A 64,641-nucleotide genomic window follows, 5' to 3' on the forward strand; every position below is an offset into this window, starting at 1 on the left:
GAATTAAAAATAGTGAAGTTTTACCTTTACTTTTAAAAGTGATAAAAAAAAAGTTCTAATTAATTATAATTTTTTTAATAATTTTTAATTTATTAACATAAATTAAATACTAAAGATAAAAAATGAGAATTTAGTGAATAATTGAGTTTAAAAGTGAAAATTTTGATATATAGGATCTAACCAAATAAAAATTCAAATGTCAAGGGTAAGATTGTAATATTTTGAAACTTTGGGGTTAAATTAAAAAAAATTAAAAATTTATGTAACATTTTAAATCTTAAGGACTTAATAGAAACTATATCCAAAATTCAAGGACCAAGAAATATTTTTTCCTTAGTTATTTTACAAATATATATTTTGTATTATATAATAATAATACTAACACGATAAATTAGGACACAAATTGTTATTTGAAATGAACTCATATATTTGAAATTGAAAAAAAAAAAAGTAGATATAGATCTTATATAGCAAAATATGTTTTTGGTTTTAAATATGTATCTATTTGGTCCTTAAGTTTTATAATAGGTATTTTTAGTTCCCAAAATTTGAATAATAGTTCTATATAATCTCTAGATTCATTTGGTTGTTAGTTGACTTAATGATTTGGTGATTAGATTGTTAAACGATGATGTGTACTTGCTAGTCAATTTTCATTCTAAAACTCGATGGCTAAAATGTTAGATAGTTTTAAAAGATTAAAAAAAAAAAGGAAAATAAATCTTCAGTCTCGTTTGGTAGTTATTTGGTTTTTTGTTTTTGGTTTTGAAAACTAAGTCGATTTCATTCACATTTCTTACCATAATTTGCATCTTTTTTAAGTACAATGTTAAATTCTTAGTCAAATTTTAAAAATAAAAACAATTTATTGAAAGCTACATTTTTAGAAATTTGGAAGTAGAAGTAATGTTCATACGTTTAATTTTTTTTTTTAAAAAAGATAAAATGGTTACTAAACGGTGCGTTTAATATTTTTTATTATTTTATATTTTATATCTTGCATTGGAGACTAACACGATTTGGAGAATCTCAACCGATTAAAACCTTTGAACTTAAAAAATTGAGCCCTCTTGGACAAAAACTTCTATGACTTTGGCGGCATCTTTTGGTGATGTATGCCTAAGCCTACAATCGGTGGTGGAACGAGAAATTTTATATAAGGGGATACTATATGTATAAGTCTCACAAACAAAATCTATAGATGAATGTAAAAAAAATATATTCATAATTTGATAGGTTAACTAATTTATTATATTACAATCGTTCTCTGTAATTTTTCATGTTTTGAAATTGATCCTGATTCTCCACTTAGTTTGAATAGATGACCACATAAACAAAATGCAACATCCTTTGACATGGTATATTCTAACTAATTAGAATATTCACTTAACCAAGTTGTACTAAATCGTATTCTTAAGTGGAAAAATATGATTTCGGGGATGATAAGGACCTTTTAGTAAATATGTTATACGAACTTGATCTCGAATATTAGATGACAAGGACCTTTTAGTAAGTATGTTATATGAACTTGATCTCGAATATTATAATTATAATAATAAATTTTGGTTCTTAGATCAGGATCTGCATGTAGTTTTTCTAGATTGATTTTTGTATAAAATAATCCAAAACATTTTTCTTCCTTGAAGATGATACCTTTATCGTCTCTATTGTTGTTTTTTCTTTTATAATATCTTTCCATATTAATTTTGAGTGAACTCTACAAAAGTATTAATAATAAAATATTGCATTCTATTATATAGATTTAAAGGCATAAAAACTTAAAATATAAGAAGATTTTAAAACTTATTTGTTAAGTTTGTATATCCAAATGAGTGACAACAAGTAATCCTCTCGCTTGAACTCTAAAACTATATCAAGTATAATGTGAATATCGAATGTTATTGAGACTGAAAAGTGAATTTTGGAAAGGAAAAAAAAAGTCTACAAACTACTCAATTCTGTAGCTAATTAAAAAAAAAATGTTATTTGATTATTTATTAAAAATTGAAAAATTATTATATTCTAATTGTCACGTTATTTAACCTACTTTCCTTTATTATTCTTTAGGGCTGATCAGATAAATAGCAAAATTTGAGTTTTCATTTGGATAAATAGCAAATTTTTTTTTAAAATTGTAAAAATAGCAAACGGAATATAAAATTAAAAAATAAAGATTAACAATTGTCAAAACTTCTCCCAATGGAATTCTAAAGGTTTAAGGGTTTCAAAACTATTTGAAAACAACAAATACACTCTACCCACACCTATCACACACTACATAATGCATTCTAACAAAGGATCTAATCCACCATCACACCTCACACGGTAATCAATGAATTTAAACCAAAACCCTAACCAAACATTTATTCCCTAAAAATCGTTCAATGCAAGAAGGTGGGAGAGTTTGACGGAAGAAAGACCTTCACTTCAAAAATCGTTCAAGAGAAGAAATACCTTCTCGACAGCTTCAAGCGCTTGACCTTCGATATTGAAGCTCCTTCTTGACAGCTTCAAGGGACTTTTGCACGACATCGAATATTTCTCCACGGTATTGAATCTAAATACTTGCTTCTAGTACTTTTAAGTGCCTTCTTTAAGCTCTTCACTGATTGCAATCTGCTTAAATTTTCTAATCCCGTACGACATTGTGATTCCCAAATTTCTTCTAATCCATGCATTGCAATTTGGTCTACCTCTTGTTTGTACATTGGAGAGATGAAAACAGTGCTGAACAAAATTGTTTATATATAATACATAAATATTTCATTATCTTATAAAAAATAAACAAAGACTTAATATTGGTTTTTTAGATATCAAAACGTGTTTTTATTGTTAAATATTTAGATTCAAATATTTTGGGATATAAAACAAAGCCAATTTTTAGGAGTTGAAAACAGAAACGATTAATGAAAATGATATAAAATCTCGTCATTTGGTTGTTTGTATAAAACTGATAAGTCTAAGATTAATCAAACATTACAAGCTATGAAAAAAGAAGAAAGTCAAAGGAAGAAGCAGAGCTAGCGAAAGATTAAGAGTAGCTGGAATAACTGGTGGAAAAAAACAAACAAGCAAATGACCAATAGTTCTCAATAGTGACGACAAGGTATATTTTTATTTTTATTTTAATGTAGTTGAAAACATCAAATTTTGATCATGTATGTAAAACAGGGAAAAACAGAGATAATGGCAGGGGATCAGACATAAAACGTACAACTCCAATAACTAGTAATAAACGAAAGTGTGATGCTTCTACACTAGAGATAAAAGTTCAAGCAAACAAACCAAGGATAAAGAGCAAGGTTAATATTATTTGATTCAACAAGAAATGTTAAGGGTTGAAGATATTATAGATCTAAATGTGATGCAGGCTGTGAAAAGAAAAATAGAACCAAACAAGAAAGGGAGAAAGGATGTAGTAGAAGAAGAAAAGTAACATGAACTACATGAGGGAATGTATGATAATGTAGATTTTATGAAATCATCTATTAATTATAGTATATTTGTTAAAGTATATACATAATATAATTACTAAATAATGAAACATGATAAACAAGATAGTAATGAGTATGAAGAGGAAAAAGAGAACCTTGAAGAGACATGAAAACGTGTAAAATGAAAGCAAAGACAATGAAGAAGAAAAGTCACAAAGTCGTGGGAAAAAAACATTATCAGAAAAAAGATCATCCAGTGGACAGTCAGACAAGAGGATGGAAACAAAGAAAGAAAAAAAGGTAATCATTTATGGAATGGATATATGTGAGGTATTCTTACTTAAATATTTAGTGATAGTTGTAAATATTAGGTAATAACTAAGTCAGATAAAGGAAAAAGCAAAGTAACAACATGCCAAAAGGGAAAAACAATCGAAATGATAGATCCACGTGAGGTATTTTTACTTAAATACTATGTACTTGTATTTACTATTGGCATATTGTTAAGTTTGTGTTTCTAGTTTATTTCAAATGTGTTAGGATTGTTTGTATCTGATGAATAGTGCAAAGAGAAATGATCCACTGAAAATAAACTTGCAAACAAAGACTTTTGTAATTGATAAATTCAAGGAGAATTTAAATAAAGAGTTACAATAGAGATTTAGAGAAACTATTTTTGGACATTTCCTTGATTTTTCCATTACAAATCAATCTTCCCAGCTATTGTTACACCTAATAAAAAGACAGTGTAAACCAAAGTCATCATCCTAGTTGAATTTCTTCATAGGGGGTCGAGTACTGAAATTTGGTTTAAGAGAGTTTGCATTGATAACTGGTCTAAACTATGGTGAATTACCAATAATTGATCAAAGTAGGATAAAGGAAGGAGGTAATATAAGAAAAATGTACTTCGAGGATATGAAAGTTGTGACTAGGTATTTTCTTAACATAGCTTTTAATATTAGCAAGGTAGGGTGTGAAAGTGACAGGATAAAAATGGCGAAGTTATATTTGTTGGAAAATTTTCTTCTCCCAAAATAAGATTCGGTGAATGTGAATATAGACCACATCCTGATGGTCGATGACGATGACCTCTTTGATAACTACCCACGAGGAAGGGTTGCTTTTAATTTACTTGTTGGTGTTATACATAGAGTAATGCACAACAAAGGTAAATCAGGAATATCAATGGGGGGATTTATGTTCACAATCTTAGCATGGGCATACGAGGTCATACCCACTTTAAGTCATCACAAAATTTCTTTGCCAGGAAGGTTTCTAACAATGTTCAGAGGATTTGGGTTGCAGACAATCAACCCAAATGGAAGGATCTCAAGCGAAAAATATTTGATTCAAAAGAGGTATAAATATCTATACAAACAAAATAGACATAGAGTCTTAAATTCTAAACTATTAACTAACATCTTATTTCCTTATTTACTTGACAGTTTGAAATTTGTCCATTACTTGCAACCCCACAAGAAATGACCATGTCATATTTTGCTCCATTCATCAAGGAGGAAAAAAGGGTGTTGCAAGAGGTCGAAGAATAAATGAGCAGAAATAGGCCGAGAGAGAGAGAGAGTGGCTGAACTATCCTTAAATAGAAGACTAAGTTTATCATTTGACAAAGATGAAATGGAAAAAAGGTTTGAAGGAATAGAGAAAATACAACAATTAATGAACACAAGGATGAATGAAAACTTTGATGCCATGAAGATTAGTCAGCAAAGCTTGACGAAGAAGATAGATGACTGATGACATGCAGAAATGCATGTCATCTTAGGCCTTTTACTTAGAATTATGAAGGTTGTTAAGCAGAATATGCGTCAATCATCTTAGGAATTCACGAGAAAAAGAGTTTTCGTCGATCAACATGTTGAATCTCAGCTAACCCATTATTTTGCGATATTATGCGTTCAAATGTTCTATTTTTGTAGGTAAAACAGGAAATGGACGCAAGCGTGTAAACCGGACCACCGCATAGACGACCGCATGCAGAGAAACACTCCATCGCAAAGGTAAACGCATCGATCAACACATGGATACTGCGTAGCCGTATGCATCCATCGCATGGGAGTTGCGCTCGTCAAGTGATTGCTGTCATCATGTAGAGTTACGGTATTAAGTGAATGCGGTCATTGAATGATTGCGGCTATGCGACAAAGCATGCTAATGGGATCAACACAAGGTTGGTGGAAGGAACGCATCAACCCATCTACCTCGAGAAAAACCAAAAGATGATGTTGACATTTCACCTACCATGCCGTCAATGGCAGAGGTTCAGAAAGGACTAACGCGCCGAATGTTAGATTCAGAGCAGTCCAATTAATGCTGTCGGTGACCCAAGCTCTATAAATAGAAGCCGATGAGTGAAAATTCAAGTCATCCAAGGTTTTCGCCTGGGGTTCGCCTAGTGCGGATCCTTGTGATCTAGACAAAATACGTGAGAAGACGCTGAGAGTTCTTCACCTTCTTCATCCATTCCGAGTGACGATCGGAGCCTTTGACCGAAGCTAGATCTCGAGAGAGTCAGCTCCTCTGTCTATCCATGGCACCACCGACAGCCTTGACGCACCTCCGCTGGAAGCAATTCTTTGCTTCCAGCCGGTCATTTCATTTTCCTTTCTCTTCTTATATTGTATTGTGTGACATTTTGTGATTAAGGAATTAATACAATTTGTTTTCAATATATTTCTGTGTTTTCTTTGACTCCATCTCCATCTCCATCTTCTTTGTTTAGCATATTTACTTTCATTGCAAAACTTAGTGAGACTGCTAGATTATTGCATACTTAGTCATGTGGATTAGAGATATGATGCATGTAGCAAACCATCGAGAGGTGTGCGTTGTGTGAGTGTGTGAGAAAACCTTATTTTTCTTAGTGTGAAGCTGCGGCAACACCTGTCTACAGGCTAACACAATGCTTTTCTATGAGTAAAGTCAACGATAACCAACTTCCTGGGAGGGTAAGTGATTGGTCGCATTAAGCAATGTATGCATTGTTCACTAGAGATAGGAATAATCTTGCATCAACCAAGTTCATGCGGTTACCTTGTCTTATGTATGCGCCCATCATATCTTTAGAGCTGCTCGAGAGAGAGTCTAAAGAAAGAATCTAATGACTCGAGAGAGCTAGGTTAGAATTGATGCTCGAGAGGGCTAGATTAGGTTTGCATAAGCAAGAATGGAGACTTAGGAATAAGCTCTGTTTGTTATTACACAGTGTATGCACCCTATAGAGAGGACAATGGCTGCGTCCAGTAAGTAGGATATGGTGGTGGTATGTGGTCATCTTGACATTTATGCATACACACCGCATACGACCTAGATTTAGGCTTTTAGTGTGTGTAGCATGATCGCATAGCTTGCGTTGACTAAGGTTGCCTTTGCGATCACTCTTAAGGGTCGCAATGAAAACATCACCGCATTTTATCTATTTTCCCATACATTTATTTCATGTCAAGTGTTGGCGTATCTTCTCTCATGCATATTCTCATTGCGTTGTCTGTTAGATAGGAGTAGGAGTAGGATTAACTTAGCAACCCTTCCAACATTCTTTTATTTAACCGCCGTATGCACATCACTGCATACATATAGCTACAAGTCCCTGTGTTCGACCTCGGATTACCCGAGAAACTTGCGTTCATGTTATACTTGGCATGAATGCAAGAAAACTTATGACAGGATGCATGGTCATCGCATACATTTGTTGGCGCATTTTCATTCCAACGCAAGACCATCAACCCATGACTAACAACGCATATTTTAAGAACATGCATCGCATACCACGTCCACGAGATTTTGGTTGTCGAGTAAAATTGACTTCTAATTTCCCGCTACAATGACTTGGTGGAATCATTAAACAAAATGATTGACTACATGAAGATACACAGGCTGTTCAATCACACGCATCAACAAGCAATCTGTTTATGGTATGTAAACTAACTACACTGTATTATTGTTTTTCATAGTACAAACCTATAATAAATTATACGGAAGCAACCTGTATCCCAGTTCAAAAAGGAACTAGATGGTATTAAGAAAGAATAAGAAGAAAAAGAAGAAGAGAAGGAGTTGGTTGAGCTTCTGATGCTCCCACAATAGTTTGAAGAAAAGATGACGATGAGGTCGAAGAAGGCCAAGGAAACAAGGATCATGAATTGAAAATACCATTAGCAGTACAAAAAGAAGCATGCCATGGAGATAAAAACAAGGAGTCTGAAGAAAAAGGAAGTAAAGAACCAAAGGTCAAGGTAAGTTGATATAAGCATATTGCAGATTATATCTTTTAACAATACATGGAAATTGACTAGCAAAATTGATTGAGATAGGACAATCAAGACGCTGATGAAGAAATTAACGTAGGCATTCGATCAATTGATGAACGAGAGATTTACAAGAAGCTGGAGATGTCAAACAAACAAAAGACAACAATATTAGTATGTTTCTTTAAAATTGTACAAAATTTAATTATTATTTTTAACTCCATGTTAAATAAATTATTTGGACTTTTTAACGTGTTAACAGAATCACACTCTTAAAACTTCAACAACTAATATTCTTCAAAAGGTACAACCATTGTGGTGCACGGGTCAACCCCAACAACCAAAAAAGCAAGAGGTATAATACTACAAATAATGTGGATCTTGAACTTATAATGTGTATTTATACATATCTATAACAAATGTTGTCTCTTGAATAACTAATAAAAGGTCAAAAGGAAGTTGGAAATGACTGATAAGCTGTACAACATTGATGAAAATAACCCTGTTACAAGGATCATACTTAAACATGTAAGAACAATTGATCTTGTAAGTTTGATCACTATTATAATTTGTTAAGTCCTAACAACAACTAATCGGTCATTAAATGCTGTTAGTTAAACGTAATTGCAAGAGTTGATTATAATGGCTAACCAATAGGAGGAAAGAAGATCAAGGCAACGGGAACTAAAAAGGAAACTGCCAAAAGTGAATGATGCAAATCCACCAATGATAGACATATAGATAGATGCAGCAAGAGGGATAATATGAAAACCTCAAACCACGGATGAAATACACCCCCAGATGGCCCATCCTTTGACTTGCACTTAAGCCAAGCTTGATCTTGCAATGAATGAACCAAGTGATTTTGGCTTTTTATGTCATTACCGTTTTGGATTTTGAAAGTAGAATACATTTAGATTTTGTGCCAGCTATATGGGCGAATTCTATAATCTTGTTTTAGTATATGTTTTAAACTTTGGAACTTTTTAGTCGAATTGGTTCCTATATTGAATGAAGGGAATGATTTAGATATGTTGATATAGTTTCTGTTTTGGTATACAGTTTAACTATTTTGGATTTTGAAAATATAATAGGTTTAGATTTGGTGCAGCTATTTTGTACGAGTTTGTATGGCCAGCCCTATACTAAATAACCCCGATATGGGCTTGTTAAAGTCTCAATCGTCCAAAGGGAATATACATAAATTATTTGTAGGTGAATTGAACTTTTCACATTACACATACATAAAGTTTAATAACAATAAACACACTGTAATTATAAAGCGTGCAACTCAATTTCCAATCCTCAATAACATAAATGAACAATGAATATATCAAGTGATTTGGAATTTTTATATCATTACTGTTTTGGTACATCCATAAATATTTTGGATTGATTTTGCAAAACTGTAATTCTAAAACGTTAGGTCAATTTCCTATTATGAAAAATACAAATGACTGAATAACCAACATAAAATAGTAATAAGTAACTTTCAATTCCATATACAATAATTGTCATATCATTACTGTTTTTGTATACAATCCGAATATTTTAAACCGATTTCACAAACACACTGTAATTCTAAAATGTTTAGCTCAGTTTTCCATTATGAATAATACAAATGACTAAAAAACCAACATAAATTAGTAATATTTAACTTCCAATTCCATGTACAATCATTGTTATATCATTACTATTTTGGTATACAATTTGAATATTTTGGATTTATTTCACAAACACACTATAATTCTAAAACGTTAAGCTCAATTATGCCCATTATGAATAATACAAATGACTGAATTACCAACATAAATTAGGTTTAAGTATTACACAAATGACTGAACTACTTACATAAAAGTAAGATAACAAACTGCAATATCAATGCAAATAACAATTCCTTTCATAAATGCCACTAAGTTTGAACATTAAAAAACTGTTTGAAGAGGGAAATAAAATGCAAAGTAAAGAAAAACAATACTAAAAGCTATAACATTGTAGGTGCATTCAATGTCATAAGGGATCTTTGCAAGACCTACAATTATGACCCCTCTTACCACACCGACTACAATAGACTGTAGCTTTGTTTTCTAAACAATACGTGATTCTTTTTTTCTTAGGCCTCTCAATCGTATGTTTGACATTAGGAGAAAGAACTGGGTTATTGCCAACTGCATGACTTGCAGTGAATTGTTGAACATTGCCAATAGGCCGCGTTTCCTTTCTGTATAACAAATGTAGATTGGAAACATGATAGAAATCATGTGCATATGACTGTAGTTGAAGGTTCTTATAAGACAATTGTTGTTGTTGGAAACGCTGATATTTATGATTGATGATGTTCTATGCTATGCACGAAATGATGCGATACTACTGCTAAATATGCATTAATTATGGATGCTCACGTAGTATGCCATGCATTGTCACAAGTTTCCTTATGATGGAACCAAGTGTAATTCCACCGCAAGTTTCTCGGTGTGATCCGAGGTCGAACACAGGGACTGTTTTAAGTTATTGTGGTATGTTCGTGATATATGCGACCAGATTTTTCAATCTTTAAAAAGGATGTTTTGTGTACAAGTATATAAAATTGCGGTAAAGTAAATGAAAGCAATAAAGATGCGATAATGAAAATAAGATACAGTAAACCTAAGCTAGATGATACAATATACAGACTTCTTAATACACGATACTGGGGTCAAGGCTGGCTGTGAAGGTTATGCAAAGAACATGGGATGCGGTTGCAAGTCTTATGAACAGAATAGAAAGAGGAAGATAAATAATATAAACAACGTAAGTTCTCAATTGCGCTGAAGCTATAAATGCGGTTCCACTCTTCCCTTGGCATACACATTTCAGTGATTGGCCACGCTCCCACATGTCTGTGGTTTGACAGAGACTAACATAATGAACGCAAGGTTGCTTTCATGTCTGGAAGTACTACTCGCTTTAGTTAAAGCATTCTTCTAATCTTCTCTCGATAGATCAGAATGACATCTTCACTTATGCTCTCGCAGGTGAGGATACCGTCTAGCATGCCTTAGCTAAACGCATTTTATATCTTTAACACAGATTAAGTACTTGTTTAATTCATATTAACTATCAGGGAATTAAGAAAACATAATGGAGGTGATTAATGGGTGAACGTAAATAGACAGAGAATGGAATATGAAAGCTATCGAAACATTTAATATATCTATTAAGCGTTTGATACATGGTGTGTGAATGAAGAGATAAAGAGAAAGTGAAATACAATGATGAAAGAAATAGAACAGATACAAACAAGCGCCAACGTCTTGGCACCAATTCGATGGAGATCTGCTTGCCGAATTAGATGGATCTGATGATAGGAAGAGCTTCCCTCTCAGGCTTGCTCAATCGATAGCAGGGGTCTTTACACAGAGCTTCAAATCGGGTATTTGGCAGAATAGATTTGAGACTCACCTCTCGGCCTTGTCTCGTCTTCTTCCCGAATTTCTTCAATTAAGCACTCAACTTAGCCTTTTCTCTCAACACTTTAGCAGCAATTCGCCCCGTATCAAGTAGCATAAGTTTTCTCTGAAATCTATGGGGTATTTATAGGTGCAGGCCTTTGACTTCGGCCTTGTGATCCCTACTGATTGTTATGGTAATTTTGAAGATGGAGGGATATTATTCCTTCTGTTATGCAATCAGATCGTCAATTCTGCACAACCTTTAGTTGTACACGTGTCTCAATCCTCCGCTTTTGCATTGCTCAGCTGCATCTTTCGATCGTGAGTTCGCATACGATGTTGTTTTTATTACTGCATGCGGTTGAAAGTTAGCTCTGGATCGATTGTCGCATTATGCCGTCATTGCGGTAATTGTCTCTTCATTATTGATTGACGGGCGCAATGTGACAAAGATGCGTTGATCAGCTTCTCGTGAGCCTTGAGCACAAGCGCTGACTTGGTTTCCTGCAAAACAGAGTAAAATTCAACTTGTCTTCCATCTTTATGATGTTAGTGGGTGTAATTGCGATCATTTATAATTATTGTAATTCTAAGCTAATTTTCATACAATTGGCGCATATTCACTAACTTTTGGCTGCAATATCTAGATAAGGTGGCATAAATAACTTGTATTTCTATAAGTTATCAACAATGCAATGCATGCATGAGAGCACGGAATAATGTCTAGGTCCCAATGCCGACATGAGCAAGTACGATTTAGAATGTTACAACAAATTGGTTAGAGCGATCATGCACTTCAAATTCATACTGGTTAATGGGGTACAACTACAAAATAAAAAAGGAATAATAAACTTACAATTTTACTATTGTTAATAGGCACAATCGAAAACAAATACTTTGTAAATAAAAGAACACTTAAATCCATTGACCTATCGTCCCTTAAGGCTGATCGAATAATGTTCTCTACATGTGATGACTATTCAGAATGCTGGAAACTCCAATGACTATGACGTTTGTAAAACTATTTTTGAACCAAACTATGGATAGATTCAAGGAGATCAATAAAGGGTAATTCACGTGTTTCCTTTAAAGTTGAATTAATGAATTTAGATATATTGGTTGAAGGAATATCTTTTCCTCCGACAAAATGCCCTAGCCCATTTGGATTTTCCAATATCCTCTAATTCAAGCCTAATAGACGGAACAACCTCATCCAACTGCCTCATGTAATACTTAAAATCACCAATTGTATTTGCTCTTGCACACATATAGAAAGTTCTTCAATTGGAGGTGACTTATGGTTCTTAACAAGGTTTTTATACAAATGAAATGCACACAACCCGTGTTTAGCAAAATCATAGATAGAAGTAAAACCCTTGGCTATACTTTTATGACCATCTGACATAATAACATGGTCGTTAGAATCCCCAAAAATAGCTTTAAGATTACGGAAAAACTAAGACCATGATGCATCATTCTCAGATCGACAATGGCAAATGAAAGAGGTACAATTTACGAATTGCCATCAAATGTGCAAGCAGACAATAATGTCCCCAAAAATTTGTTCTTTAGACTAGCACCATCAACTAACATAATAGGAAAACAAAATTTCTGTGCATCTATGGAAGTAGCAAGGGTCATAAAGTAATACTTAAACCTACCTTCATCATCAGATTCTTGTATTGTATATGTTCTTGTAAGGAATAAACATTTAGATTGATTATACAAGACAAAATAGACTATATATAATTTCTTAAACTAAATATAGACGAGGAAAATACCAGGATTGTTTTCAACCAACACAACTGAAAATGGTGACAAACCGACATATGAGGACTCATGAGTCCTCCTGAGAGAATTGAGGGTAATATCACGACCTCTCCAAGCTTTATCATAGCTTATATTTACACCATGTTGTCTTCTCATATAGCTTACAACATCACACAGTTGGCATGAGACTTTGTCATTCATTTTTAAAAATGACTTTGTACACTCAACATCAATCCAAGATGTTACTTGCCGATGACCATCTTTAACAATGTCAATAGAACATTTATGGATATCAATGTATTTTCGAACCATCCACACACCACCCCCTCTATATACAGATGCATGTATATACCACCAAATAAGACATATCCTTGCAACGAATTTCAAATGAAGTTTTGTTTGACCTAGTAGTAGTAAGTTCAAAACTGTTTTTAAGAGCAAGCAGATAAACTACTTTCTTCAATACAAACTTGCTACTAAAAAGTAAACCTACTCTGATGGGAACTAGATTGAAATGAATCGAAATCTTGGAAATCAATGATTTTAGTGTTGCCCTCAGTGTTGAGGTGTGTGCCCTAAAGTCTGATGTCCAGTAGTTTGTAAACAACTTTGTATGAACACTTGTGATGTATAATATAAATGATATTTACTTCACTACTTAACTTTACACATTTAGATGTTTTTTATTTTATTACAAACCAATAAACTTAATATCCCTGGTTGTCTTTATGTAACTTAAGCATGTATGTAGTGACATACAAGTGGATCATGTCTTAAGTGACAACAAAAATAGTCTGTAGTATATGGATATAGGAGGGAAACCTTATCCTGGTAACACTATGGATGCGACTCGCTTTGTGGAATTGTTACAAATGTTGTGACTTGTCACAGATGGTCTGATCCTGATCATTCGTATAGTGGACATGCGAGCGGGGAAGTCCTATACAAAGAGTTTGTACAATACTTGACCTCAAAGTGTTAATGTCTTATCATATAACACCATTCATGATTGAGACTTCACTTCACCAGGATGACCATAGGTAACATGACCTCAATCCTGAGTGAGTTGGGAACTCCTGCCATTGATGGCGGTCCTTTGACTTGCATGGTTGTGAGTGGCCAGAATGCCGACTCAAATCTACCATTTTGATATTCGTCTGATTTGGGAGCTGGGAACTCGGCTTCATAAGATGAAGTTCACTCTTTCCCCAGAGTAGGGGTAAGTAGATAGATTACTCTCTTAAGGGCTGATCTCGGGGCTTAAACGATGTGACGTCATACATCTTTTTATGGCCCGAGAGGTGTTTACACATAGTAGGACTATGTTGTATTGTTCATTAGAGGGATTAGTGGTACTTAAGGAGGAAGATGTAATTACAGGGGAAAAACGGTAAATTGGCCTGCTGTAATGACGAGCATCTGTGAAGGGTCATTGTACTGATGATTGGTTATATCCAATGGACATAGAAATATATCTATAGCAAGAAGAGTTCAACTGTCGGTCTTTAGTGGAATATCTGACAGTTAACGGATGTTGGATATCGTGACTAAAGAGTTTAGTCAACTATTCACGTACCGTTGGAACTTCGAACCATAGGTCCATAAAGTCCCCTTGGTAGTTTGGATACAAGTTGAGAGTCAATTTTTAGGTCAGAGGTCCATAAAGTCCCCTTGGTAGCTTGGATACAAGTTGAGAGTCAGTTTTTGGGTCAGTTTGAAATGTTCAAATTGACAAGAGAGAGTTCGATTATATATGGTTAATTATATATGATATGATCGACTAAATGTATGAGATACATAAATTTGAAGAAAATTGGATATAAATATGATTTACATCTAGTAGAGGAAAATATTATAATTAATATATGATATTAATTTATATGTAATGAATATGATAAGATCACATTCATTGAACGGTTATAAAGGAAATGGGATGGCGTCTTTTCTGTTAAAAAAAATAACAGATGAGTGCATTATAAATAGCTGACAGTGTGCAGGAGTCAGATGGCGCGGACATCGTGTTAAAGAGAGTGTTATGATTTAGAAAATCAGTGCCTATACGATAGTGACTGCACGATCGCTTACATATACGATATTACTAAGCGATCACTTACCGATTACACCTTCGAACGCTATTAACTAAACGATCGATTACCTTTTCTTAAGTGATCGTTTAGTTCCCGATATTTACTAAATGATCGTATAGATGATCGCTTAGTTTTTTCTACGCGATCGTTTGGACGATCACTCACCCTTTTCCTACACGATCGTTTATACGATCGCTTACCTTTTCCTATACAATCGTTTAGACGATCACTTACTTTTCCTACACGATCGTATACTTCACCTAAGCATCTTGTCTATGCGATAGACGACCTCATCTCCCACTTGCTTGATCGTTGTGTACGGTCTCTCTTCCTCCCTCCCTCTACCAAATCCGAACAAAGCCCACACTTTGGATTCTCACTCCAAGAATACTAAGGGCTCTGAGTGGTGTTGTCTTCTCCGTTTTCTTCTGTCTGAGTGGTGATTGTTCAAGGTAGACAGTTGGGTTTTATACTTGCTGTGAAGGAGAAATCCTCATCTAGTATGATCTCTTGATCTCTTTAGCATTATGAATGCATATTAGTATGTTTTGAATGTATATGCGGTAATTTTGTCACAATGAATTGGAAAGATCTGCTTCCACTCGTAGGTACTCTTGAATAAGAGTTCCTTCAATTGGTATCAGAGCACTCGATTTTCTGATATTTCAATTCATTGCTGCAAAAGAATTGCAAATACGTTCCTGGTGGGTGCATTTCTACACTTTTTAATCATTAAATTGCTATGGATGTGCGGATTTATGGATGTTTTCGTGGATGTTAGCCTCGTTTGATTTAATTATTTTGCATTTACAGTTGTTTGTAAAGGCCCCTGCGTTTTTGGACATTAATAATCGTTATCGAGTCTGTAATTCAAAGTCTGTTTAGGTTTTGAGTCATTCGTTAAGAAGATCGGAGTAAGCGTTGTGGTTTTTCGAGGAAGGAGACAATCAAGAGTTGATCGCATCGTGCAGACGATGGAGTACGCGATCACTGTTGATCGCATCGGTTAGACGATGGGGGTATGCGATCAAGGGTTGATCACATCGTGTAAATGATGGGGTACACGATCTCTATCGATCGCATCATGCAGACAATTGGATGCTCGCGTATCGCTTAACGTGCGCATACATAGACGATCATTTTGGTCAGCTAGATTCATCGCTTCGTAACTGACTAAACGATCACTTAGTAATGCAAAATAAATCGTTTACTGATAACAGGTAGAAATGTACGTTATTACAGTGCTAAGTTGTGAAACAATGCAGGGTTGCGATGATAAAAATATACATTATTGCATCCAAAAGCATTTAGTTCACAATATTGCAGTTGCATGCGTCCATCGCATGAAAATAGTTAACTTGTGTATTTTTGTGTAGAATATGCGTTGACGCAAGGCGGATGATGATCCAAAGAAATCAATGGCCGAGCATTTTAAGAGATTACGTTAACACTAGGCTATGCGATCATTTGCACTCGCAATTATCTGCTTAAGAAGGTTGCCGCATAGAGCCGGTGCATCTTGGTGGGCGCATCTGGGTGAAAAGCATAAAAATCACGATGGGATAGAAAGATGATGACGGTTGATTCCGAATTAAGTTGACAAGCCGTTAACGACCTACTGTAGGAAGTACACTCAACTTTTCGGTGACAAATATTCAACGCATCAGACAGAGAATTAATACCATCCCATCAGTGCAATCATAAGAGAGAAGAAGCCTTTTACCTCGAAGCTCTATAAATACTAAAGGCTATCTTTAGTAAAGGAGTTAGTCTAGTTCGCTCAGTAGAAAATTTCTCCATAGTTAGAAGTAGCCTTATTCTTAGTTTTTCTTTTACTTAGAAGGCGGAATCGAGGGAAGTGAGATTTTACCGAGAGATCGTTCCGGGGAACTTGGAAGAGTGCCGGAAGTGTCGAGATCAGAGAGAGGGCAAACTCCTACGGAAGCAGGAATATCTTTTGAACAGAATAGAGTTAACAGTGTAAAAGCTTTGGGAAATAAGGAATTGCTAACAAGCTCTCTACCCTTATCTTCCATTGTCATTTTGTACTCTGAACTTATATATAGAAATGGAATTTACATCTTTATATCTGTTCACTATCTGTATATTATGCATGAGTAGCTAAATCTGTCGAATGGGTTAAAAAGCACTTAGCTAGCATAACTGGGGATCTTCATTCTATGCGATTATCTTGTATTATGTATGCGTCATTCGTCCATTAGAGATACTCGAGAGGGTAGTCTAAGGATAGAATCTAGGCTTGGAAAAGTCAGGTTAGAATCTAGGCTCGAGAGAGTCAGATTAGAAATGCATAATCAAGAGATAGGAGCTTAGGAATAAGTGTTGTTTGCTATTAACGCATCACATGCATCCTAGAGATAGGTTATGATTGTATGCGGTTATCTTGTCCTTGAGTGCATCTTGCATCATCGCATAGGCAAGAAGTAGAGACTTAGAAATAAGCTCTATAGACATTATCGCATTCAACGCATGCGTCCTAGAATCAGGAGCTAACGCATTTACATTGGAAAATGATTTGTTGTCGCATGAGTGTAGCACGATCGCATAGTTTGAACGCATTCTTGGGAAACGCTAGCTAAAGACCTTCTCAACCCATTCCTCCGCATACTCAGTGTGTCTATCACATAATCAATCTTTTCTCAAATCCGCCGCATACTTTTCATACTTCAAACAACAAACCAACTAAAACCATTAATTTATTTGTTAGCGCAAAGTGATCTTAAAAATTACTACCGCATATTGTTTTCCTTAGTCCCCGAGTTCGACCCTGGATTTACTAGAAAACTCAGTAGGATTTATACTTGGGTTCTGCTGAGAAAACTTGTTGCACAACGCATTTTCCATCACCGCAATTTCCTTTCATTATTTCACTGCATAAAATAATGCATCATTTACCTGTCGTCGCGTTAAGTGATCGCATAGATAATCATTTTGGTCAGTAAGCTTCATCTCTTAGTAACTAATTAAACAATCGCTTAGTAACACAAGATAAATCGTTTACCTGTCGCCGCGTTAAGCGATCGCATAGACGATCAGGCTTCGCAACCTCGTTGTCATCTACGCGATCGTTTAATTTTGCTTCTATCGTCTAGTGCGCGTTGGACGATCATCTACCTACGACGTTTACTACACGATGGAGTCCTCCTGGCAGTTCAAGACCCGGTTCGCCTGTGAATCGGTTTGCTCGATGAAAAATGTAATAGATAGGATTATTTAATTCCGATTTTTGTAAAGGCTCATCCCGGTCTATTAATCCTTTATTTATTACATGCGATATATTTTTTTAATATGTTATATGATATGCACATATAGTAAATCCCACCTTAGGTTATGCATTGGTCATGCATCATCTCTTTATTGTAATTGTTATAATTTAGAGAAGCATATTTTAATTTACATAAGTACATGCTCATGCATCATATAATATAAGGGTTATATTTATGTGTGCTTTATTTTTTTAACGTTATATTTATAAGCGTTATATGGGATGAGTGTTTTAGTTATTTATTTTATAAATGGTTATAAAATGAAATTATAACTAAAATAATTAGTAAAAGATTAATATGTAGCAAGTCTATCTATAGTAGACCTTTTATCGAAGGTGGGTTCTGTCTAGGCTGGGGTATTTAAGATGACGACATCAGAACACCCCTATATGAGAACCTACCTGGAAAGGTTATTTAGATAGATTTGATGCATGCATACAAATTAAGGTTAATCCATTAAAGAGTTTAATGTGACTAGGTTTTTTTTTTCAAAGACAAAAGTTGTTTTTGAGCAAACTTAATAAATGACTTAGATCATCATTAGTAGCCGGAATGTCTAAGTTAATAAACCCTTAGGTAGAACATTCAGTGGGAGGTTCTTGGGGCATTTGATGCTTCATTTTCATCTCTCACGTTTCTCCCTCATAGTTCACACCGTGAGATCTACCCTCGGTCTCGAGGCACCTTTGACGTGTCCCCCTAACAGATGGTGTTTGGGTAGGTTAATATCAAGGTGGATGGAGAGAGTGTTCATAGTAAGTGGGAGCGGGAAGTACGATGACATATCCCTCGGTCTCCCTCGTTGGATTGAATAAAGTTTTTGCGCATCGCCTCGTGGCACCCTATCCCCTTATAGGATGGTTGTTTTGCACGTCTTTTTATTTGATCTCCTGTAGAGGACAAGGTTACTTAGTCTCTTGTCCTAATCTGTTTTTTCCCTACGGTGAGCGTATTAGGACGGGATTCTAGGGCCGAAAATGAGGGGCTACACTTACGTAGGATTGTTAAGGGTTAACTATTTTAGACCGAACAAATGGTGGCTATTAGGTTTAGTTCCAAGATTTGGTTCTGCCCAATGATTGAGAATGTATCATTCCAGTGAAAGGAAATCTGATCACCCCACCGGTGACGTTTGTCTTACCTCGCTGGGGCATCATTGCAAAATAGAAGTCTTTTCACTTAGGGTACTTGGAATCTGTTTTGCTAAAATTAATTGGTTAATTAAAAAATGTGATTTTTGCAAAGTCTTATAAAAGGTTATTCATTTTTTCAGCAACGTTTTTTAGTGGCATCAACCACTATCAATTTACTTAGCGTCGAAAAACTAAATGGCCAAAACTATTCAAGTTGGAAACATATGACGATACTCATCATTTGAGGATCTAAAGTTTGTTCTTACGGAGGAATGTCCTCTTATTCCACCTCAGAACGATACTCGAAATGTTCGGCCAGCGTACGAGCGTTGGACACGAGCAAACGAGAAGACCCGAGCCTATATTCTGGCCAGTCTTAGTAATGTGTTGGCCAAGAAACACGAGTCCATGGTATCAACTCGTGAGATCATGGAGTCCTTGCGGGGAATGTTCGGACAGCCGTCTGGACAGCTTANGTTCGGACAGCCGTCTGGACAGCTTAAGCATGAGGCTCTGAAACACATCTTCAGCTCCAAAATGGAGGAAGGCACCTCTATTCGAGAACACGTGCTGAATATGATGGCCCACTTTAATGTGGTGGAGATGAATGGGTCTAAAATCGATGAGGGCAGTCAGGTTAGCATTATCCCGCATTCATTACCGGAGAGCTTCCTCCATTTTGTTAGCAATATGATTCTTAACAAAGTGGACTACTCCCTCACCACTTTCCTCAATGAGTTGTAGACTTACCAATACTTGCTATAAAGAAGGAGAAAAAAGGAGGTGAGGCACATGTTGTCTCATCCTCTAAAAAGTTCTATCGAGATTTGACTCTGGAACAAAGTCTGCCTTCAACTTTTAACTCTGGAAAGGGGAAGAAGAAAAAGGGTGGTAAAGAGAAAGGGAATGCGCCAGCTAACCCGCCATCTGTCGCCCTGAAGAAGCATCCACCACCGGTTGAAAAAGGAAAACGTTTCCACTATAACTAGAACGGACACTAGAAGAGGAATTATCCTTGTTATCTGAAGAAAAAGAAGGCTGCCAAGGCTAAGGCCAAGGCAGACAATGGTAAATATGATTTTCTCGTATTAGAAACTTTTTTAGTGGAGAATGATGATTCTGCTTGGACAATAGATTCAGGCACCACTAATCATGTATATTCTTCTTTTCAGGGGACTAGATCTTGGCGATAGTTAGTGGCTGGTTAGATGACGATGCGAGTAGGCACCGGGCAGTCGTCTCAGCTGTGGCAGTGGGAGACATCCAGTTTACTTTACAGAATAGATTTCTTATATTAAAAGATGTTTTTGTAGTTCTTGAACTAAAAAGGAACCTTATTTCTATAAAGTGTCTGTTACAATACAATTACACTATTTCTTTCAAATTGAATAAAACATTTATTTGTAAGGATGGTGTTGAAATTTGTACAACTAAATTGGAAAATAACTTGTATGTGCTAAGACCTTTAGCCTTAAGTTCCCTCCATAACATAGAGATGTTTAAATCTGTCGTAACTCAATCTAAACACCAACGAGTTTCTCCAAAAGAAAATGCCTGACTTTGGCACTTTCGATTAGGGCACATCAATCTCAGTAGGATTGAGAGATTAGTGAAGAATGGCCTTCTAAGCGAGTTAGAGGAAAATTCTTTACCAGTGTGCGAATCTTGCTTAAAGATAAGATGACTAAACGACCTTTCACTGAAAAAGGTTATCGAGCCTCTTGAATTAGTACATTCTGACCTTTGTGGTCCTATGAATGTGCGAGCTCGAGGAGGCTATGAGTACTTTATCAGTTTAACTGATGATTACTCGAGGTATGGGTATGTCTATCTGATGCAACGAAAGTCTAAATCTTTTGAAAAGTTCAAATTATTTAAGGCCGAAGTTGAGAATGCTTTGGATAGACGAATAAAAACACTTCGATCAGATTGAGGTGAAGAGTTTTTGGATTCTGAGTTCCAGGATTATTTATTAGAACATGGAATCGTTTCCTAACTCTCGGCACCGGGTACACCTTAACAAAATGGTGTAGCAGAGAGGAGAAACAGAACCTTGGACATGGTTCGATGATGAGTTACGCTTCCTTATCGAACTCATTTTGGGGTTTCGCAGTGGAGACTGCGATATATATTCTCAACTGTGCTCCTTCTAAAAGTGTTACAAAAACACCTCTGGAGTCGTGGAACGGGCGTAAAACTAGTTTACGTCACTTCCTCATATGGGGTTACCCACACATGTGCTTGAGGCAAATCCCAAGAAGTTGGAATCACGATCGAGGTTGTGCCTCTTTGTAGGCTACCCCAAAGATACACGAGGAGGTTACTTTTATGATCCGTTCGAAAACAAGGTGTTTGTTTCCACGAATGCTACTTTCCTAGAGGAAGATCATATCAGGGAGCACAGTCCACGTAGTAAAGTTGTGTTAAGTGAGCTTTCCAAAGAAACTGCAAGAAACTACTGAAACTTCAACAAGAGTTGTTGAACGACCTGCTTCATCAACCAGAATTGTTGATGATAGTTCATCTAGTAGGTCGGTTCCACCTCAAGAGTTGAGGGAACCTTGACGCAGTGGAAGGGTTACGAACCCGCCTGATCGCTATCTGGATTTCACAGAATCCTAGTTATGGTGACAGATGGTGACGTTGAGGACCCGTTGTCATATGAAAAGGCAATGGAGGATGTTGACCAGAATGAATGGGTTAATGCCATGAATCTCGAGATGGAGTCGATGTACTTCAACTCGGTATGGGATCTTATAGATCAATCTGATGGGGTAAGACCTTTAGGTTGTAAATGGATCTACAAGCGCAAACGGGGTGCTGATGGGAAGGTGCAAACCTTCAAGGTTCGACTTGTGACAAAGGGTTATACCCAAGTGGAGGGAGTCGATTATGGGGAAACTTTTTCACCAGTTGCCATGTTAGGTCGATTCGCATGATAGTGCATTGAGAAGATGTGATCATCACGAAGATCGCCTAGGAGCAAAATGTCATTGATCCGTTTACGAAAGCTCTCACGGCTACAGTGTTTGAGGGTCACCTTCAGAGCATGGGTCTACGGGATCGCCCGTGGTTGGACTAAGGAAAGTGGGAGATTTTGTATCACTGGGTTTTTATGCCCTAGTTTATTTTTTTGTACCTGTTTACTTGTACTCCCCACTTCGCTTTAGGACTAGTGGGAGATTGTTGGGGTTTGTGCCCTAAAGTCTCATGTCTAATAGTTTGTAAACAACTTTGTACGAACACTTGTGATGTATAATATAAATGATATTTATTTCACTACTTGACTTTTCACATTTAGATGTTTTTTATTTTACTACAAACTAATAAACTTAATATCCCTGGTTGTTTTTATGTAACTTAAGCATGTATGTAGTGACATACAAGTGGATCATGTATTAAGTGACAACAACAATAGTCTGTAGTATATGGATATAGGAGGGATACCTTATCCTGGTAACACTACGGATGAGGCCTGCTTTGTGGAATTGTTACAAATGTTGTGATTGTCATAGATGGTATGATCCTGATTATTTGTTTAGTGGACATGTGAGCGGGGAAGTCCTATACAAAGAGTTTGTACAAGACTTGACCTCGAAGTGTTAATGTCTTGTCATATAACACCGTTCATGACTGAGATTTCACTTCACTAGGATGACCATAAGTAACATGACCTCAATCCTGAGTAAGTTGGGAACTCTTGCCATTAAGGGTGGTCCTTTGATTTGCATGGGTGTGAGTGGCCAAAATACCGACTCAAACCTACCATTTTGGGGATTCATCTGATTTGAGAGCTGAGAACTCAACTTCATAAGATAGAGTTCACTCTTTCCCTAAAGTAGGGGTAAGTAGATAGATTTCTCTCTTAAGGGCTGATCCCGAGACTTGAACAATGTGGCGCGACACACTTTTCATGGCCCGAGAGGTGTTCACACATAGTAGGACTATGTTGTATTGTTCATTAGAGGAATTAGTGGTACTTAAGGAGGAAGATGTAATTACAGGGGAAAAACGGTAAATTGGCCTGCTGTAATGACGAGCATCTGTAAAGGGTCATCGTACTAATGATTGGTTATATCCAATGGACATAGAAATATATCTATAGCAAGAAGAGTTCAACTGTCGGTCTTTAGTGGAATATCTGACAGTTAACGGATATTGGATATCGTGACTAAAGAGTTTAGTCAGCTATTCACGTACCGTTGGAACTTCGAGCCATAGGTCCATAAAGTCCCCTTGGTAGTTTGGATACAAGTTGAGAGTCAGTTTTTGGGTCAGTTTGAAATGTTTAAATTGACAAGAGAGAGTTCGATTATATATGATATAATTGAACTAGTTAATTATATATGATATGATCGACTTGTATGAGATACATTAATTTGGAGAAAATTGGATATAAATATGATTTACATCTAGTAGAGGAAAATATTATAATTAATATATGATATTAATTTATATGTAATGAATATGATAAGATCACATTCATTGAACGGTTATAAAGGAAATGGGATGGTGTCTTTTCTGTTAAAAAATAACAGATGAGTGCATTATAAATAGCTGACAGTGTGCAGGAGTCAGATGGCGCGGACATCGTGTTAAAGAAAGTGTTATCATTTAGAAAATCAGTATCTATACGATAGTGACTGCACGATCGCTTACATATACGATATTGCTAAGTGATCGCCTACCGATTACACTTTCGCGTGCTATTAACTAAACGGTTGTTTAGCTCCCGATATTTACTAAACGATCGTATAGATGATCGCTTAGTTTTTCCTACACAATCGTTTGGACGATTGCTCACCCTTTTCCTACACGATCGCTTACATTTTCCTACACAATCGTTTAGACGATTGCTTACTTTTTCCTACATGATCGTATACTTAACATAAACGATCAAGCATCTTGTCTATGCGATAGACGACCTCATCTCCCACTTGCTTGATCGTTGTGTACGGCCTCTCTTCCTCCTTCCCTCTACCAAATCTGAACAAAGCCCACACATTGGATTCTCACTCCAAGAATACTGAGGGCTCTGAATGGTGTTGTCTTCTCCGTCTCCTTCTGTCTGAGTGGTGATTGTTTGAGGTAGACGGTTAGGTTTTAGACTTTCTGTGAAGGAGAAATCCTCATCTGGTATGATCTCTTGATCTCTTTAGCATTATGAATGCATATTAATATGTTTTGAATGTATATGCGGTAATTCTGTCACAATGAATTGGAAAGATCCACTTCCGCTCGTAGGTACTCTTGAATAAGAGTTCCTTCACTTAGGATGTTAGGACACTACTACAAAAATAGTGTTTCTTGACACTTTTTTAAATATAAAGAATCACTTTTCTTGACGTTTTTTTAAAAAACGTCAAGGAAGTCAGTATCAAGAATGTCAATTTTCTTAATGTTTTAAAAACGTTAAGAAGAGTGACACTTGACATTTAAAAAATGTCAAGAAACACTGACACTTGACATGTTTGAAATGTTAAGAATATGAGCGTTCTTGACAACGAAAAAATGTCAAAAATATCTATAATCTTGACAAGGAAAAAAGTCAAGAAATTTGCTTGTGATTTTTTTAAAAAAATATGTAATGTTGATGTTTTTACCTATAATTGTTTCTGTATTTTAATTTAACAACCACATTTGGTATATATATGACATACATTCACCAATCAAATAAACAATACACGCATTTTCAATCTTATATATCAACAAAATTTCCACCTAGCCAAATCTCGCTCACTATGCTCCTGCCTCCACAAGAATAACATAGCCCACCTTGAACTCAAGATTTTGTAAGTTAATTAGAAGAATATAGATAGACCTCTATAGGCCCTTCTAAAACAATATGAGGAACATAATTCTTACCGTCAACCAAATATGAACAATTTCAAAACATACATTTCCAAACCTTCTATTAAAACTATCCATCTACCCACATAACAATTATCACATGTTCCAATTCAAAACTACCTTTGACATTGTACTATGGTACCTAATTTTAGATCATATCTCTTGAAGGAAAAGCAACACCTTGACGTCAATAAAGAACCACTTCGTATAAAATATCCTACAAATGATACAAGCACAAAGTTTCAAAAAGAAAATCCCCAACTTTGCTCTACACATCAAGATCAATGTAAAATATCCTACAAAAGGGAAAGTGCAAATGACTTCAAATAAAGCAAGAAAGATGCATTTAAACCAAAGTTCATGCCTCAAACCAAGAAAATAAAAAATTAAACCCAATCCAAACTAAATTTACTTACCTCAATGAAGAATCTCTTCAAGATTGATGGAATAAAATCAAACCATAACTTTAAAAGTTCATGCCTCAAACCAAGAAAGCAAGAATTAAACCTAATCTAAACTAAATCTACTTACCTCAACGAAGAATCTCTTCAAAATTGATGGAATAAAATTAAGTCCTAACTTTGAAAGTTCATGCTTCAAACCAAGAACAATATTAAAGAAGAATTTATTATGAGATTCAAGAATATACCTAAGAGATTAAGTCCTAACTTTGAAACTTCAAGTCTCAAACCAAAATAATCAAGCCCTAACTTTGAAAGTTCATGCCTCAAACCAAGAAAATCAAGAATTAAACCTAATCTAAACTAAATCTACTTACCTCAATGAAGAGTCTCTTCAAGATTGATGGAATAACAAAGATGCATCAAAGGGAAGTGAAAAACCAAGAAGAATTGTAGAAATTTTGCAAGGAGAAGAAAGAAAAATGAGCAGTTCGACTGAAAAATTTCTTTTAAATTTGTCTTATAGCGTTGCAACGCTATTGAGAGCGTTGCAACGTTTTTTGCGAGGCGCGCTATTTTTTCGTCAAAACACGTAGTGTTGCAACGCTATTGAGAGCGTTGCAATGCTGTGTGCGTGCAAGGAGAAGAAAGAAAAATGAGCAGTTCGACTGAACAATTTCTTTTAAATCTGTCTTATAGCATTGCAACACTGTTTGTGTGAGGCACGCATGTTTTTCATTTTTTCGTCAAAATTCATAGCGTTGCAACGCTACTTTTTAGCATTGCAATGTTGCCTTGTATATTTTAATATTCTTGACGTTTTAAAAACATCAAGAAATCATTAATTGAACTTGACATTTTTAAAACGTCAAGTACAATATTTTTAGGAAATCTCTGCTTCTTTAAGACATTTCTTGACATTTTTTCATAAATCATAAAAACGTCAAGTATTTAAAATTGCAAACGTTAAGAAAGGTGGTTTTTCTTGTAGTAGGAAGAACGATCAATGTTTGCTGATTCATTATTCAAATACAGTGTATTTCGAGTGTTTGGGGCAATAGATGAGACATGGTCAACCACTACACATAAATCAATTTGGGGGAATCTGATAACACTGACATCAACCACAAAATATCTTTATCTTTGACAACGCTAACAAGATTCAAATTGACAGAACCAGTCCGATACATTGTCAAATGAGATATAGTTAACTCATCGGAGAGGAAAAGTTTACCTTGGATATATTCCACAAATTGTTGGAACGATAAATTTGATGGAATATGCGCCTCAAAATATCAACAATTACTCTGTATATATACAACAACATCTACAAATAAGGTCCGCAAATCAAGGATTTCTCAGGGATTTGGAAATTTGTGGCCCTGTGTATGTCACACGAGTTGCCATAATTCTTATTCCTAGGTGGTTTTGCTATTTTTCAGAATGAAACCTCAAATTCCGCCATACACTCCAATTTCCCTATTGTTTACCTTAGTTGGGCTTTATACATCCATTATAGATGAAAAATCAGAGTAAAAACTCATACAAAAATCTAAAATAAAATATTACAAAGCAATAGGAGTCAACCCCTATCGACCACAAACTAAACAACATTACACACCAACCAATCAACACCATTCTTATATGTATTAATTTGAACTTTTATATATGTATTAATTTGAACTTTTGTATTTACATTTTAGTAGGATTCATTTTAGTTTTTAGTTTTGTTTTTTCTTCAAACTTTTCTTTAGGATTTTTTTCACTTTAATTTGGTAATGACGGCAATTAACTTGGACTCTAATATTGCAATTTTGATGCTGTCAAAGTAATGGTTGGTAGAATTTAACAGAGAGTTTTCTTTTCGTGGTATTCCCTAAATTAGAAAGTTACATTCATCTTAGAATTATAATACTTTTTTTTTTCAAAAAAAAAAAAAAAAAAAAAAAAAAATCTCTAATCGAAAGAAAATTAGTATGATATTTAGTTTCAATATTGCCAAAATTTAAATTGTGATACTATATTACTCCTACTTTAGCATTCTCTCATTTTTCTAGCAAATAGTGGGTGTGATTTAGAGATGTCCAATTTCCCACGGAAACGAGAATTCGTGAGACCCCGTCCTGAACGGGACGGGGATTTCTCGATTAGACGAGGAATGGGGGAGGGAAAATTCCCCGTGAGCTAAATGAGGAAGGGGACGGGGAATGCATTCATCAGCCCCATTCCCCACCCTGCCCCGATTAGTTTCTACATATTTATAATATACGTTATTATTATTATATAAATATTAGGGAAAAATTTTCCGTGGGAACCGTCCCGATCCCGCAAATTCCTGCAGCCCGTGGGAAGTTCACGAGGATGGAGAATGAAATGGGGAGCAAGGATGGGGAATGGGATCCCTGACCCCGACCCCACCCAGTCCGTAGACATCTCTATTATGATTCACTTTAGGAGATTAATATTTTTGGATGTCGTCTCTACTTGTTTGATAAAATCTATGATATAAAATTTGTTAGATTCACTTTGCTATATACCTACACATTTTCGTAATCATTTCACACATTTCAATAGGCTTATCTCTAGCCTTTAATATAAGTGAGTTAAAACATTCAGACAAATTATTCATAACTAGATCACACTTAGACTTTGTTTCAAAGGAATGCTTTGACCAATACTTTGAAGGAATGTTACTCAAATATTGGTATGCATTGACATTCAACTTAGCTATCTCACTAATCCACCCATCAAATTCTTTCTTTGTAGTACTTAATTTCTTGAAGCATTTCAAAAACAATTCTTCATATGTAATCCCTTTTACATCTTTTGAAAGCTAGCATACAAATGCTAACACAGAACTAAACCCTGTTTAAAATAATCAAAACAACACACAATCAACCAACAACATATAATACATAAACATTACACATAAACAAATTTATTTAATAAAAAGTAGCAAAATAGTACCTTTTGCTGGTCTGACATGAAAGTGATCTCCTTAGACTCAAATGGTATAATGTCATCTTATAACAAACGAAGAAACAAACTCCAACCATCCTTTGTCTCAATCTTTACAATAACCCATGCAACTGGACTATGAAGCATAGACACAGTAATGATGATCGACGATTTGTCAATTTTTAAAAAACAAGATGCGTAATTTTTTTTTATATATTTTTAATATATATATTTCTAAAAAATGAGGATATCGATCCATTGAAGGTACACTTTTTTTTTAAAAAAAAAAAATCTAGTATATAGATAAATTTAGCATACAAGTTAATAACAATAGCACAAAATAGAATACAAGCACTGACATACAAGCAATATTGAAGCACAATAGTTAATAAAATGTAATAGAAAAGTGACTCATATTGCAAAAAAGAAGATTAGAGAGAGAAGTATGAAGATAAACAAAGAACTTGTTAAAAATATCAAAATGGTTTATATTTTGGTAGATTTGTGGGACTCAAATGTGAATATGTAGATTAGATAATTCTAGTCTTGGTTTGGTCCGAGCTTTTGCCTAATTTTAAATTGAAAAAGATTAGATGAGATATGTGACAAATATTTGGAAGTATTGGTCCGATATGTGTCTACTGATTCTTTGCCCACATGAAATATCTACTTCATAGCAACTGGATAAATGGAATCATTCCCATCTACGACCATAGCAGATATCAGTTCCGATGTTGAATATAGCAAGATATCTATGATAATTGTCCTTCATCTTGAGATAAAACATCTTAGAAACTAGACGGAAGCTTATAAGGGCCCATCACATATGTTACAGAGTTCAGTCTCGACCTTGGATCAATGTTCTTGGATGACGAAGACATGATCATCGTTCCCAAAAAAAAAAAAATAAAAAAAAATAGAGAAATCGGCGGTGGTAATAGAAATCCAAATTGGAGATGAATTGATGCCGGCGGCTGCAAATAGAAGCAAGGCGATGCGTGGCGTCAAATGAAGGGGTTTATTGAAGAAGTTTGTTATTTTTTTAAATTAATTTTTAAATCATCTCTAATATTTAAAAACAAACAATCACTAACAAAATCTAGTTGAAGAAGTTAAAAATTTGTCGAGAAATTTACTGAATTTTGGGTGGGATTTTAAGAGGGTAAAATAAGGAAATAAAATATAGGGACGGACCCTACACATTACATTTTTTACTACCATTCAAAAAATGGTCATTTTTACTGTTGGGTATTCCGTTTTGGCCATCTTGTCCAATTTCTCATGATGTTATCATTTGATATTACTATTCTGTTTTTTCTTTATTCAATTTCAACTTTCAAACATTTTTAGCCCCCAACCTTTGGTTTCTACTTTCATTATTGAACATCACACAAAGTTATATAGAGGCTCTCTAATGCCTATAAATATGTGTATAATCAAACATATAGTAAGCACAAATGCAAGGATATGAGCAATATCCACTATATAGTTGTATATACCAAGGTTTACACAAATAACCCCACACCCATGTATATATAGAGTGTATTTATATCATACACTTACCAAATGCAAAAGAGTATAAAAGTTAATGGAAAAGTACAAAGAATAAGCATACACACACTGATCACATATTTACCATCATCACCTTGTCCCCTTCATCCTCTTTAGCATTAAGATTCTTGTTTTACTTTCCCCCTCTCATCCTACCAGCAGTGATTCATTGTAGATAAGAATTTTCGGCCCCCAACCCCATTATAAGAGAATTGGTTCATTTTTATTCATATTCATAGTATAAAATATCATACACAATAAGTAAGGTTCCGAATATTGTTATAGGAAGATTGTGGCTAGCATGAAGATAAAAAGAAAAAATGAAAAATGTCATAAAAGGTCTAGTTTTGTAGATCTATGGCCACCAAATTTATAGAAAATGAGAGTGAACTTTTTTCTTCCTATTTATACTTCTAGTATGTACAAATATTTATAACTAATAGATTAGCCACAAATTGGTTAAAAGCACACAAACCAAAATTTATAAATAACAAAACAAATACATCGAAATACACCGGCAATGCTCAAATACAAAATATGTATATAAATGTATACACAACATATACCATCTAGCAAAAAGAAGACGTCTACAACAGTAGTTACAAACAATAACTATGTATAGTCACATAACATCTCAATTCAAATGTACATATTTTATTTAAGGTTTATTGAGTGTGATATAGATGATTAAGCAACAAATACACAAGAAAAAAAATCATAAATCAATGTAAGTAGAGGGGAGAAAGAAATCGATAAAAATAATTTTTTAAACCATGTGGGAGGTCAGATCATGTTAGCTTTACGAGCTTCAATCGTATCATATATTTTAATGATAGCAAACATTTGTTATTCCAAGAAACTTTGAATCACTCAAATTAGATGTCATACGAAGTTGTAGCTAAAAGAATATTTGAAAGTAATGATGTGATACATATGGACCAATCACGGATTGAAGAGATAGTACACAGGTGAAGAAATAATCAAATTAATTGGACGACTCAAATTAGGACAGAGCACCTTTAAAATATTTCTTTAAATAATTTTAGAAAAATGATTATTTTTAATTTTTTTTAAAAAAATAATTGAAGCATACATGGATGGAAATTTTGAAGAGATTTATTTCTCTTTCCTCAATTTCATCTTCTTCCTCACCTCTCCCAAGCTTTTGTCATCTCTTTTTCTTCAAAATGCTTTTTTCATCTCTTCTGCTCCAAAAAGGTGTCAATTTTTTATTTCAATTTGCTATTTTTCAAACCAAACTACCTAGTTTTAGATGTTATTATCGCCATCCCTTAACTTTGTATTGATTAATATTGATCGATTTCAAAATTAAAATTACTTTCATTATAAAAATTACTCCAAAACATGCTATTAAAAATTTAAATTATTGAGTGTTTAAAATTGATTTTGGATTATGGAAAGAAAAAAAGTTTTGAGTGATTTTGAATTCAGCTTTTTCAAAATCGCTCTTCAACTGCTCTAATTCCGTCTACTTAGACGAATAATTGCATCACTATTATTTAGGCCAATAGATTTAACCTGCTTGGCTAAACCTTCAACGAAACTGAACTCATTTTCCTTGTTCTCGTCTAGCTCAGTGTATTGAGAGATGATCTTCTTCTCGGCTTTCATAGATTGAATACACTGTCCTGTCTTCTTATATATCTTCACTGTTGGACTTCTGTTACCTTTTGTGGCTGAGATAGACACTGGTGTTCCTCCACTTTTACGAATCCGAATCTCGGTACCAAGTCGAGTTCTAGGAGATTGAAGATTAGTACATCGAATACGATGTGCAACGACATCCCGCTTAGCGTCAGCAATGGTAGCCAACTCCAACATATTTTCCTGTTCATAGAAAAAAGATTCAGTGTCAACAAGTGTATTAGTTATGAAAACGACATATGAAGATAAATAAAAAAAAAAACGTAAAGAGTAAAGACTTACGTGATTCACTAATAGTGTGTTAACTACGTTCATGGATAGGGAGCAGTGTATTATTAGATAGAGTGATTCAAAGCATTTCTCTTAATCCTAAATTTAAAATCGTAAATAACGTACAAGATAACAGATTCATACAGTATTATGTATATGCAGCAAGTAAAAACAGAGGAGACTTTAATTGAACCAACCGCATCGAAAAATCCGTGTTTTGGTGATGGCATTCGCAGGCCGGAAGGTTTTACTTCTCTTAATATTCTTGAAGTATCAGCATTGCCCTCTTTTTTGTGGTCTTTTCGATGTCGTCGATTTACTACTGATTCTTGATTCTCATTCTCTATAAGAGAACTTCTAAGACTGGAATATGAACTACGTTTACTTCTATTACATCTTTGAGTTGCAGAAGTTGATGAGAACTCTAAAGGCCATTCATCAATTGAGCTTGCTGGTGATGGTGATCCATACCATGAGGATGTTGGTGTGGACTGGAAAGAACTTTCCACTGCTGTCTTGCTTGCCTTTGTCTTCTTCATCAATGGCGTCACTGAAGATGAACCGGCGACGAGTATATTCGAACCTTGGGAGTTCACTTTTCTTCTGAAATTTGGAGGTGATTTTCGAATGGTTATCTCAGATGGAGGGCGGCGGGTGGCTTTGGATGTTGTATAACGTGACAGAGATGATCTAAATGACTGAATGGAGCTATGGATGGAATTTAACGACTGCCTAAAACATGGTTTCTTTAACTTCCCCAAACCTTCAGCTGTAAAAAATGAAAATCATAGGTACGATCATTATGAATTTCATCTAAGCGAAGAAACCGAAATTATTATATTTGAGTTTAACATTGATTGAGTTGATGCATACCCGATGCCGAAGCCACAGACCTACATCCAAGTTTGACATGTTTTTCACCCAAGGAAGCCATTTTAGTTGAACTTTTTGAAATCTGCTCTGAGGCCTTGAATGGTTTGGGGGATGAAGATGGATGATGTTCCCTACTTTCATTCATATGTTTCAACTAAAGAGATAGCACTTATCAGTATAATCATAAAGAGAAATGAACAGAGCTAAAAGCCAAATTCTAAAACATTCAAAATATAGGCTTGTAATATTGCATTAGCGCAAGGAAAAGAACTGCATGTGCACGAATCAAGGAAAATGCTAACTGAAGAACTACACCAATCATCGAATCACCCAAGCCAAACCAACTGAAACCAAACATACCTGCACTTTTGGGGATTTTGGTATATCTTTAATAATCTTCTTTGATCCATGCTTATTAATACTCTGCTTTCTGCAGGTTGCCTTGGCCTTCATCTGAAATATAAGTGCAAAATATTACTTATGGCTTGTTTGAAACCTCATAATTTTAAGAGATTTCAATTCAGAATGGATTTCAAATGAATTCCATTGTTTGGTACCGCAGGAATGGAATGATTTTAAAATCTAAAGGGATTTCAATCCAGTTTTACTTAAAAACTTTCCTGACTAAAATGCTCGGATTTTCCAAGATTTCATAGGATTTGAAAGTAAATTACTTAATTGATCTTATCAAATTCTAATTTTCAATTAACACATTTTAGTTAAAAGCCTATATTCAAACATAAAATTTTAAGTACATTCATCTCAATTCTTCCTCGTTCCAAACAAAATAATTGATTTAAAATCATTTCTCAGATTTCAAATAACAAGATTAAAATCATTTCTTAAATTTTCTTGAATCCAAATGGAGGTTAGAGAACTAACGATGGATTTATAAATATTAATTTCAATTTCAATGGAGGCAAGAAATTACCATAGTTCGAGAACCACCCGGTTCGGCTGAAGCTGAAATGATGGGAAATAAAAAAACCAGATGAATATAATGAGTTAAAGAGGAACCTTCGCTATCAAAGGTGTTGTTAGATTCCATAGAGGAACCACCCGGTCCTGTCAAATATTGAGTTACAGATTCCATTACCTGGTCTTTCTGGTTCAAACCTTGAAGAAATTGGTTTAGGGATAGATGCTCTGATGTCTTCAAAAAGATCCATCTCAAGTCTAGTTAAAGAGGAACCTTCGCTATCAAAGGTGTTGTTAGATTCCATAGACCTCCAAACTTCATCCTCAATAACGGGAACTAGATGGCTTTCGGATTTCTTTAAGCCGTCGTTAACAATGGCCAATTCAGAAGGGTTCAAAACTCCTGAAATATAGAAAAACATTTGATCGAACAGATTAAGTCATCCATTTTTGAAATACCAAACGAACATACTATTAGTTAGGTAAATCTCATTATCAGGACCGTTCTAACCACCTTCACTAGTGAAAAAACCGTTATCCCAAGCTAAGCTGTTACGGTAGTTGTAATTTTCAGCTTTGCTATTAGTGTCTGGTTCTAGTGATTGAGAAGATAATAGAAGATGTTCCTCGTTCCCCAGGATGTTAACCACATTGTCATAATTCCTTGAATTCAAGGCCGTAAATAGTTCCTCAGGTTCCAGTACTCCTGTCAGTGCCAATTAAGGTAGTCAAATGAACTATAGGCTTGCAAAGAAATGTAGGCTGAAAAGTAAAATTTTATAAGCCGTACCTGGGCTCGTAAAGAAGGCGGTATCCCAGGCAAGACTCATGCGCAAATTGCACTTGGAATCCCGTAACACCTGTTCCTTGGAATCTCTATTTTCATGCCGATTAAGAACATCAATCTTCTTCCGGATATTTGAGCTTGCTGTCAAATACGATTCAATCAGAAAATAGCTAAGAATGCAAAAAGTAGATAAGGTGATACAGGACGAAGATGGATTATACATGTGCCTGAAAGCTTGAACTATAAAGGACAAGCTTTCTTCCGTTAGCTATCATTAAAACCAGCTACCACAAAGAAATTCCTCTCAGGAAAAAGAAAACAATAACAAAGAAACAATTAGAACATAGCAATCTTCTATTGGCGCTGAAACGACCATACCCTGACACAAGGAAGCCAAGCGTTGCCATGATCGCGCACAAAAGAATTGTGCACCGAAGCAAGACTGAAAAGCTTGTAAGCCGCATCTAATCAATAAAAATATCTTTAAGGAAGCAATATTGAGAAGCATCTATGTCATCCAAGTACGATGTATAAAACTAAAAGTTCTATAATCATGGTATATTAGAAATGAACGCACATAATAAACTTCACGGATGCAATATTGAGAAGCTGGCCACATCTTAATCAATAAAAAGGCATTTCAAGATTCAAGCATCTAATTCAATTACGATGTAACAAATTCGAAATTCTAGAACAATTTAGACAAAAGAGAAGATGCAATTCCAGACAATATGTACGGAATTGAGTTTTCATGCATTCATCGTAGAATTCCAAATAATCCTCCCTCTGACATGACGAAGCTCGACATGATAGAAGGAACTTCCACAGACGTATGATTGAGGAGTCAGTAAAGCTCATCAAAATCGATAAGAAGAAAAAAAAAAAGAAAAGAAAAAACTCATTCATTCAAGTAAAATGTATAGCAATCAAAATTCAATAACAATTTGTACACAAGAACTAGGAGAAGATGAAATTCAAGAAAATACGACAAAGAATCCGAATATCCACATGTATTTATCGTGACTTCTAAGAAAACAATTAATAGAGAAAAGACACACAGACAAAAAGAATCCACTACTCATCAAAGTGACAAAACATAGAAAAGAAACTACAGTGCGACTCCATTCCAGATGAAGAACATAAAAAGAAAAACCGAAATTATGCATTTCCGATGCTCGAAAAGTCGCACGACTCGCTTGAAAGTTAAAGCACAGCAATAAGCGAATCAAACTAGATAGAAATTACGAACAGAGAATCGAAAGCAAAGTACCTGAGACTTGAGATTTTTGAAATCCTTTCTCAGAGGACATGGCGACGGATTGGAGCTTTTCATTCATCATGATTCATCTTTTGTCAAGCGATTCTAGAGAGAATTTTTTAAAATTTGGAGAAGCAAATTATGAATGTTACAAAATGATTACAGAGGAAAACTAAAATCACTGGGGAAATAGTGAAACGGTTGAATCTTTTGAATTGTAATAATTAGTTTTAAATTATAAGAATTTAATTTTGTCAAAAAAAAAAGGTTAAATCTTTTTAATGTACTATTTGAAAGTTTGACAGTTGAATTCTTATAATTTAAAACTAATTAATATAATTAAAAAAAATTCATTACGCCAACTGCACCCGTTTCATTATTTGCTCGGTGATTAATTTTCTTTTGTAATTATTTTCTAACATTCCTAATTTGCGTATTCAAAATTTAAAAAATTATAAGAATTTAAAGTTTAAAAAATTAAATGGTTACAAATTTAAAAATATTTAGAATAAATCGTTATTAATTAAAGTTCAATTTTGTATCTAAAATGCAAAGATGAATATTCTGCATCATATGATATAGGTAATAGGTAATGGGTATTTTCTTTCGTTCCTCTTTTTCTTTGTTGGGTAGACAATGTAAAATAATCCAAAAGAAAGAGATTATATACTTGCACCTCATGCAATAAGGAATGAGTTTAAACTAAAAAACATAATAAATTAAGAAAAATATTTGGATTATTTTTTTTTATCTTACTCTTCTTTTTTTATTAGATCTAGTCGTCTAACCTAATTTGTCACACAAGAACTCGATACACACCCAAATGTTATTAAAAATAAGATTTATGGGGGAGATGGGAGTGTTGCCTGAGGAAGCACAGATACTTAGATACTTCTAGTTGTGTAGAGAATCGGTATCAGATACGAATTTGATACGAATACGTCCAGATACTTGACAGATACGTGTCTAATATGTGATTTGAAGTATCTAATATTATCCCCTCCCAGATATGTGAAGAAGATATGTTGGATCTTTTTTTTTTGGATTTTTGCATAAAAGACCTTAAGAATAGGCACATATTACGTTAATGTCTTAAGCATTTTCGTTTTTTTTACAAAAAGACCTATTGGTCTCTCTATTTTTATTGATATCAGTGGCTATTTACAATTTGGTCTTCACCTACGTTATATATATATATATATTATATTTCTCTCTCATCCATGCATACTTCTCTCCCCCATGCATATTCTCTCTCCCCATGCATGCTCTCTCTCCTAGGGATGGCAAAACTTCCCGCAGGGTCGGGTCCCAATGGGTCCTCAACCCGATCGAGGAGGGGAATCCCCGGTTTGATCCGGTATGGGGGTCAAAACGCGATCCCGGTCGGGGAGGCAGGGCAAGGATGAGAAAGGGATCCCCACCCAATCCCGACCCCGCCCCCTCCCGATTTTTTTAATTATTAACATATATATTATAATATATAATAATAGTTATTATTATTATATATATATATATAAACTACTGAAACAATAGCTTCATTGTTTCAGTTAATTTTTTTAATTTTATTTTTTTAAATATAATATTTTATAATAAAAACATAACACAAAATACTATTTTAATTGTTAATTTAAACATAATGATAAAATAATACTAATTTATTACATAAAATTTACAATTTTAATATAAATACTAATTTTAGATAATAAAAATAATAAAATAAATAGCGAAATTTTTTTTCCACGGGGATTCCTCGACCCCCAAAACGGGGAATGGGGCGGGAAACGAGGATTAAAAATCCCATGGGGACGGGGATGGGGAATGGATCCCTACCTCGCCCCGGTCCCGTTGCCATCCCTACTCTCTCCCATACATATTCTTTCTCCCCCATGCATATGTTCTCTCTCCCCCAATAATATATTTCATATATTTTCTCCCCCATAATTCACACTCATTTCTTCCATTCTCTCTCTTTTCTCCTTCCGGCGATGTGAGTTATAGATGGTAGACGACGACGTGGGACAAATTGATGTCTCGGCATGAGGTGACAAGAATGACTTGAGACAAATCAATGGCACGGATGGCGTGGGGCGAATCGACGATGACGAGTTGAGCAGAATTGGTCGACGGCACGACAGGGCAAACAAATCCGATCAACAACGACGAGGAGAGAGACCCATGGCGGCCATGGCTGAAGAAGAAGAAGAGATGAAGATGGAGGGTTATGTATATAAATTCCCATATGAAGATGGACTTTATTTTTTCCCTATTTTTTTATATATACTATGATATATATGTACTTTTGTATAGCTTTTGTAGAAAATTTGATATATACTGTGGTATATGTATTCGTTTATTTGATATAAACGAGTCATTTATTTATTTATTTAGACTTATTGTATTATGATATATATATTGTGGTGTAAATGAAATTTATGAAGATTTATATACTATAGTATATTTCATATATTGGATTATACTGTGATTTATGTCAAGCATTGAGTCAATCTCTAATTTATAAACTGTAATATATTTCATATATTAGTTAGAATATTTTCAAATACTTAACAAAATGTTATAAGGTATATTTAAAATAACCATTATCCATAAAAAAACACAATAAATTGATTTGTACAAATAAACAACGGAATATATTACATGTACAAGTGAACAAACAATGGAATATTTCACATAATAACAAAAATCAACATGAAAAACGAAATGGAAAATAAAATCATATTAAATGTCATTTTCTCTCTCCAAATGAAAATAGAAAAAATATATCAAATGCATTTTATCTCTACAATAAAAAAAGGAAAAAAATCATAATAAATGCATTTTCTCTCTTCATAATAAATGTATTATATAGTGATTTATGTCAAACATTGAATTTATATAGTGTGATATATTTCATATATTGGTTAGAATATTTTCAAATTTCTAACAAAATATTTTGAGGTATATTTTAAATAACCATGAATCCGCGGAATGTGAAACCAATGAAAATAGAAAAAAAAATTCATTAAATGTATTTTTTCTCTCCAATTAAATTAAATAAGGAAAAATCCCAACAAATAAATGCATTTTCTCTCTCCATTTGAAAATATGAAAAAAATCATATTAAATGAATTTTCCCTCTCCATAATAAATGCAGTTTTTCTCTCCATCATTGAGAAAGTTTTGAAAATGGGAAAATATATATAAAAATGGGGAATAAAAATAATAAAAAGGGTAAATTTGTCCAAAAATAATATTAAAAGCATTTCTTGAAAAAAATTCAAATTTAAAGACATTTTTGAAATATATGACCTAAAGATGGTTTTTTAATATAAAAATCTTTTTTTAAAAAATTAAAACCAACCACTTAAAAAGCCCAACCCAAACCTATCTTATTTAAAAGTCCACTTAAATCTAGTAATTCATAACAAAATAGATTAAAAATAATATTTAAAAACTAATTAGTTAAGAAAAAGGTAAATAAATCTTCATTCTTCTCTTCTCTCTCACTACTTAAAATCATGATTCACACCCCTGTTGAATCTTTTCTTTTCATTTTTTAGTTTTCACTCTCTACTTAAATCTACTTTTAACTTCAAATTATATNATTATCTTAGTTTTTTAGAAATTGGCATATCAATATATCATATTGTATCTGTATTTGGTATCTGTATCTATGTATGTACTTCTTAGTGGCACTATTGAGGGTGTTGGAGTAGAATTTTTGACCAATTACAACATGTCACATGTCTTCCATCCAACCATTTGATCACAATAAGGGACTTATCAACTACACGACAATAAGACCTAAACCACGATCGATAAATTTGGCTGGAGGTTTGATTAGGCTTTAAGTCATAGATTGGATCAGACTGAGTTATTAAAATTGCTCATGTAAGTCCTCAATTTCTTTTCCCTCCATTTAGGTTAAAGATCACTAAATAATCATTGGAATTAAGAATATTTAAGTTGGAACGCATGTTGGAAATTTGGAGGGTAAAATTTTGGCTAAATATCACTATGCTTTGGAGAAAACATTAGTACTTGGGAAAATTTCTAAGTGTTGGGAGCATGTGGTTGATTTAGGAGTGGAGTATGTGTTGGTCTAGAAGAGAAGAGGAGAATAAAAGTTTTGTCAATTATTGAGAGGAAAAGATTGCGATTCAAGAGTTGGAAGCATAATAGGTTGAGGTCAAAATTTTGGCTAAGTGTTCAAGTTATGCTTTGAACCTAGAGTTGGCCTGGAAATGAAGGACAACAAATTGGCTAAGTATTGGGAGACAAAGTGAATGTCTAGTCCAAGGAAGAAGAATGAATTTAGACTAAGTACTAAGTATGTTAGAAGTAAGGGTTTAGCTTCGGATGAGTTACCTTAGAGTTGGAAGCATAACTAGATTTGTAGGAGCCTTGGATGCATGCTTGGACAAGAATAGGTCATTTGGATGCATGCTAGGGCAAGAAGAACCATTTTTGGGATATCTAGGGCTAGGTGAACGCATGAGGGAAGAAATAGTTAAGTATTGGACAGCCATATGTTGAGTTATGTATGACTAAGTGAGAAAACTAAGGTTAGAAGCAAAGCAAGGAGATAGTGAACGCATAAAAGGTCCAGGCTAGAAATTTGGCTAAGTGTTAAAAAACATGTGACATAATAAGGAGGTAGAACCCTAAGGTTTGAGGATTGGACACCCAGGAAATGTAGTGGATGCATAGAAGGCTATGTAAAAGTCATTTTGAGCCTATGAAGGAAAGATTAGAGCATGAAATAACCATTTAGGGAGAAGTTGCACCAAGAAAACCTAATAAGACCAATTGGACACATACCTTAGGGGATTAAACATTGTTGGATGTATAAAGGCTTGGGAAGCAATTGGGAACTATGCTATGCACTCAAGGGAGGAAACCATATTGTGGGAAGAAAATAAGAACCAAGGAATAACAAATTAGGAGGAGTTGAACGTATGGTGAGGCAAACCATGTATCCAAAATAATTTCTTGAGATGGAAAGCCAAGATACCATGCGTTGACTTTAGTTTCTTAGGCATTAAGGATCTAGTTAATAGTAAGGTGAGATATGTGGTATAACCGAGTGAAGTCTTGGCTAAACCAAGGAAGAGGTGGATGCCTAGGAGAAAAAGTTGAACATGCAAAATGTGGAAATGCCACCTCCAAGAATAACTATGCGTTGAACTTGTTAGGGGAAGACACATCAAGTCTACATGCAAATAAATGATGGCAAGGAGTATGCGTTGGCCCAACATGAAAAAGACAATTTGAATTCATACAAAGAGGAGGTTTCATGCATTGGAGGTATGAGAGGATGACAAGGATAGTATGAGGTTGCCTATAAATACCTCTGGAGGATCTCATTTCACCTCACAACTCAAAGTTCTCTCAAGGGGACTAAAAAAGGGAGAGTTTGAGGGAATTAGGGTTTGGGGGGAAGTTTCATGTGTTGGGAGTGGCCACCATGCATCCAAACATGTTGTCCATGTGTTGAGTAGGACCAATTAGGTGTCCATGAAGCAATCCAAGCGTTGAGGAAGAAAGGTCAGGCGTCCAACTGACCTGTGGAAGATCAACATGTGTCCACTGTTGTCTAATGGTGTTCAAAGGCCTAGTTTCATGTCTATTAGAGTTGGTAAGCTAAGTTCAAGACCAAAGAATTATTCTAGGATTATTCTAGCCCTAAACAAGATATTCTAAGCTAAAATTAAGCTAGTGCAGGCTCGAGATCTGAGAAGGAACTAGGAAACTTGAAGTTTGGGAAAAAGGGGAAAAACAATGCTGGTGAACTGCAAGTGGTTTTATTTTCAAATTTTTTGTATCTACACACACACACACATAAACACACACATGCGCGTGCACATACATGCACGTACACATATACACACACGGTTTGAAAATCTTGGAATGATTTAAAAATGTGATTTCTTGGATTTTAACTACTGATTTTCCTTGGTTTTACTTGGATGACTGTTTTAACTTTGGTTTTGCTTGAAGACATGTTTTATAATGAATTTATGGGAAACTGGAATTGTATCCTGAAAATGTTAGTATATCACGTGGACGTCTGGCTAGGATTGTCAGTATAATCTGGCTGGGATTGTTAGCATACCTGAGTATTGTTGGTTTAAACAAACACACAAGGAAGAAAACAAGATCATTAAGCATTCTAATTCCTTAATTTTGACATCAAATTAAGCATGCTCATAGGGTATCAAGAGGGTTTCAACATATACCTTTGAAGATCCTCTTCAAACATGAAATTCAGCTGCAATTCTTCCTTCTTCTGATCGTGAACTACCACTACAGCTTCCTTACTATCCTATAGAAGCCTTAGATTGAGTTGTAGAACTCAAAATAAGTTGGGATTAAGGAAATTAAGAAGGAGAAGGTGACTAGTTTTCATCTTGGTGAAGAACACTTCTTCAACCTCAAGTTTCTCAGCAATTCAACAGTTTGCATCACATTTTCCACTCAATCAAGAGTGGTTTTAATGCATGACTCTCATGCAAACTGATCATTGGAATTATGTATAAGAAGGTGACTAACCTTCTTGCTTGAAAGTGGCGAAATCCCACATTGGGATTTTTCTCAAATTTCAATTTCCCTTTTGATTTTGAAATTGACTTTCAAAATCAAAACTTTTTTTTTTCAATTTTAGTTCTTTAATTAAAATCGAAATTTTATTAATTTTACAAAAATTAATTCAACAATCAATTTTTCTAATAAAATTAATAATTAATAATTAATTAAATAATTTAATTAATTCTATTAATTTAATATAAAATATTAAATTAATTTGTCACTAATTCCATTATCATGAATCCATATTCATGAAATTAATATTTAAATCATATTTAAATATTAATTGATTCTCCAATTCCGTTTAGTTTCAAAATTAAACTTGTAATTATATCACATATAATTACTAATTCCCTTAATTCAAATTTGAACGTTTCAAATCAACTTATCACGCTATTCTAAGGCTTATTCCATTTGTGAGCTAGTAAAGGGACCTAATGGACCTACAGATCATGGGCTCCAATGATCTGAGATTAATTGGTTTAACTCTTTACATTGAATTAACCCACATTCGTTAACTACTGGGTCATTCCACTAAAGCCCAGTAGTTACACTCCCCTCGTTGTAGATATATTATGTCCACTCAATATAACCATGATTATAAGTTAACATTTCACAGGTTGTTCGTAATAACATCTGGGTCAATAGTTGTTTTACCCTCGAAATTACCTTTTGTTCCTTAAGTTCCATTGATCCTCTAATGAAAAAGTTGTTTGTGATCCAATCAACAAATCGAATCCCTCTCGAGCCAATGAGAGGATGCGGGCCCTTGTTCAAGACCTAGAGTCAGCACTTAATTCTACTATCCATGAAAGCAGGTAGGAGTAAATTCCTTCTTGCTCCCCATGTCCCCAGCTATCTACCCGGTCTTACCCCTAAAATGAGAGGTTTATTGAGTCGACACTGTTGAGCCAACCCTCACCTATGAAAATCTAAGGATAATCTCGCATAAACAGAAGTTCATAGTTAGTTTAGGATTAAGGTTAAGTTACCTAGGTCATTGTTTTGAAATAGTCACTCTTAAATAGTAAACAACGTTATAAAGTAAGAGTGACTTATTTCTTGGTCCGATCTTGTGCATGAAGAATCTTTTACCAAAGAATTCCATGAGCACGTTCGGATCGTTTCGATCTCACAGCGACCAAAATACAACAATATACATTCAATCGCATACAGTTATGTAAAAAAATCTTAATTAACGGAATGCTATAAACAAGATATACCAAGGGAGAAAGTGTCATACCAGTTGAAGACAATCTTCAATCTTTGGAATTCAAAGCAGCAAAAAACCTCGACACAATCTACCAATGCCCAGTGCAGCGTTGACTACAGTAGCACAACAACCGCACGAACACGAATGCCGCGAGGACGACACCACCAGAAAACAGCTCTGGGTATTCTCGAAGTGAGAACCCAAAACGTGATCTTTGGTGAATTTGGTAGAGGAAGGAGGAAGCATAGGTCATGTAGGCGATAAGCAAGTGGGAGGGAAAAAGACGCTATCGCATACCAAAATGCTTATCGTTTAGGAGAAGCTACACGATCGTGTAGGTTTTACTAAATGATCGTTTAGCAAAGTGGCACACTATATGTTCGTTTAGAGAAGCTATGCGATCGTGTAGGAACTAGTGTGCGATCGTCTAGACGAAGAGCGATAGGTTCTTGAAATTCTTAAGCGATCATTTTGCTTTCACCAGCCCGTTCCTTTGATTTCTTTTTGGACAAGATTGAAAATGAAAAAATTTCATTTTTATTTCATTAGTTACAATAACCAACGTTGCCTTATTAACCCACGTCCAAACGTGATTTTTGGATTAATTATCATATAATTAACCAATTAAAATATTAATAAACATAATCATATTATATTTTTAATCTATAGTTTGATATCACATATCTATTATAGTATTTTCTCCTCTTCTTGATATAAATCATATTTATATCTAATTTTCTTCAAAATAATGTATCTTATACATTTAGCCAACTATATCATATATAATTAACTAGTCCAATTATATCATATATAATAAAACTTCCTCTTATCAATTTGAACATTTCAAATTAACCCATATACCTGGTTCTCGACTTTATCCAAGCTACCCAGGGGACCTCATGGATCTATGGCTTGAAGCTCCAATGGTTCGTGAATAGCTGACTAAACTCTTTAGCCATGAGATCTACCATCCGTTAACTGTTAGACATTCCACTAAAGACCAACAGCTGAACTCTTCTTACCACAGATATATTTCTGTGTCCATCGAATATAACCAATCATGAGTACGATGACCCTTCCAGATGCTCGTAAGTATAGCTGAGCCAAATTACCGTTTTGCCCCTGTAGTTACATCTCACTCCTTAGGTACCACTGATTCCTCTAATGAACAATACAACATAGTCCAACTATGTGTGAACACCTCTCGGGCCAAGAGAAGGTGTGTGGCGCCACATCGTTCAAGCCCCGGAATCAGCTCTTAAGGGAGGTATCTATCTACTTACCCCTACCTCGGGGAAGGAGTGAATTCCATCTTGTGTAGCTGAGTTCCCAGCTCCCAAATCAGACGAATCCCCAAAATGGTAGGTTTAAATCAGTGACCTGGCCGCTCGCACCCATACAAATCAAAGAACTGCCCCTCAATGGCAAGAGTTCCCAACTCACTCAGGATTAAGGTCATGTTACCTATGGTCATCCTAGTGAAGTGAAGTCTCTGTCATGAACGGTGTTATATAATGAGACGTTAACACTTCGTGGTCAGGTCTTATACAAACTCTTTGTATAGGACGCCCCCGCTCGTATGTCCACAACACAAATGATCAGGATCAGACCATCTGTGACAAGTCACAACATTTGTGACCATTCCACAAAGCAGGCCGCGTCTATAGCGTTACCAAGATAAGGTTTCCCTTCTATATCCATATACTACAGACCATTTTGGTTATGACTCAAGACATGATCCATTTGTATGTCATCACATACATGCTTGATTCACATACAGATAACTAGGGATTTTATGTTTATTGGTTTGGGGTAAAGCAAATAAAATAAGCAACTGAGCAAAATACAAGACGTGGAGTAAATATCATATATTATACAACACAAGCGTTCGTACAAACTGTTTACAAACTGTAGGATACGAGACTTTAGGGCATAATGGTTATATAACGAGATGTTAACACTTATTGGTCAGGTCTTATACAAACTCATTGCACAGGTTGCCTCCACTCCTTATTTCACCACATGAACGAATTAGGATCACTTCGTTTGCAGCACTTTACAACTCCTTGTAACAACTACAGAGTGGGCCACATTCGATAGTGTTACCAGAATAAGGCACCCAACCTTATTCGTATACTATAGATTATTTATTTACTTGAACCTGATCCACTCTTATGTCTCCACATAAAGTTCAAGTACTCATGCAATAGTCATAGATCTTCTAATTTATTGGATTTATTTCTAAAACGAAATAAGCAATTCATAAATTAAATAACAACTTTATTGAATCAAACTTTAACAATAACTTTATTGAATCTCAGAATAAGTTTATTGTTTACAAACCACGAGTTTTAGGACATAAAATCCAATAAGTATGTCTAGTGGGAATTGTCGACCTATGCACATTCGGCGAGTTGTATTGGGTACTGGGATTGTTTCCTAAAACTTGTATTTGGTTGAAATGGGATATTGTGGGGAAAAATATGATCATGTCAGCATTATCTCGATTAACAGATTGAGATACTTGTGTTTTTACATTATGATATTGTTTGTCTATGCAAACTTTTTCAAAATGAACTTCAAAAGCAAAACCTATGTTCATGTGAAGGGATACCACTCGCTAGGCTTCCTAACTCATGTTTTCCAAATGTTTTGTTCCCTCCTCCCCAGGTAGCAGAAGAGAGAAGTTCCAGGGTGTTGCTGAGGTCAAGGTCTGGTCTGCCACATCACAGCCACAATTCCGGACTTAGGGTGTTATTATTATGAGTTTTGTAACCTAAGAGTTAAGTTATCTAAGTTAGATCTGGAGTTGTATAAACACTATACTGGATTGTAATAAAATAATTTAAGCCAATGAGTTGTTGTTAAACTCACTTGGCTATGAGATTCTAAGCAAAACTGTTGGGGTTGATGCCCTAAAGTCTCGTGTCTTGTAGTTTGTAAACAGATTGTATGAACGTTTGTGTTGTATAATATATGATATTTACTTCACATCTTGTTTTTTGCTTAGTTGCATATTTTATTTGCTTTACCATAAAACCAATAAACATAAAATCCTGGTTATCTGTATGTAACTTAAGCATGTATGTGGTGACATACAAGTGGATCATGTCTTGAGTGATAACCAAAATGGTCTGTAGTATATGGATATAGGAGGGAAACCTTATCCTGGTAACGCTACGGATGCAGCCCGCTTTGTGGAATGGTCACAAGTGTTGTGACTTGTCACAGATGGTCTGATCCTGATCATTCGTGTAGGGGACATTCGAGTGGGGGCGTCCTCTATAAAGAGTTTGTATAAGACCCGACGACGAAGTGTTAACGTCTCGTTATATAACACCGTTCATGACAAAGACTTAACTTTACTAGGATGACCATAGATAACATGACCTCAATACTTAGTGAGTTGGGAACTTCTATATTGAAGGCGGTTCTTTGATTTGTATGGGTACAAGTGGCCAGGTCGCCGATTCAAACCTACCATTTTGGGGATTCGTCTGATTTGGGAGCTGGAAACTCAGCTATACAAGATGGAATTCACTCCTTCCCCGAGGCAGGGGTAAGTAGATAGATAGCTCCCTTAAGGGCTGATTCCAGTGCTTAAATGATGTGACGCCACACACCTTCTCTTGGCCCGAGTGGTGTTCACACATAGTTAGACTATGTTGTATTGTTCATTAGAGGAATCAGTGATACTTAAGGAGTGAGATGTAACTACAGGGACAAAACGGTAATTTGGCCCAACTGTACTTACGAGCATCTGTAAAGGGTCATCGTACTCATGATTGGTTATATTCGATGGACACAAAAATATATCTGTGGTAAGAAGAGTTCAACTTTTGGTCTTTAGTAGAATGCCTGACAGTTAACAAATGGTGGATCTCATGGCTAAAGAGTTTAGTTAGCTATTCACGGACTATTGGAGCTTCGAGCCACAAGTCATTAGGTCCCTTGGGTAGCTTTGATAAAGTTGAGAATCAGTATTTGGGTTAATTTGAAATGTTCAAATTGACAAGAGGAATTTCAATTATATATGATATAATTGGACTGGTTAATTATATATGATATAATTGACTAAATGTATGAGATACATTATTTTGGAGGAAATTAGATATAAATATGATTTATATCAAGTAGAGGAGAAATTACTATAGTAGATATGTGATATCAAACTATAGGATAAAAATATAATATGATTATATTTATTAATTATTAAATTGGTTAATTATATGATAATTGGCCTAAATTTTCTCTCAAACGTGTGTTAGTGGGAGCAGCCGCTTCGGTTACGGTAACTGAAGAATAAAATGAAAATTAATTTTATTTTACAAAGGTTCGAAAAAATTGGCATCGTTATGGAAACGTTAAACGATCGCATAGTCGAGAGCCTATACGATAGTCGTTCAGCGCCTAAACGATCGCACACCTCGCACCTAAACGATCGCTTAAGCTTTCCTAAACGATCACATAGTGTGTCATGTTTTCTAAACGATCGTCTACCTTTTTCTAAACGATCGCTTAGTAAAACCTACACGATTGTGTAACTTCTTTTAAACGATAAGCATTTAGCTATACGATAGCTTCCTTTTCTTTCCCACTTGCTTATCGTTTACACGATTTGTTCTTCCTTCTACCTTTACCAAACTCACCAAAGACCATACTTTGGATTCTCACTCCGAGAATACCAAGGGCTCCATTTTGGTGGTTTCGTCCCCGCTGCGTTCACTTGTTCGTGACTGATCGTGCTACTGCAGCCGACACATTTGTTGGGCGATAGAGTTCGTGTAGAGGTCTTTCGCTGCTTCTGAGTTCCAAAGCTTGAAGAGCATGTTGAACTGGTATGAAAACTCTTTCCCTTGTATTTTAGTGTTCAAAGCATGCCTTTAATTAATATGAATTTGTATAATTGTATGTTAGAATGTATATATTGTATTTTGGTCACGGTGAAATCGGAAAGATCCGAATGTGCTCATGGATGCTCTTCGTTAAGAGATCCTTTAGTGAACACAGTGGGGACGACACCTGTAAAGCTCAAACCCTAATTATTTTAAGTAAGAGAAAGTAATGAGACATATCTTAATGAGTTGAATGAAGCCATGACTTAGGAAGGATAGAGGGTGGAAGCATGAAGAAATAAGCTCGTGTAAGCTAAATGTAAACCCCAAAATCTAAGTTTCTAAACAAATATGTTCTGCCAAAGGAATGATATATTAAATATCATATAAGTGAAAATCCATGCAAATTATAGAGATTAAGGAGAAAGGAAAAGAAAAACGTATTAAATAAAGAAACTCACTTATTGGCTTGGGCTGAGTCATTAGATATAAGTTGACGTGGCGAATTATCCTTGAATTTGGAAGGCGGCAGGAAGATTAAAAGGGAAAAGGAACTTCGAAAGTTTGGTTTTGACAATCTACATGAACAAATTTAGTGAAATCAGTGCCATTTGAAAGCTGAGAGAATCTAATTTTCAAAGTTGTCTTGCCGAAAAAAGATGGAAAGAGAAGAAGAATGGAAAATGATGAAATTACAGGAGGGACTGAATCTTGGGTTAATCAGGGCCCAAGGTGAAGATTAGGAGCTCTAGGCCAAACTATAAGGAATTTGTGACTGAAATTAAGAAAGTTAACTCAATTATAAACATGTTTGTAGAAGGAAGTTTCTTCAAAAGATGCCTGGATTTTGAGTTATGAATTTTTAAAGTTGTAACAGAGAACCTGTGCATAAGCAGACAGCTGCTTGGGAAGAACAAGCAAACAGCTCACAGTGGAGATTATAGCAAGAATTTGTGAAGAGGATCTCGCTAATGAAGGAGATCTCGCTAATTTTGTTAAGAGGATCTCGCTCTAGAGAGGAATCTCGCTAGAAATTGGGCAGGTATCGCTGGTGAGTGGGTATCGCTGGTGGCTGAATATTGCTAGTATCGTTGGGGGGCTGAGTATCACTGGTGTCACTGGTAATGAGATCTCGCTCAAGGTGATCTCGCTGGTGTCGCTTGTGGTGATCCCGTTGGTGTTGCTCTAGGGGATCTCGCTGGTGTGGCTCATAGGGATCTCACCAGTAGGGCCGTCTGTGTAAAATTTCTTTAATAAATGAATTAATTAAGGTATTTTACTAGGAATTCTCAGTGGTTTAACCGGGAAATATATCCTTTCAGGCCAAGAAGAGCTAAGAGAAGCATGTAACCCGTTAAGAGGCCAACAAGCTGTGAGTGACTATGTGATGAATTAATGTTTTTCATGATTTAGAAATTATGATTTCTTTAAAGTTATTCTCATGCTAAGTGTATAGATGAAGTGCCAAGCAATGTAATTGTGGAACTGTCTCTCATGCTATGTAAAGCATGTTTTCCATAGAATTGATATGATTTAAATATGTTATTTTTTCCAAATGCTTTCAGCATGTTTAAGTAACTTTATTTTTATGAAAACTAATATGATGGATGAATTAGTATGATGATCTGAGCACTAATCTTTAGTGTTCAATTGAATGTTGTGACTAGTTACGTGACGGATACTGAAGGACAATGAGAAGGTATCCTTTCAATTAAATGTTTATGACTAGTTTTACTTAAAACAAGGTACCGAAGGACACTTGAGAAGGTACTTGGCCAATTTGATACCGAAGGACTTTTAAGAAGATATCCGGCCAAATTGATACCGAAGGACATATGAGAAGGTGTCTAACCAATTTGATACCGAAGGACACTTGAGAAGGTACCTGGCCAATTTGATACCGAAGGACTTTTGAGAAGGTATCCAACCAAATTGATACCGAAGGACATATGAGTAGGTATCTTAGCAGCTCGATATTGAAGAACGTTTGAAAAGGTATCTAAGCAGAAAAACCTGAGGATACTGAAGGACGTTTGAGAAGGTATCTGAGCAGAAGTATCTGAGGATACTGAAGGACAATGGGAAGGCATCCTAATCAGGTACATAAAGTACGACGGTACTCAGTTATAACCACGTGCACTTAGGTAATACGACGTCGAGGGATTGGGCAAAAGAGTTCTCCCTGACTAAGGTTTACGTTGAGGGTTAGAACTATTAGTTCACTCTCAACTAAGTATAAAGGCAGTCATATATTCTTCTAGGCTAGAAGGATAGTTTGAAATTTATAATGCTTGTAAATGTTTATCAATGCTTGATGTTTACTAATGTATGAGTTTTCCAAGTATGTTTTTCATGTCTAATGCATGCTAGTGGTTTTACAAGCTAGTTTAATATGTTTTAATCTAACTTCTTTCACAAAATATGAAGCATGCGTTAGGGTTAAAGCTAAGGTTGAATGAAGCTTGACGTACTATGTTTTAAATACCTAAAGTTGCCAAAGTACATCCGTTGGTATTTCTAAACATAATGAGTAGGGATATTGGTAGGGAAGGTATCTGAATAGATGTACCTAAGGTGTTGACTGTACGTAAAAAATTCTGTATGTATGTAGGCAGGTCTGAATGAGAGGCCGAGGTATAGGTCTTTTGGCTAGTAATAATAGGTGGGAGCTAGAGCGGTGTATACTCGTTCTCAACCAGGATGTAATGATGATTATTGATGTATAAAAGTTGTTATCAACGTTTATGTCTTGGGATGTTGCTTGAGATGCCATCGGTATATTTAAAGATATCGATGTAGGGATCTCTTCTAGCCATAATTTAATGTAAACAGGTTGAAGTAGAGGTTTCATCTGGCCATGGCTTGACGTTGGGAATTAAAGCAATGAATGTTCATTCTCAACTAAGATTCAGGTTTCAGATACATTGGTTTAAAAGGTTTTAAGTACATGTCTGCTTGGTATACTTTAAGTTCTAGCATTATGTTTTCAAGCTTTCAGTATAGTATGAGATTTACGTTTTATTAAGTCACTCACTGGGCTTCTAGCTCAATTTTCAAATGTTTTCTTTTCCAGGTAGCGGTCAGTTCCTAGAAGACTTTTCTACTGCTACTCTGCCACTCAAAGAAATAGGTTGAGGGAAGTGTAATTGAAGATCTATATTAGCAAGTACACATGTGTCTATCTAGTGACTAGTATTCTTGATGGGGCTCACTAGGTGGTAATATCCATGTATAATCAATGTTGCGGAACCCTATAGTGTAAATGTATTAAGTTCTGAGTTAATATGTATGTATTCAGGGTTTGAGTATTAGTTAACAAGTAAAATAGGCAGTAAGTGCCAGCAAAAGGGTTGGTAACTATTGCAGTCACTATTCCGTCCAGGTTAAGAGGGTAATTTGGTGCGGTGTGTGACAACACCACTAAAAAGAGCCCTTGGTATTCTCGGAGTGAGAATCCAAAGTGTGGTCTTTGGTGAGTTTGGTAGAGGTAGGAGGAAGAAAAAATCGTGTAGACGATAAGTAAGTGGGAGAGAAAAGGAAGTTATCGTATAGCTAAATGCTTATCGTTTAGAAGAAGCAAAACAAATAAGAGTGAATAGTATCACAAAAGGGTATCTGTCGCTCCCACGCCTCCTTTTGGGTGGAAGAGGTAAGCTCGAAAGGGGGTGTGGAAACTTGGATACAAAATCTGACTCAATTCAAGCCCACAGTGAAAAATTTGAGTCGAAGAAAAGAATAGGCTCAAGCCCAAGCTTTAGCACAATAACCCAAAAGCAAATGGGCCCAAGCCCACCTAAAAGCCCATGAAAATCATCTATAAATAGAGGCCTTCCACTTTAATTTTGGAGGAGGTTGAAAAAATTGGCAATAATGTGTTGAAGCTCTGAAGATCAAGATTAAAGCTCTGAAGATTTTAAAGTTTTGATCGATCTCGAGATTACTACCTTCTGAAGATTGAAGATTGGAAGGTTAAAACTTCCTTGAATTCTAGAAGATTGAAGCTCAAATCGATCTCAAGATTTAACCTTCTGAAGATTGAAAACTTGGAAGATTAAAACTTCCTTGAATTCCAGAAGATTTAAGTTCAAAGTAACTCCTTGAAGATTGAAGAATTATAAATTTTAAACTTTATTCCTTGTTTGAGAGAAGACCTCAAATAATCAAACATTAGAGATTGTATCCACTATACTATACTAAAATCAATACAAAAATTTTACGAATTAAATTCCTTCGAAAATCTTGTGTGATCAGTTTGGCACGTCTAGTCATACCTCTCTACCTTTCATCTCTTTCTCTACAATAAGATTTACCTAGAGAATCATGACATCGAAAGACAATGCTCCCAAAACTTTATACAACGTCTATAACAAACTAATTACTCGCAGTCTCTCTAAAGGGATTCAACAATCTGAAGAGTTGCTACCCTTTGATATTGCGAGGAATATGTAGGAACAAATTTGAAAACAACCGCGAGGCAAAATTGTCACTAGAGAAAGTCCTACAGTTAATAAGCATACTTCACCTTCTAAACAATCAAGTGAGAAGGCATACATCGAAATATAATGTTAGCCATGATGACTGATCTGGGAACAAGTGAAGAAAGGATGGCTGAACTCGAAAAGAAATTTAACATGCTGATGAAGGTTGTCGAAGAAAGGGACCACGAAATTACATCCCTCAAGAATCGCATCAAAAGTCGTGACATTGCTGAACTAAGTCATACACCCATAGTCAAGAATGATGACAAAGGAAAGACTATTATTGTCACACCCCGCCCCGAGCCTGCACTCTTGAGCCCAAGGAGAGGCGTGAGGGATCGTAGATACCACCCTTTTGTGATACCTACCGTCCAATTGAACCTCTCTACTACACTCAATAAATTTAAGTCAAGGAGATAACAACAACTGATTAAGTAGGCCCATTTTATTACAACAACGTAATTTTTATACAACTCCAGGACTTAACAACAAAGTTTACAACAATAACTCTTTAAAACCCTCTGGAAGTGTAACTGTGGCTTGTGGCAGACCTTGACCTTAGCAGCACCCTAAAACTCCTCACCTTTCGCTACCTGGGAAGAAAAACATGAAATAATAGAATGAGCTTCACAAAGCTCAGTGAGTGATAAACAACTTCTAGAGTCTATTTCAACTCATAAATAACAAGCATATCCTAAATACGAGATTACATTCAGACCTCAGCCTTGAATGAGTTTGTCTCAATTCTATCTACACGCATGGTAGATAGCTAAACTGATAACTACTTAGAATGAGTCTATTCTCTACCTACACACACGGTAGATAGTTAAGTAATACTAATCATGAACACTTACTCTGCTGAGTTCCTTTTTGTTCCCAATGTCTCCTATATGCACATAGCTCCCCGCACATGGGCTCAGAAGCTAGGCCCGTCGGCTCTCTAACCATCCCATACGAGGTTCCTCCCACAGGCTCAGGAACTAGACCTCTCGGTCCCCTGACCATCTCGTAAGGTTTTACTTTCGAGCTTAGGAACTAGGTCTATTGACCCCCTGACCATCCCGATCACATAATCTCATTCATATGCTAGATACTCATTCATAACATAAGCATATACAATTTACTCTAAAAGATATGCTTTAAGATAAAATAAAGTACCACTCACCTTGATAAGGATAGGAATCTTTCTCTTAGAAGTTCCTTGATCTTCCTGGGCTCCTCTTTTGAACCCTAAATTTCAGATTCAACTTAAAGCTCAGATTACTTATAGTTTTAAGCTTTATCTCGAGATACTTACTTCTACAAATATGCTCTAAAATGTCTCAAAAAGCTTACCTCAAAATCTTAGCTCAGAACTTCTCGTGTTTTGTACGAAATCTTTAAAACATCAATACTGGCCCAAGCTTACCCGACAACTCGACTCTTCTACCTTTTTCTCATTCTCCAGCCCGATTCCCTGGAGATTCTTCTCCGACAGCCCTACCTTAAAAACTAGACTCTCATAGCTTTCAGTTGGCTTTGAAATCACTCCAAACGCACAAGTATTCTGGGAGAACTCTTCGTCCTAATTTGATGCTACTTCCAGACCTTCCTATCCGACAGCATCTCCTTCTCTTGGAACTTCATGACCAACGCATGGTCTTGCTATCAATGCATGCCCTTCATGATTAACACAAAGTTTCCTTCGAACCTACCCTCAAACCTGTCTCTTATACACATCTAGATGTGTATAAGAGACAGATGCATAGTCTTACTATCAACGCATAGTCTCCTCCCTATACACTCTTCTTTATGTCCTTTGAAGAGAATTTGAGTTCTCATCTGAAGTCCTTGTCCCTATTAATAAGCGTCCAAGATCTCTCTAAGGCCGACACCTCCTACTTGGCCGCATGTCCAAGTGTCCTTTCCTTACACTATTAACGCAACCTTGCGTCATCGCAACCCAAGGTGTCTTGCTCCCCTTTTACCAATGCATAGCCCTCAAATTTGCATGTCTTCTTGTGCATCCACCTCATTTGCTTAAGGCTTATGATTTCTTCCTAACAAGCCACATGTCCGGATGACGACCTTGAATGCGTCCATCCTTCATATGCGTTCATCCTTCATATGCATTCATCTAACCACAAATGTGTCCATCCAAATGCCGCAACATTCCTATGTCCGGACATCACCAATTGGCACATGCGTCCATCCTATCTTTGCATCCTTGCGGTGTTCTTTAAATCTCCGCATAGCGGCCTTCAAGCCATTGTCGCCTAGCACCTATATGGAACATACTTTCCTTGGTTGATTAGCGCAACCTTACCATGTGTATCCCATTAATGCAACTTGGTCATATATGCTAGATGCTCACAAGGCTCATCCCTGGTCGCATGCCCTCTACCGCATGGCTTACCTCGCCTTATGTGCTTAAGTAGGATTATAACCAACCCTCTTCCACCGCATACTATTTGCTCAAGCCTTGTTTTATGCGTCCACATGCCTCAAATGTCCTTTGCACATAGAACATCACCAATGCATAACAACCTTTGGGTCGACTTGGTTCTCAACTCAACACCTCATGGCATAGCTCACCATCGCCTATGTTCTTACTAACGCATCCCTTGTGACCAACACAACCAATCGCATAACCCTGATTACTGTAAGCCTTAGCAATGCAAGTCGTTCCATTATATGTCCACCATGGCTCGTCTCATTGCCGCATAGTTCATCATCTAACATTGTTGCCGCATACTACCAACGTATGGTATCGCTGCATAGCGTTGCCGCATAGTACCAACGCATACCATCGCCGCATACCATCGCTGCATGCCTCCATCGCGTAGTATTACCGCATGCCATCGCGCAGTATCACCGCATACTCGGTCAATGCATGTGTGTACCATCGCTGCAAACTCGATCAATGCGTGTGCGTACCATCGCCGCATACTCGAGCAATGCGTGTGCGTATCTCTAGTGCCTTGCGCCCATGTCTGCAAAACCTGAGGCTACCACAAGCTCTACTAACCTCTCAAACATAGGCTACCGCTTACTTTTCCCCGCCTAGCCTTTCCTCTCGGCCATCCCATAGCCTCATTCAATGCCCAAATAACCTCTTGAATATTTATGGCCAACGCATGGCACCACGCCAACACTTAGCTCAAGGTCAATGCATTGTCTAGTACTTAAGCCATTTCTGCCTTGGCTTCCAACACATAGTTCCTTTTTGGCATTATACTTAATCAAAATTTTACTAGTTAAGGATTATCTCAAAACTACTTAACAAATCTATTTAAACACTTAGAATTTTCCTCCTCTTTGACCTAGGATTTAACTTACACTTAGTTAATTCCCTTAATCGCCTGCTTAAGTAGGAAAAATGGAAATCCGAGTTTCACAATTATGCAAGAATTTCAACCACAAAATTCGACATTAATTGTTTCGTTGTCTGTTCAGCAATTGCGGGAGATGATTGACAACTCCATCAAGGCTCAATATGGTGGGCCTACTCAAACTTACCTCTTGTATTCCAAGCCATATACAGAGAGGATTGACAATCTAAGAATGCCAAATGTATACCAACCACCCAAATTCTAATAATTTGATGGGAAAGAGCAACTCAAAGTAACATGTTGCTCATTTCAACGAAACATGTGAAAACGCTGGTACATGAGGAGATTTGATGGTCAAACAGTTTGTTCGAACTCTGTTGGAAAATGCCTTCGACTAGTACACCAGACTTAAACCTCAAATTATTGATAGTTGGGAGTAGCTTGAAAGAGAATTCCTTAACCACTTATACAATACTAAGCGTATCATCGGCATGATAGAGCTCACCACCACCAAACAATGAAAAGGTGAGCCGATCATTGACTACATCAATTGCTAGAGAGCATTAAGCCTTGATTGCAAAGATAGATTAATTAAACTGTCGGCAGGGAAAATGTGCACTTAAGGAATGCACTAGGGACTTCTGTATATCCTATAAAAAACCACGCACCTTTGAAAAGTTGGCAACTCGAGCTCATGATATGGAGCTAAGCATTGCTAATAGAGGAAGCAACAATTTACTGGTCCCAGAAGTAAAGAAAAAAAAGAAAGAAGTGAAGAGCAATCAGAAGCTATCGAAGAGTGCTACTAAAGAAGCTATTATCGTCAATACGACCCCTTTAAAGTTTATCTCCAATGAGAAAAAGATTGAAAAACGCCAAGATGGGGGTGAGAAAAGATGCCCAACGTTGAAAGTGAGACAAGAAAAAGTTTACCCTTTTCCAGATTCTAATTTGCCTAATATGTTGGAGCAACTATTGGAGAAACGACTCATTGAACTTCCTGAATGTAAATGAACCATAAAAATAGGGAGAGTAAATGATCCCAGTTGTCAGTCATCTAGTAGAAAAGTATTTTGTACTAAAGGAGTTAATTTTGAAGTTAGCTCAAGAAAAAAATATTAAAATGGACCTCGATGATGGGGCACAAACAAATCACGCTACAATAATGATTCATCATGATATTCGACTATCTGCAATAGGGAGTTTAATCTAATTTAGATATCTTGAGCCTATTATTATATATTCTTCACTAGAGGCCTTACAAAAGATTGACTTCCAGAAAGTTGACTCCCAAGAAAAGAGCAAGTGGAAGATGCAAATGGAGGATGGACATTAGTAACTCGTCGGAAGAAGCGTATACAAAATTTTGTTCAAAGAATCTCATTTGTATTGAGACTATAAAAAAAAGAGTAAGTCTCAAAGAAGAAAAGCAAGGAAGAATATGAGAAGACTTCGACTAGTAATCAAAGAAAGCGGGGGGCTTCCTCAACCTTGACAACCAATAACCTTGAAATACTTCTATCTAAAAAGCCTTCCAGTTGAAATTGATTTGTGCCACATCATCAGTGTGACTGAAGATAACGACCCCCATCAGATTATATAGAAGCAATGACCAAGCTAATACCTCCTTTCAACATAAATGATTTGTTGTCACTCCCATGTGAGACTAAGAATACAGTTGCCAAAATATTAAAAGGTGATGAAATTCCAACTACTTTTGCAACCCAAACAAATACATGTTCTGTTGGGTTTTATGTCATAAAACTCGTGGTTTGTAAACAATAGAACTTATTCTGAAAATTCAATAAGTTGTTATTAAATATATTGCTTATTAGAAATCCAATAAACCTAAAAGTCCCTTGACTATTACATGAGTACTTGAATTTTATGTGGAGACATACAAGTAGATCAGGTTCGAGTATATAGTAAAAAATGATCTATAGTATATGAATAAGGGTGGATCAGGCACCCAACCTTATTCTGGTAACACTATTGGATGCAACCTACTCTATAGTTGTTATAAAGAGTTGTAAAGTGCTAGAAACGAAGTGATCCTAATTCGTACATGTTATGACATGAGGAGTGGGGGTGTCCTGTGCAAATGAGTTTTGTACAAGATCGGACCACGAAACTAGTCACTCTTACTTTATAATACTGTTTACTGTTAAGACTGACTATTTCAAAGCGATGACCTAGGTAACTTGACCTTAATCCTATGCTAACTATGAACTCATGTTTGTTCGGGATTATCCTTTGATTTGCAAACGGTGAGAATAGTCCAAAGACTGCTCAATAAGCCTCCCAATTTGGGGATAAGACCAGATGAATAGCTTGGGACATAACCCTGCAAAATGGAATTCAATCCTATCCGATTAGGGTTAGTAGAGAGGTTGTTCCCTTTAAGTGCTGATTCTGGGTCTTGAAGAAGAAGCCTCACCCTATCATTGGCTCGAGAGGGACTCGATTTATTGATTCGATCACAAATCAATTGTTCATTAGAGGATCAGTGGGACTTAAGGAACAAGAGGTAATTTCGAGGGTAAAACAGAGATTCGACCCAACCGTTATTACGAATAGCCTGTGAAGGGTTAACTTACTAATCATGATTATATCGAGTGGACATAATATATCTACAGTGAGGGGAGTTCAGCTACGGACTTTAGTGGAGTGACCCATTAGTTAATGAATGGGGGTTAATTCGGTCTAATGAGTTTAGCCAATTATTCTCGAATCGTTGGAGTCCATGATCTGTAGGTCCGCGAGGTCCCCCTACTAGCTCGTAAATGGATTAGCTCTAGAGAAGAGTGATAAGTTAATTTGAAACGTTCAAATTAGAATTAAACGAAATTGAAGAATTAATATTTAAATATGATTTAAATATTTGAAGATGGAATTGTGTAAATTAATTTAATATTTGATATTAAATTAATTAGAATTATTTAAATTGTTTAAATAATTATTTATTAAATTTATTAAAAAATTAATTTATGAAATTAATTTTGTAAAATTAATAATATTTTCAATTTTATAAAATAAATTGATTTATGAAATCAATTATGAAAATTTGAAAAAAGAAGAAAAAACACAAAATGGAAAATTGACATTTTCCACAACTCAATCTAGAGCACCAAGAGGATAGTAGGAAGATCTTGGGGTGGTCTACAACAAGATTCGGAGACATTTGCAGCTGGAATCATGCTTTGAAGAAGTTCTACAAAGGTATGATTTGAAACCCATTTATTTCTACTATAGCATGCTTGATGCGTTATTTTATGCGGTGAATTAATGAAAGGAATTGCGGTGATGGAAAATGCGTTGTGCAAAAAGATTTCTTAGCAGGATCAAGCATAAATCCTACTGAGTTTCCTGGTAAGTCCAGGGTCGAACTCAGGGACTAAGGAAAACAATTTGCGGCAATAATTTTTAGATTACTTTGCGGTAACAATAAATCAAAGAGTTGTTGGGTTGTTGTTTACAGTATAAAATGTATGTGGCAGAGTTAAAAAAAGAGTTAATATTATGGAAGATGCGATGAATATGTGGGGGAACGAGTTGAGAAAGGGTTCAGCTAACACTTCCTAGGATTGCGTTCATGTTATGCGATCATGCAACACACACACAATAGCAAATCATCTCTCAATGCAAATGCTACAGCTTCTAGTTTTAGAACACATGCGATATATGCGATGATGTCTATAGGACCTACACATAAGCCTCTATTCTTGTTTATGCGATGACGAATGACACATACACATACAAGGCGACTGTATATTACCATAACCTATCTTTAGGGTGCATGCGATGCATGTTGGCAAAAAGAGCTTATCTCTAAGTCCCTATCTCTTGCTTATGCAGATCTAATCTTACTCGCTCGAATCTTGATTCTAACCTAGCTCTCTCAAGTCTTAGGTTCTTTCTTTAGACTCTCTCTCGAGTAGCTCTAAAGGGCTGTTGGGCGCAACATGAGACAAGATGATCGCATGCAATGAAAATCCTAGGTCATGTTAGCTAAGTTCTTCTCAACCCATTCAATAGATTTAGCTACTCATGCGTGCTTTTAAGAGAGTGAATAGATGTAGATAAGCAAGTTCCAGATATATATTGAAATACAGAATAACAATGCGGAATAAGAATAAAAAGCCTGGTAGTAATCTCTTGCTTCCTCCAGGCTTTTACACTGCTCTTCTCTACTCTGCTCAAAAGATAATCTTGCTCTCGTAAGACTCGGCCCTCTCTCTGTTTTCAAAAGATAATCTTGCTCTCGTAAGACTCGGCCCTCTCGCTGTTTTTCCACACCTCCTGGGTTCTCTCTCGAGCTGACCAGGGCGATCTTCCGAAGTGTCTTCCCTTCTCTCGCTTCGCCTTAGTAAAAGAAAAACTATGAACAAGGCTATTTCTATCTATGGATCAAATTATCTAACTGAACGAACTCCTTCACTAAAGGTGGCCTCAGGTATTTATAGAGCTTCAGGGTGAAAGGCTTCTTCTCTCTTATGACTGCACTGATGGGATGACATTAATTCTCTGTCTGATGCACCGAATATTTGTCACTGAAAAGTTGAGTGTACTTGTTACAGTAGTTCGTTAACGGCTTGTCAACTTAATTCGGAATCGGACGTCATCAGCTTTCTGTCCCATCATGATTTATTATGCTTTTAACCCAAATGCGTCCACCAAAGATGCGCTGGCTCTATGCGGCAACCTTTTCGAGCAGATATTTGTGAGGGCAAATGATCGCATAACCTTGCATTAACACAATCTCTTAATGCGCTCGACCGTTGATTTCTTTGGATCGCATATTCCACCTTGCGTCAACGCATATTCTGCACAAAAATACACAAGTTAGCTGTTTTAATGTGATGGACGCATGCGACCGCAATATTGTGAACTATGCTTTTTGGACGCAATCTTGTATACTTTTATCATCGCAATCCTGCATTGTTTAATAACTTAGCATTGTAATAACGTGCATTTCTGCCCATTATCACACCCCCAAATTTAAACAATGCTTGTCCTCAAGCATAAGCTAAAGGTTTCCTTTAGAAAGTCGATCGCCTTCTCTTTCCTAGATTTCTCAAGGATGCCTTATTCAAATCCTATACACCAAAATTTCCTTAATTCTTATCCAGGTCTCTTCTTAAAATATTTCTAAAATTTAGGGTCCGCAAGCTTAACCTTAAAAAAGACTTTACTATATTCCAGGGTATCGCATGATTTATTTCAAAAAAAACTTTCACTGGGGTGTTTTCAAATGATTTTTATCCTTGCGTATTCTAGACATATATATTTTTTCCTATGACCTTGTACTAATTCAAGTGCCTAGTCTTCGTTTTGGCTTGCCCCCACATGTGTCATGCGGACATCCAACTACGAGTAAGGCGCTCTTTCTTAGACTAAACTCATGCCCATTTGGCAGCGGAGTTGCGATCATTTATTTTTGCATTGATCATGATTCCTACCTTCGTTTTGGTTGCCCCCATGGGTGTCATGTAGACATCCAACTACAAGTAGGATCTGATCGCAACGTTATGCAAAAAAAATTTATAAGGCTAAAAATAGCAAGGTCGAAAAAAAATGAATACTGTACCCCCCAAATTTAAAATGCAGCAATATCCTCATTGCTAAAAGATTGAAAGAAGTCATGCGATGCTCTTAAGAAGTTTCATAAAGGGTCAGTTTGAAAGAAAGCTAGCAACCCACTAACTTCTAAAAATATTTTATGAGGTGACTTGTCCTAAAATTAAGTTGACTCTAGTGTATACGAAAAAATAGAAGCATGTGTTCATCATTGAAATCATAATTGGCAAAGAGAAATCATGCGGTGACTTACTAAATTGATCAATGTTAAATGATTGTACCAACCAAAGAGGATGCGGTGATAAAATTTTCAAAATTAAAATGTGATGCGATAGTGCAAAATTTGGAATAAAGTCAAGGAAAGATACAACCTCCAAAGTTGTGTTGTCGCCCGCATTAGATGTTGACGCATTCTGCTTTACAGCAATCCCCCTTTTATTTTATTGCGGTGACAAAATAAAGTAGTTGCGTCTTCATGTAACTCCTCTACAATCGTTCACCTCGATCATTGCAAGAAAACATTGAGAGGGTCAAATGATGACAAAAAACAAAGCTAACAAATTTGCCTTTTTTTTTTTTTTAAGATAAACGATAAACGAAATAACATAAAGGTAGTGAGAGTTCATGAATCATTAGTAAGAAGAGGATATCTCAAAAGACTTGCGCCCCATATGAATGGGCCACTCGATTTTTTCTTCATTCCAGATTTCTCAGGTCCACGGAGGCGACCTTGCGATGCCAGTCTTCTCCGCGATAGATTTTCACTTGTTGCCCATTAACTTTGAATATGTTGGTTTCGTCGTCATTGGATAACTCGACCGCACCATGCGAGAATACCTCTTTGACTATGAAGGGTCCAGATCAACGTGACTTTAATTTCCCAGGGAAGAGTCGTAGCTGTGAATTAAATAATAAGACCTTTTGCCCGACTTGGAGGTTCTTTTCGCATAATTGTTTGTCGTGCCAGTGCTTTGCGTGCTCTTGTAGATCTTTGCTTTCTCGTATGCATTAATTCTCCATTCATCCAGCTCGACCAATTGAAGTTAACTTTATAAAAAAAAAACGGAATCCGTATACTCAAAATAAATCAAAAATTTCATTAAATAAATATGTGTATCTAGGGGTAATTCACTTTGAAGCAACTATTCCCTAGATACAGCGTTAATTCTCCATACATCTAGCTCGACCAGTTGAAGTTGTCTTGCTTCTCCTGCTACCTTTAAGTCAAAATTAAGGTTTTTCACCGCCCACAGTGCTTTGTGCTCGTACTCTAGTGGTAAATGACATACTTTACCAAACACCAACGCATACGGAGACATGCCTATAGTGTCTTATTAGGCGTCTGTATCCCACAACGCATCGTACCAACTTTGTTGCCCAATCCTTTTGCAAAGGCCTTACCACCTTCTCCAGTATCAGCTTGATCTCCCGGTTGGACACTTCAGCCTGACCATTCATCTGTGGATGGTATGCGGTAGCCACTTTGTGGAGGATATTATATTTGCGTAGGAATTCTCTGATAGTGTGATTGACAAAGTGGGAGCCTTTGTCACTTATTATGGCACATGGAGTGCTAAAACGAGTGAAAATATTTTTCTTCAGGAATTTGGAGACTACCGTCGTATCACTTGCGGCGCATGCTACTGCCTCTACCCACTTGGACACGTAGTCGAAGACTAACAAAATATACTTGTGACTATTCGTAGGTGAGAATGGTCCCATGAAATCAATGCCCCAAACGTCGAACAACTCCAGTTCTAAAATGATGTTCATAGGCATTGCATGTTTCCATGAAATATTACTCGTGCGCTGGCACCGGTCACACTTCATTACGTAGTCTCTTGCGTCCTGGAATAGTGTTGGCCAATAATGCACACTTTGTAATACTTTGGCTACTGTGCGTTGGCCTCCAAAGTGTCTGCCATATGGTGAGTCATGACATTGCAATAATATGCGTTGGTGAGCAGCATTCGGTACACACAATCGCAGAATTTGGTCTGACCCCCTCTTATACAGATTTGGCTCACCCCAATAATAAGATTTGCATTCATGCTTGAGTCGCTTCTTTTGGTGGTCGGTATAATCTTCGGGAAATTACTTGCAAACCAGATAATTTATCACGTCTGCAAACCATGGCAATTCTTCAATCTGAAATAACTGCTCCTCTGGGAACATTGTGTTCACCTCCAACTGATTGCAATCAACCTCTGGATTTTTCAATCTGGATAAATGATCTGCAACTTGGTTTTCCGTCCCCTTGCGATCAATTATTTCCATATCGAATTCCTAGAGGAGGAGAACCCATCTAATCAACCTCGATTTCGCATCCTTCTTTGTCATCAAATATTTTATCACCGAGTAGTCAGTGTGGATGAGTACTTTCATTCCCAGCAAATATGCTCTAAATTTCTCCAATGCAAATATTACCGCAAGCAACTCTTTTTTGTGGTGGTGTAGTTAGTTTGAGCAGGATTCAAAGTCTTACTCGCATATGCGATGGGGTGCAGTATTATTTTTCTCTTCTACGTCAGCACTGCTCCCATCACATACCCGCTCGCGTCGCAAATTAATTCAAAGGCTAGTGTCCAATCTAATGCGATCAACACGGGCGTGGTCGTTAATGCGTTCTTCAAAATCATGAATGCGTTGAGGCAATTTTCATCGAAGTCAAACTTTCTATCTACCTCTATCAACGCACTCAATG

The 64,641-nt window shown here is 35.9% G+C and overlaps 1 protein-coding gene across 2 annotated transcripts; it reads right to left on the bottom strand.

The window, feature by feature from the left end:
• Window positions 1-31,542: 31,542 nt before the first annotated feature.
• On the bottom strand, window positions 31,543-36,108 carry LOC120080187. Of its 2 annotated transcripts, none has more exons than XM_039034759.1 (9): window positions 35,954-36,108; window positions 34,687-34,824; window positions 34,411-34,602; window positions 34,075-34,299; window positions 33,910-33,941; window positions 33,339-33,431; window positions 32,979-33,132; window positions 32,303-32,874; window positions 31,543-32,018 (listed from the first exon to the last, which is right to left on the bottom strand). In XM_039034759.1, exons 1-9 carry the CDS (start codon window positions 36,021-36,023, stop codon window positions 31,650-31,652), a joined length of 1,845 nt encoding a protein of 614 aa, XP_038890687.1. In that variant the 5' UTR covers window positions 36,024-36,108; the 3' UTR covers window positions 31,543-31,649. The 2 variants fall into 2 exon arrangements, with proteins under 2 accessions (XP_038890687.1, XP_038890686.1); XM_039034758.1 differs by lacking the exon at window positions 35,954-36,108 and adding an exon at window positions 35,062-35,655.
• Between the last annotated feature and the right edge of the window lie 28,533 nt (window positions 36,109-64,641).

Source organism: Benincasa hispida, chromosome 6 (genome assembly GCF_009727055.1).
Source record: "Benincasa hispida cultivar B227 chromosome 6, ASM972705v1, whole genome shotgun sequence".
Taxonomy (NCBI): domain Eukaryota; kingdom Viridiplantae; phylum Streptophyta; class Magnoliopsida; order Cucurbitales; family Cucurbitaceae; genus Benincasa; species Benincasa hispida.

Coding starts and splice junctions, on each gene's coding strand:
- LOC120080187 (XM_039034758.1), bottom strand. CDS start 35,191: ATGCTTCTCAATATTGCTTCCTTAAAGATATTTTTATTGATTAGATGC. Junction 32,875..32,978: donor GTCTGTGGCTTCGGCATCGG/GTATGCATCAAC, acceptor CATTTTTTACAG/CTGAAGGTTTGGGGAAGTTA. Junction 32,019..32,302: donor AACACGGATTTTTCGATGCG/GTTGGTTCAATT, acceptor TTCTATGAACAG/GAAAATATGTTGGAGTTGGC.